General features: G+C 38.3%; 1 protein-coding gene across 1 annotated transcript; it reads right to left on the bottom strand.

Annotated features, from left to right (window-relative positions):
* Window positions 1-25,029: 25,029 nt before the first annotated feature.
* On the bottom strand, window positions 25,030-71,514 carry C1QL1 (complement C1q like 1). The gene is made up of 2 exons (XM_072414684.1): window positions 70,253-71,514; window positions 25,030-31,098 (listed from the first exon to the last, which is right to left on the bottom strand). Exons 1-2 carry the CDS (start codon window positions 70,859-70,861, stop codon window positions 30,919-30,921), a joined length of 789 nt encoding a protein of 262 aa, XP_072270785.1. The 5' UTR covers window positions 70,862-71,514; the 3' UTR covers window positions 25,030-30,918.
* Between the last annotated feature and the right edge of the window lie 575 nt (window positions 71,515-72,089).

Below are 72,089 nucleotides of genomic sequence, written 5' to 3'. Positions count from 1 at the left end.
ATTTATTTAAAAAAAAAAAAACTAGGACACAGCGCGCCTTTGGATCGTTTTAGGTGATTGGATAATTACTTTCTGTGCATCTGGACCATCAGCTTTATATTTTACCTGTGCTATAATGAACCTTAATTAATAGCCTGGCACCAACAGGACAGATGTTCCCTATCCCACTTCAAACAGATCTAACATTTCATCAGCACCATGGAAGGAAGGCTAATAAAAAGTACGTCTGGCCAATTGCATTATATTCATACCGCAAAAACAAGGAAACTTTGTGGGAGAAAAAAAAAAATCTGTAAACCTGAAATTACATCCACTTAATAAATTCACAATGTATAACGTAAAAAGTCTGCTGGATTTATTTCTTTTTAATCCAGACATTTGTGTCCCCAATGGGGCGCTTCCCCTGCACTTCCTGTGCTTGAGATTACAGTGGGGACACAAGAATAACAACAAAAATCTTGCCAGTGTCCTAGCCTTTTTAAAAGCCAAAAAAATGTTGGACCCACAGTTTATATTGCCTATAGTTATGATGAATACATTCCAGGTGTATGAAAAGGGTGTGAAAAGCTGATCCCCTATCAGCATGCTGCATATTAGGACCTCTTCTCTGTGTAGAAGCCGAAATGTCTCTGCAGAGATCCAACACGCCCCCTTTTCAGTCTTCCAATCAGCAACAAGCATAAGCTGTTCTCATTGCAGAGCTGTTTGGCTCCGTAGGGGTGGGGTCAGACCTCTGCAGAGAGGTTACTGCTTTCACATAGAGCAAAGGTCCTGTTTAGAGCTGCAAGCAAGGACCGGCTTTTTCTTCTCTGTGGTTTCTTTAGAAAGAAAATAAACTGAAGGACATTGAACACTTTTGGTTTTGATGCACATGGAATGTATTTAGCAGATTTAAATTGAAGATTCAATCAGGCTTTTTGTATGTATTAAAAACAGGACCAGAGACCACCGATCACTACTCATATACCAATCATATACCATCTGCCTTTTTACAAGCTCCCTGGTATCTGATCTGTGCCCACTTCTACCTGACATGCCATGTATATCTCTATGTTAAGTTATGCAGCTTCTGATTCAGATGAATGACATCCAAGACACAGATGACTTGCCGTCCAGGATTCTCATTGAATATTTATGCATCTGTTGTCTAAAATGGCTATAGTTTTTTTCTTTATTTATTTCTTTTTTGAAGAAGAAAAAGAAAATCTAAACATTTTTATTACAGTCTAACAAGTGCAAATTCTAGATGCTTTTATACACAAGCATAACAGGAACTAAACAATATATTACCTTTACCTCCCCTATTGAGCTAAATCTGTCTTGATTTGTGTCTCACATACTCTCCTTCACAGACACTGCAGATCACCGGGGGAAGGTAAGCAGCACACCCAGAAGTCAGTGGGAGGAGCTGGGTGGGGCTAGATGCTGATTGACAAGCTACAGGCTTGTGATGCAACAATGACACTGCTATTAGCCACACCCACTGTAACATTTGTCCATCCCACTGTAGTGCAATCAGGCACAGGCTACATGAGGGTGGCAACTCTGCTCTGAATTCAGGAACAGAGCAGCATTGTTTCCACCCCATCACAGGAATCTGTATTAGGTTGACAAGAATCAACAGGTATTTGTGTAAGGGGGCAAAAAACTGTTTGGTTCCACTTTTTTTCCTATTGAAGTTCTATGTTAAGGTTTTTATATGTTAATAATTATGCACTTTTCTTTTTATTTACATGCTGACAAATGCTGAGTGACATAAACTTATGCTGGAGGACATACCTTGACATATACACACACTGACAGTCATACATTGAAATGACAAACATTAAAACTAGTCACAGATTTTCACTTATTAAACTGGTGACATGTACAGGAATGTGTCATTAAAGCTGGACTCTGGGCAGATAAAGAACACATTAATATTATTATTATTATTATTATTATTAATAATAATAATAATAATATTATTACAGCTGCTCATTAATACATTTAATGTTTTATATGCTGTGTCAGCACCTGCATTTGACTTGGTATCAGCCCGCTGTACGAAGAGAGGGAGGGAGAAGTAACACAAAGTGCCAAATGGGTTCACTGAAGTGCAAGGAACAAGAAGTAGAATGCCAAAGGGATAAGCTCATCAGTGTGCTGCTTTTTCTATCACTGTCCAGTCATTGGGTGTGACATTAAATTGAATCAGAAAGATCGGTTCCCTTTCTTTTCTAGTGCTGTTCCATGAGGCAGAAACGTATAAATCTCTAGACTGGGTATGTAAATATACAAAACCTATTGCCCTGTTTATTGGCTACACTGGTCCAAGTGCTTGTTAACACAAATCTCTAACCAACCAATCACATAACAGCATCTCAATACACTAAGTCATGTAGACATTGTCAAGATGAACTGCTGAAGTTCAAACCAAGCTTCAAAATGGGGAAGAAATGTGATAGTGAACATGGCATAGTTGTTGGTTCCTAGTGGGCTGGAACAAACACACAACCTACTGTACAGAATACCCCCCTCCCCCCCTCCAATGGAAAATGGGATTTTAAATGTGCTTAGGCTTTTTTTTTACTTTGCATTATCACATGATAACATGCATTCCAATATGACATCCAATTCATTTTTAATGGGCTGGTAATAAATCTGCACTCTTTTTTATGTTGCAGTGCAGTGTGGGGTGTTAAAACGCAGGTCTGTTGCCTATTACAAAGAAAGGAGAGGTGGAGGAGCACTGAAAAGGTATAATAGTATTTGAGGGGTTGGCTTTACACTGTCATTGGGTCCAGAATAGGAAGGAAACACTGTTTCTTTAACACTTTTATAACTTGCATGACAAAGAGAAGGGAGCAGACAAACAAAACTTAAAGATCTTTAAGACATCGGATTTTTATTGAGTATTGGCTCTTGTAGAATGTCAGATAGAGGGTGTTTAGTGAGGTGTCAAGAATTTCTGGAGACCTGACTCATACCCGGAGCTAGCTCTCATTTACATAATATTTAATGCATGGGGAGTTGGTGGGTGTTACATACATTATACATATTGGATACATTTGCAGTATGAAGATGCTGAGTGTTACTGCTCTTATTTTAATATGTGAAAAACAAAAAATGCTTCAGAACTGCCATTGTGTCAGGAGGTATAAATTGTCCTTTGTGGCTGAAATATTATACTCACAGTCATATAAACAAATACATGGTAGTTGTCAGGCCAATTCACACCCTTGTATGCATAAGCACACTCACTGACATGGGCATGCCCTGTGTATAAGTACATGCTCATGTGTCTACTTGTGTGGGTGCATGCATAGGGGAATGAGCACAGCCCCATATGCAGAAATGCCTATTCTCAAAGGATGGGGGTTGTGGGTGCATTTGGGTCTCTGGCTCCCGACTTTAGGCTAGCTTATGACTGGTCCCTGGCTCCTGACTTTCAGCTTGGCTTATAACTAGGCTCTGGCTCCTCACCTTTGGCTTGCTTATGACTGGTCTCTGGCTCCTGACTCTCCAATTAGCTTATGACCTGTGTCTGGCACCTAACTCACCACTTAGTTTATTATTGGTCTTTGTCTCCTGACTCTCCACTTAAGACCAGTCTCTGGCTTCTGACTTTCCGCTTGGTTTATGACCGGCCTCTGGCTCTTGACTTTCGGCTTGGCTTATGACTGGTCCCTGGCTCCTCACCTTTGGCTTGCTTATGAGAGGTATCTGGTTCCTGACTTTCGGCTTGGCTTATGACCGGTTTCTGGCTCCTGACTCTGGGCTTAGCTTATGACTTTCGGCTTGGCTTATGACCGGTTTCTGGCTCCTGACTCTGGGCTTAGCTTATGACTTTTGGCTTGACTTATGACCGGTTTCTGGCTCCTGACTCTGGGCTTAGTTTATGACCCATCTCTGGCTCCTAACTTTCGGCTTGGCTTATGACTGGTCTTTGGCTCCTGACTTTCAGCTTGGCTTATGACCCATCTCTGGCTGCTGACTCTGGGCTTGGCTTATGACTGGTCTCTGGCTTCTGACTTTCATCTTGGCTTGTGACCGGTCTCTGGCTCCTGACTTTCGGCTTGGCTTATGACCGGTTTCTGGCTCCTGATTCTGGGCTTAGCTCCTGACTTTTGGCTTGGCTTATGACTGGTTTCTGACTCCTGACTCTGGGCTTAGCTTATGACCCATCTTGGCTCCTGATTTTCGGTTTGGCTTATGACTGGTCTTTGGTTCCTTACCTTTGGCTTGCTTATGACCAGTCTCTGGCTCCTGACTCTGGGCTTGGTTTATGACCGGTCTTTGACTCTCACCTTATCTTATGACTGGTTTCTGGTTCCTTACCTTTGGCTTGCTTATGACCAGTCTCTGGCTCCTGACTCTGGGCTTGGCTTATGACCGGTCTTTGACTCTCACCTTAGCTTATGACCGGTCTCTGACTCTTAGCTCAGCTTATGACCGGTCTCTGGTTTCCCAACTTTGGCATGTACATGACTGATGCCTGACCCCTGACCAAGCTTGCTTATTACGAGTCTCTCCTTTTGGATCCTGACTTTCATCTTGGCCCACGGTTGGCCTTTGGCTCTGACTAGTTTTTAGCTCTTGAACTTCAGCTTGGCCTGCAACTTGAAAACAAAAAATGTTAACCTAAAGCAAATAATTTCTGGAAGTGAGAAAAGGACAGTGGAGATGATTTTTACCAGCAGCCAAAAACATTCTCTCCAGCCAAATAGACTCTCGTATTGTGACAGCTAGCTAGTTTCTTCTTTCTTCTATTGTCACCCTGGCCTACACATTCTTTTTGCACCCCAATATCTCTGTACCTTATATCGACAATATATGGAACATCTTTCATCTCAAGAGCTGCAGTATGTTGTTCCTTCACAAAAACAGATTTACTGCGGATTGTAGCTCAGTTTAAATAAGAACACAAACAAATCCAGGAGGTTTACTGAGACGGGTACATTCTCACACTGCCTGCCAACAATTCAATTACTTAGACAGAAAATGTGAATATGTCAAATGGGAAACACGGGCACAGAAAGACCAAACAGAGACAAAGGGTTGGATAGATAGATGGACTTAGGAAAGGATGTTTCATCAAAACAAGCAACTCCTTTATATGTGCCAACACAATTCCAAAAATACGAGTCTTCTAATCAGACAACCAATCAAAACTTTGTATAACATGCATGGAACATAGGTATGCATGAGAAATAAACTAATCCAATAGTTGAAAAGGAGGCATCTCCTGATACAATAGCTTACCTTAACTTTTCCTGGCTGATCCCCAATCTGCAATAGTAAGTTCTGTTTTAAATATTGACTTTTTGAAAGTCAGTATTAGCATGGGGCTAGGGGCTATGTAAGTTTATTCCTCTTGCATGTGACCAAAGCATTCACTGAAATGCCAGAACCATATCTAACTTATATCTCACCCAAAGGGTATGTCCATTATTGAAACCTTCAGGCACACAAATTTTTGCCATCCACAGCAACACTCAGCTGGGATATATATATATATATATATAACTACAATATAACCTGGTTTAGAGTACAAAAAAAATGTGTAGGTGGGTTTTTCCATGCTATGGTAATGGGGTAGAAAATGTGTAACCTCTAACTACTTTTTTGCCTCTGCTCCTATAGACGTTTTTATAGGGAAACAGATGGAACCAACACCTGACTTCACAAAATAAAAATGGCTGTGGCTGTTAAAACACCTAAAATTTTAGAGTTCATTTTTAATAATTGAATATTTCTATAAGAAGATGGCTTTATTAATTATACTTTAGTACTATACTTGACATGCATTGTCTGCCTCCTTACTCCTGAATTCTTATACACACACCAGCACTCTATAGCACTCTGGTACGGATGGGTACACAATGATCCTATATATTGTTAGAGCATGGATACTCTGGAGATCTACCTTACTGTTATCTCAGAAAATGTGGTAAGTGACTGCAGAACTTGAAGGTTAATTGGATTAAAGTAAACCTTCCTGGCTGTAACAATAGGATGTCCATTTTGCTCTCTCAACCATAATTTGAACAAGAAAAAAATCCAAAAGTTACCTAAATTTATCAAAATGTTAAAGTGCCCCAAACTAGTAACACCCAACAGAATCCCTAAAATTAACCCTGAAAGTTTAATGATCTTAAAAAAATATTCTCTTTTATTCTCCATCCACTGTTAGGAGATCTATCATTTTTATTTACAGTTGATAAGCAAATATTGTACAACATGTTTATCACTTCTTTCTTTTATTTGATATGTTTTCTTAATTCTATTGCAATTCTGTACTATAAATCACAGTAAAACTTTGCTTTTGTTCTGGAGCTGGCTATATATTTGGAAAATATTTGAAGTGAAACTAAAGGTTCCTGTATGATCATCACTTAAAGACAGCGTAAAAAGCTTTGTACACACATACTTGATTTTTGTCAATCATTAAAATCATTTGTGATCATATTGGGTGAATAACTAACATCTGGTAAACTGTCCCCCAACATAGTTTAGTGATCTGTCATGTAGGATTACAAACAACCGAGAGCTAATGACAGATATTGATTTGTCATGGGGAGGGTACAGGGAAAGAAAAGAATAGAAGAATGCTGTCTGTACAGCACTCATTTGTTCTACTGCCACTAGAAACTGTCACAAAGGATAATTTCCAGAGTCAATTAGTGAGTTTGTGTAAGTACCTTTACTGGAGATATGACCAGGTGAAAAAAAGGAAAACTAAAACAGCCACCATATCTAGGAAATGGTAATCTGCAAAATATTAGATTTTTGTTCTTGGGTTTTATTAAATTAAAAAATATAGATTTGCATATTATACACAGTACTTACCTAAATGTCATCCAGTTAAACCTTAACAATAAAGAAATGTGACCAGGCAGGTAAGCCAGGACTCCCAGCCTGTCCTGGCATTAATGAATAGATATGTAAAATTACCCTATCATCATGTATTTTGTTCCCTAGCATCCTCAATACTTACTGACTTGGAACAAACATGCAGCCAGTAAAGTCAGAACAAGGTAGAGTGGTAGAGCTCCCATCAATGATCTCTTTTTGAGATCTAAAGGTGCATACACACGTGCAATAAAAGTTGTTGGAAAGGATCTGTCACAATCCTTTCCAACGACTAGCACTGAATGATGCATGAACAGGTGTTGTACATACATTACATTAGGATCGTTAGTCGTTCATTGTCCGTGGATCCGCCAGGATGGTCATTCGGACGATGGACGACTGGCGCTGTACACACGCCAGATTCTCACCCGATATCGGCCAAGAACCGTTGGACATGTGTACATAGCTTGAGAGATTGCCAGATTGTTTGACCCTCTAGCATCTAGTTTTTGATGGACTATTCCATTAAATGAAATCAATTGGTATATTTTAGGGGGATCTTATTTAGCTGTGCATTCTTCAATCATCTTAGTCATGTGTCATTTGGTAATGCAAATACATGTATATGATGTATAGGCACAGACAGGCGAACATGTTTGTGTGAGTAATTATCCCTATATCTATAACATGTCACTTGTCAAAGCAGCAGCCCCCTCTTTTCTCCTGGCAGCGCTTACGTCTCTTTGCCGAGATCCATCTTCGCTGTGTAACGAGGCTGAGAGATTTGCCCTAATCTCGGGAGCTCACACTCTTCAGGCTTGGCTCAGCTCAGGGTTGTATACACACTGCGCTCCAATAAATGGGTCACTCTCAGCCCGGGGTGAGCTGCCTTAACTCTTCTCCTACCAAACACACGTGATATATGTCCCTTTTTACTGGGGGAAGTAAAGGTTCTTTTGGATACTTTGGAAATTATTTTATAATGGAGTCTGTGTCCCATGTGGAAGACTTTTCTTTATGTCTTATACCAGAGACACAACAGGAAGTAAATTTGGAAGAAATAGCCTTCTAAACAGTTGTAGTGATGGACAAAATCTAAAACTAAAACTGTAAAACAAAAATACCATACAGGGGTGAGAAAATCTTCAAAGGCAAAATGGAAAAATATTCAAATCCTTTAAGCAACATACTCTTAGGATTTTAGCTACATACAAGAACAGCAGCCCAATATGAATAATTTTAGTGTAAAAAAGGCAACATAAACATTGTCACCAAATGTGAATAGGCTTGTTTTGACCAACAGATAGAAACAGGTCAGTGCAGCAAGAACTCTCCTGTTGATGCTAATGTCAAATTTGGCCAATTTTCATCACTATTTATTAAGAATTAGCATACTGAAAATGATACAGTAGTGTAAAACTGACTAGCTGCAGGGCATTTTCATTAACAAATGATTTTATTGGGGAATAGTAGCAAAGAATCACATAAGTACAAAAAAGGACACGGAAAATTAAAATATAACAAGACAATACAGAATATCAAATACACAGTACATAAGGAAATAGGGAAAGGAGCTGACGGGAAAGTCTGTGCCTGAAGCCTGCAGATCCTCCAGAATACCACTGAAAACAGAATACAAAATAAGTACTAAAGCCAGCAAGCTCTAAGAGGGCCTGGAGAGTAGGATGACTGTAAACAATCCAGGGGTTCCACACCTCCAAAAACCAGTCGTGGGTGTCAGTCAAAATGCTGGTCAGGTCCTCATTAACCATAAATACATCCAGTCTAGACGTAACTTCACTGAAGGCCACTCTCTCTCTGTCCTCCAAGCCTTGCTATTGCTTGTTAAGCTGCCTAAAAAACAAAGGTTGCCAGGTTTCTAGAGGGCCGAGGGAATGCCAAATATGGAAGGTGTAGGAGAACACACCATGAATCCCGGATCATAGGTCTATTCAGCAAGGAACCGAGTAGGTTGTTTACTGGTTGCCAAAAACCGGATAGTTTAGGACATGTTTACCAAATATGAAGCATATCAGCCTCTAAAACATCAACCCGTTGATTCAGGATCAAAGCGTGCCAACCTTGCAGGGGTTGAATACAAGCATAATAATTCCTTGTACGCAGATTCCTGTGAGGTCACATTAATAGAACAGGAGGACATAGACCTCCATACATCTTACCACACCTCCTCAGGTTGGTTGCAAGCTGCAGGGCATTTTTAATGCAGTTCAATGCAGGAGAATTGACTACAATGCCCCAACCATCGCATGTCTCAACAGTCCAATATCAACCTGGTAAGGTAAACAGTTCGCATACGCGTGACCATTATACCCGATGCATTTCACCCAGTGTAGGCTTCCTGATTGCCCACTCACTCATTAACATACACTAGTTGTGAACTGTTTAGTGCCAGTTTTATGGCCGGAAACGTACTAACCTCTGTAATGTTGTAAAATGTATTGTTTAAATTGTATTGTGTTTTGAGAAGACATCAATGCCTTCAAAAACCCTCTGCTTGCTTTACACTTTATTATATATTTCACTGTTTGGGGTTGACAAACACTCATTACGGGTAAAAAAAACATACTCTATTTAGTGATCTTTATACACCACTACTATAATAGTTAGTTCTGCTGATCTTTTACAACTGGTACGTACTTTTTTAAATTAATTATCACTATGGCCCATGTTAGTATAAATACTAGCATTTTATGACATTTATTTGGTTTCCATAAATTGTGTACACACATAAGAGCAATGACTATGGTACTTTCTCAAGAACTATGACATATCCATACAACATATTACTCGTCTGACTTTTATTTGCCTATTTGTAATTATTATCTCTATATGTTGTCTGCTTTTGTCAGTATTGCCATGATTTCCCATTAATCCCCTGAGGAAGCCAAAACAGGCAAAACGTGTCGGATATTGGGATGGTCTTAGTAGTTCTGCCAATATACCTAAATACCTTACCAAACGTAGGCAGTTGTATTCTGTCTCGTTCAGTACTTGCTACCTTTCAAAGTGTCAAGGGTTACTTGAATGAAAATGGGTTATCAACATTCATGGATGTTTTACTGCTGGTGATCTATGTACAACTATTGGACATATCCTTGCTTTTCATATATAAAATCTCTGAGCCATACTAAAACCCCTCCTGTCCTCTCTGATTTATGGAAATAAGGGTGTTGCCTTTATAGATATCCCTTAAGTGGTATGGGAACACTCACCCTTTGTACCATTACCATGCCAAAATGTACTGCAGACAAAGGCTCTGATTTATTAAAGTTCTCGAAGGCTGGAGAGAATACACTTTTTTATCAGTGAAGCAAAACTGGAATGGATCTGGTCCAGGATTGGAAACATTTGCTAACAAATAGCTAATGACATTTCTGGATTACCCAGCTTCCCTGAATACAGTGTATCCTCTCCAGCCTAAAGAGCTTTAATAAATCAGTACAAGAAAGAGTACATGAAGGTATTTTATAACAGGAATTAAGAGACCATAGTTGACACAGCAATTGTGAACTGGTCAACAGCAGGACAATTTTAATGCGCAACACAAGGCCTAAATTTACTAAAGAGCACCGGCTGAGGATTTACTACAGGAATGAGGATACTGCAGTGAGGATACTAGCAGAACTAGTTCTAATTACAGATAATAGACTCATCTGGTCTATACATTACTGTACTTTTAACTATGGGGATGGGGGGAGATCTCATCAATGTAAGTGAGAACAGCGTTAGGTGATTAAGATTCACACGCTTTTTTTTTCCCTTTCATACGACCCAGTGGCATAATGCGAACAAACACGGGCTCAGAGAATGGATGTCACTGACAAATAAATTTGTGACTTTTGTGAATTTGTGAGAACACCCGAAACATAAAATGAGACCCTATCAATATACAATAGTTAAAAGAAAAAGAACAAAATAACCCCCCCCCGTAAACAAAAGTTTGTTTCTTAAAGATAAGCTTACAGGGACAGCAAATAAAAATGATTCATTTTAAACTAAATGAGCCTAAACTGCAGAATTTTTACACTTCCAATTACCTTCCATAGACAGCATAGATTAAAACATTTAAATCTATTTCCAAGTTGTAAAAGTCTTCCTAACAGCCTTGCTTTTTGGGATCTCAAATATTATTGGGGCTAAATGGTAGTCTGATCCATTCTTTCATATTTGCCAAATCCATGATGCTTTTTATGTTTAACATTGTGCTAAAGAAAGCAGCAACTATACCCCCTCCCCAATTTTCTTCCTGATATATTTTCACCTATTTAATTTTTTTTCCTTAATGTCTACAGAAGCTTGCTGTTTCATTGAGATAGTAATTAGCAGCTAATTTATATTGAGATTCATTAATTCAAATAACATTACTTGATGAATAAGATTTGCCCTTTTAACAGTTGCACAAATAAAGAAAAGTACCAATAATTAATGAAATATTTACTGCGTGTAGCCTCATTAGGATTGTAGGAGTCTTAAAGAGCAGTTCCAGACAACAAGGAAAAGAAGTAAGAGAGTGACTAATGCTACCCAGTTTGCAATATTATTCGTGTCACAGTTGTCACACAGGATAGAAGGCTCACATAGTAGAAAAAAACTGAACTCTGTTGATTAATATAAATATTGGTAGGAATGTGGCATGTATTTATTATAAATCATCAAAGTATCATTTAAAGCAGACCTATGAAAACCTGCAGCCTCCTGGGACTCCTTTTGCACATGCCCAATCTCGCACCTGCATAGTGTGAGATCTGGTGGCCAATGAAGAAAAACCCGGAAGAAGATGGTGGCTCACATTGTCCAGTCCACTCCGGAAAGGAGAAGGAATACAGGATGTCACGGGACCTACTTGACTAAGATTATAGAGAGATTGACTGAAAAGTCACCTTAACCTCCCTGGTGGTCTGAACAATAAGTATTTTTAAATGTCAAAGCGGTACATTTAAAAATACCTAATAATTTAAATTTCCCACCTGGTCCCCCCCCAGCCACACGCTCGCACGTCCCCCATGCCTGGCTGGCATCTGCATCCCCAACATTTACATGCCGGGGATGCAGATGCCAGGCAGCATTGACAGGCTACACACTTGCCTGGCGATCATTGCCAGGGGAAGCAGATGCCGGCATCGCTGGAGGACACTGCGGACACATGAGTGAGATTGAGACTAGGTAAGCCATAAAACTCTCTTGCAATTCCACCCCGAGTGTGGCTCGGGGTTACCCCTTTTGGTACTGAAAATTAACCCTGAGCCACACTCAGGAATATCACCAGGGAGGTTAAAGTCACATGTTTGTTGTTTTGTCCTAATGATACATTCTTTCGTCCTTGTATACTTTGAAGAAAACTGCATATATCTAATGTTTGTGGCTACAATTCATGCTCCTTTTGGAATGTCTTCATTTGTTGCCACCCCATTGTGCTGTAAAGAGCTGGGACTACAAATGTATACAACCACAACCATGATACACATTGCAAGAAATCATGATAAAGTTAGTTTTTTTTTAGGCAGGAAGTTTCCATTGCAGGTGCTCTGCCCTCTTCTTCTTCTCTTTGTGGACAGCTTTTGATGATGCAAAAAGGGGTCTCTCTGTACATCAATATAATGAATGTAAAGCAAAGCCCTCGTGCCTTCTAAGGACTTCAACCAAGAAGATTTTGGCACAGAAAAGCTAGTGCGGGTGTTGGGCTAGGGAAGTGGTGGGTGGGCGGTTTGAACTTTCAAAACTTCTTGAGTTGGGATTTAAAGCTCATATAGCCTTTAGTTTATTTTGATTTGTTTTAAGCTTTAAGTTTATCGAATGCTCGATTCCATAAGACAACATTAGTGCTTTTGTTGTAGTCGCACTTTAAGCATCTACTAATGTTTTTTTTGCATTGCACCTTCTTCTTATTGTTAAAGATATCCTGAGGTCTGACACCTCTCGATGCCGTGTCCCACCCTCTCTCTCCCGGATCCTGAAAATGTGATAGATAACAGGCTACACAACAGCTGTGCACCTCCTCACCTCCATCAGACTCTGCATCAAACATCACCAAAAATACATGTTTAACGGTTCCAATTAACGCCCTATTTGGGGATACATTTGCTCCCTAGGGAGCATGTCACTTCGCTCTTCCCCAACCCCAGAGCAACAGATTTCAAAGTCTCCTTAAAATAACTTTAACTTTTGTGTCATGAGTGAGTCTTTGTCAGATAGATCTGCCACTGAGTAATAGTTTATCCAGGCCGCTGGTGTTGAGAGGGTTACCTGTCAAATTGGTGCTATTGTTTTCTGTACTGATAATTCCTCATTTAGAAACCTCTGGCTGACAGGGAGAAGAATGTATATTTTTTTTCTGAACTTTTATTTTCTAACAGTGACGGTATTACAACCCCACAGCTGTAATTTTCCAAATGGCATATGGAACAATTTAATCATGGCAAAAATTATGAAAAAAAGGACCTAGAAAAAAAGTAATGAAAAATCAACATAAAAAGTAACATAAAGCTATCCTAACAAATGGAAAGATAAAGCTGTAAAAATCCGTTTTTGGGTGCCACATTTTGGGCATTAAGTCACGTCGTATTTGCTAAAAAAAAAAAAAGTTTACAATCCAGATTGGCTGATTTTCCCTTTTGGCAAAGATCATGTGACCAAATGCCTTGACCTTTAAATATACAGTTCACAATAAAGGGTTGACGTCACTTGCTGATACCTTAGTTTTAATAAATACTTGTTTATTAGGATTTATTACACTCTTGGGGCTGGGCATGGACAGTTCAGTTTAAAACAACCAATCCCAAATAAGCTTGGGATATTTCTCCTACAGAATGGAAGGTTGTCGGAGGGCATTCCATTTCTTCTATCAGCTACAGTTTAGCATAAAAAATAGGAAACTGGCATACCTAGTTACCCCTATTCCTAACTTGGCTGAGATCTCCTCTTCTGGGGTTTTTAGCTAATTTTAACAAGTACAAGACTGTACATAATATATATTACATACTGTATATATAATATATTGCTATATATTTTTTATATACTATACTTGTCTACCTATACTATATTATAATATTACAATATGCTACTTAAATAAGCCTATTAATTAAAGCAACAGCAAGACCCTGTTTACAAAGGGCAATAATGCATAGCAACCACAATGTGGGGGGGAGTTGATTGATATTGCTATGGGTTGCTATGGGGGTTGCTATGGGTTAATGCTGTTTTGCACACCCGTGATCTTTGCAGCACACACATTACAGATTATATTACTATAGAACGATTCATTTATAAACAATTCTTGTTCTTTATGTACATGTTCTAGCACTGGATGTATATGTGCGGGTAACAGAATTCATCTACCTGACTGCTTTGTAATTGCACTAAATTTTTCTTCCCGTCTGCTCTGCATACATTCGTGTAAGTGACAAGTGTCCCCCAGTTTCTATCACTGTGACAGGTTTTATTTGCAGGTAGGAATACACAGAACTAGTATGTGACAGGGTACTCAATGTTATTGTATTAATTTCTAACTATAGAAATAACAACAACTGAGGAGAGCGACAACATCTATCCTGTGTGGGCACATTTGGAAAATAATCATTTCTTTAATGTGATAGTGATTGGAGTATGACAGGCCTCCGCTGTCACCAAAACATGCACCTACAAAAAAAGATTAGGGGCCTCGGAGTAGCAGTGTGCGTTGCTATGGTGTCTGCACCATCTCTAGGTGAGGAAGGCCAACTGGAGAAGATAGACCATCATGGGAGAACCCCGGTGATCCAGCAAACCCGTAATGAAACTGGCCCAGGATTGAAAACATTTGCCTACTAATAGCATTTCAGGTTTGCCGGATAACCCAGGTTCTCCCATGATCCTCTATCTTCTCTAGTCTTAGAGATCGTTAATAAATCAGGCCCAATGCCCAAAGCAGTTCAGTGAAGCCATGAGCTGCTTTTGACTTTTTTGACACATGGAGAACACCTATTATATATATATATACCCATAATTCATGTCATTTATTGCTATCTGTGTCTTCTGTAGGGTGATTTACTTGATCCAGTTACGTACATTCACCCATCACAGTTCACAGAACTATGAAACAAACTCTTTCCCTAAGTGAATCGCAATGAGATTGTTGGTTGGGATGGGGCTTTAAAGAAAACATGGAGGTCAGGGGCATAACTAGAAATCATTGGGCTTCCCGAGCAAACTTTGGCTGCCCCCCAAGAATAAATAGAGTCCAAGCAGGCAGTGATTGAAGTGCAGCAGGCTGTAGTGCCGTGAAGGTGCACCAATGATTGCCAAAGTAAACTGCCAGTTTCACCTGTACTGCCTATAGCCCTTAAGGCAGGGGTATTAAACTCTGGTCCAGGGGCCAGATCTGGCCCCCAATGTGCTTTGTTTTGGCCCCATAATAAATCCTAAATATGAACTGCAGCTGGCCCGCCGCTGCATTGAAATAGCGCCACTACTACAATGCCCGGCATCACTCTGCCTATGCGTGGGCTATTTTATAGACACAAATAATGTCAGGAATTTTCATAGCAGCGCTATTTCAATGAAGAGGGAGTTTCAGAGGTGGGCCACTCATAAGATTTAGCTCCTCATTGGCCACGTCTGGCATTTCCAGCACTCACCCCCAGCTGTACTTTTCCTTGGTACTCCAAGGCATGGACTTGAATGATTGGGTTTTTGTAGAAGAATATTGTTATTATTGTTAGCCTCCGCAAAAAGGTTACCATTGAAATTTAATTTAGAAGGCTACAAATAAAGGAAGAGGAAAATTTTTTCTTAAATTAAATTTAAAAAAATGTTATGCCTCTTTCTCTATTATAGGCTTGTTCCAGATTGAATGTCAAGCAAACCCTCTTTGTTTCCATATGAAAAATGTTTATATCTAATGAGAAGGAAAAATGTCTTCAATTTTTTCAATAAATTTTAAGGTTGGCCTGCGACTTTGTCCAAGTTTTTAATTTTGTCCCTCTGTGTATTTGAGTTTGACACCCCTACCTTAGGGGTTCGCCTGTGACTGCAGAGGGTCTGCTTATTGCACTTTCTCACCAACTGAGTAATCTTGTTTTCCTGCTACATCTACATGTAAATAAATAAGCATGCCAATACTGTTTGGGCAAACCCATGTTGACTTTGGCCTTGATAAACTCTTTGATCCAAGCAGGCAGAAGGAAGCAATGTTTGTCAGTACATATATCAGATTGTCATGGACAATAGGTCCTACTGCCACAGAGTGGGATGCTAAGATCAAAGACCCAGGGCATACCAGATTGGGGGCAGTATACCTAGAGACAAGACTAAAAGAGTAGGGCAGATTTTTGCCATAAACGGTCAACACATTGGGTCAAGGTGTACAAACCCAAAGCAGGTGAACTGTAAATACACAGGACATTATTCCAGCAACAAAAACAATGTGGGGACAGCTACAATGAGGACCTGTCTGGCTTATAAATTGGAATGTTATACTCACAGTCAGCAATATGATATCTGGGGAGCTGTGGGTCGCCTCTGGCGGTCCTGGCGCCCTAGGCTAGGTCTATGTTGGCTATGCAGGAATAAAACCTTGGCTGGTGGTACTGGTTTACAATAGAAGCAGCCTGAGTCTTAGCCCACAGCTAAGGAAGATCAGAGGTATGATTATTGTTTTACAAGGAAAACATATTGATGACGTGAGTAGCTTGGAGCATATGAATTTGAAAAGATGCTCTTGTTTGTTGTGTTAATGTAACATAACGTCTTGTACCATTACTAACATTGATTATAACAAATTTGGAGTTTACTTGATACATTTTATTGGTAACTAATGCAAAAAAGGTGCAAATTTTTGGAATCAGTCATTTTACATTTGCTAACAGGACTCCCAATCTTTCACCATTACGTTAACCCTCACAAGGGCTATCTTATACCGTATCTAATAACTTTAGTCTGTTACAAATACTTTTGAAAGTAGTATATCTGTTGATAAGTGCAAAAAATATTTGACCTGCAAGAAATGTTGTCATTTTCCAGTTACATTGTACTACAGTACAAGTGTATTGTTGTCTGCCCCTTCCTGTCCTCGTAACCATATATTAAACTGGGAAATGTTTGAACTATTTCTCATTGAAAACACATTGAAGACACAGACAACAATAAAAAAAGAGTTGGACGATGCCCACATTGGAGCTGTTGGCATTATACCAATGTGGTGTAGAGAGAACGGCCAGTAATAGATCTATACCCTCTAGCCTAAAAACGAAAGGCTGGTCATGCCCACTGTCTAGGAACAAAGCTTTAAAGTGGGTTTCCAAATGAAATTGCACTTTCAGTCTCCAAAATGGTCCCCAATTCCTTTGGGTCCTCTTCTACCCTTCAAGGCTTCTCAGCAATATTTTATCATTGTTTTTGTACTTTTGCTGATGCCTTCTGGCAGGTCAAATGATGCATTGGGTCCCCTTCAGTCTTCTTCTGACAGCTTAGGAGGTGGGGCCATGACATCCTGCAAGTCTTTCAAATTGAGGGATGATTCTATATAGAAGACACAGGACATCTTGTGATGAAGATAAGGTAAAGCAAGAAACAGCTTGCATGATCAAAGAAGAATATTGTATCTTTTAGGGGGTCCAGGAAACATTTAAATAATTTTAGAGTTGAGCTAATATTTAGATAAACATTACACTTCAGGTACAGGTGAGCCTCTACACACATACATAAAAACACTGGTGCAGCCCACCCAATCTCTGCTTAGAACCCCTCCTGCACTGCAGAACACACATACTGAGTCGGCACACTTCAGGCAGGTTCTGGGTGTATAGAGGATGCTTGATTTGAGTCAGTAATTGCTGTCTTCCCATCGGATTTTCCGGCTGACATCTCATCTCACTGGTGCTTGTATCCCCCCCCCCCAACCCTCTACTCCCCATCTGATTTCTACCTATCCTCTTAATTGGGACTCCAGATCTGTAGATTCAGTGATTTTATCTGAGTAACTGACCCAAGCCGGGGGGATGGGAGCTACTTTTGCTGCATTAAAACCTTTTTATAATTGAGTTGTTTAGTGTTAACTCCTTCAGAGAATTCCAGCAGAAATTTCTTCCCAAAAATTCTAACCTCACCAGCTACCACTGCACAAATTTTCCATATACAATGAAATCTTTCTGTTAGAATTCTAGCTCTTTGATCTTGTCAGAGCTACCATCCTTGCCAGATATCTTGTCCATCCTTGTTATAGTAAGATGTCTAAATGGATAGGAGATTCCTAAAAACAAACAGGTAAAGTAGATGATTTTACTTACATTTCTAGGTAGTGTTTAAAGTGAATCTGTGATTTGTCAGCAAACTACAAGGCAACAGGGTTATTTTAAAGCTGGCCCCTGTAGTAATACATCAGAATATTGGCCCCTGTAGTAATACATCAGAATATTGGCCCCTGTAGTAATGAATCATAATACTGGCCCCTGTAGTAATACACCAAATACTGGCCCCTGTAGTGGATTATATTAACCTTCCCTTTGCCCCCTGCTGCTTTTTCCATTGTTGGGTGCATAGAAAACTGCCCAGAACTTCCAGATATGAGGATACATGATAATCAAATAGCAAATATCCCAATTTCTATTGCTTTCTAAGCCCCTGCTGGGGAGCTTTTACTTGACTTACAATAATGCCCAGAGCCAAGGCAAATCTGGCCAAAGGGGTTGGCTGAGTAAGGGAAGAAAATGGAACCAGGCTACTAAAAGTACCAAAATCTTCAATTTCTCAAACCTGATCATGGACACTAACTCCGAATAATTCCATAGATTGTTCACACCAAAAGGACCAGGGATCAAATTGTAATTGCTAACACTCTAACTCTAATATAAAACTAACAAGGCTAACATTAATTGGTCAGGTTAATAAGTGCTGGGAGAGAAGCGGCTGTCACACTTACCTCTTCCTCACTAAAGCACAGACGCCTCTCCCCCGTGCATGCGGGCAATTTTTACCCTGGACGTGCCTGCTCTTCCGAGTTTGATCAGTTTCGCCTATCCTGCCAGCCAATTGTGAAATAGCTCCCTAATTATGCCTGGCTATTTAGCTGGCTCAGACACAGCACTCAGGCTACTAGTGCTCAGCCCCCTAGCTCTTCTGAGCATTAACTGTACACCTGTTGGTTCATTCAGTGTTTCCCCTGTCTAGTTCCTGTGGTAACCCCTTGTTGCCCAGTCTGTTGTTTCCCAGTTTATTCCCTTGTGCTGTTTCGGTGTTTCTCTCTCTCTCTGTGGCTATTCCCGAGTCACCTGTGCCTCCTGTTGCTTCCAGTCTCTCCTGTGTTCCCTGTGTCTGCAGTGGCCTCTGTGTCACTGGTGTCTGTTTCCTGGATCCCTGGTATTTGACCCCTGGCTTGTGACCTGGTCCCTCTTGCTTGCTGCCTGCCTTGACCCCGGCCTTCCTTGACGATTCTTCTATTCAGTGATTTGGTACTGTGTATCATCCTGCCCACCCTGGTGTGCCCAAGGACTGCAACCTAGGGGGTCTGGAGAAGACCTGGTTAGTGCTTAGACTCTGCGCCTTGGCCCTTCTCAGAGCTCACACCATTTCTGTGCAAGCTGTAGTGCCCCCTAGTGGCCCTGTCTCCCGAAGCGTGACAGCGGCGCCCACATGTTGACAGGTCAGATTAAGTAGGGGGCTGTGAAGACAACCCAGTACATGCAAAAGACAAGCATTGTGCAGCCTAAAATTTATCTTACACATTAAATGCTGTCTCACAAACCAAATGTTGCATCCACTTTAAAGAGACACTTTTATGTTGAAGGTTATGCAATACAGGGCTTTCATATATGGAGACGCATAAGAACTCCCCCATAGTACAATAATCAACCAGTCTCCAGACTTAAGTACTAGTACATAGTATCATCCACCTGATTCAGCTTTGACATTGGAGCTTCCCCAGGGCAAACATCTACGGCAAGGAGGAAGCAAGGTAAATGAATTGCTTAGTATACTATTCTGGAGGGGATGGGCTTTCTGTAGAGAATTTGCCCATTCAGGGCTTACAGTTTCCTTTTATTTTTTATCCAGTCCATTTTGAACATCAGGAGGATATCTGAATGTGTATGATAAGTCCTTTCACATTTAAGCAAATTAGATTTTCTCTGAAGCCACAATGCCGCCAAAGACTTTGCACCAAACAGTAATTGATGGTCTATTTGTGAAATGGGGAGCTTAGTCTGAATGCTTTGAACAGAAAGGGTGTATTGAGCTATAAACCTCAATGCACATAGGTGCTTACTATAGCATTTGCATTGCTGCATATTCACAGAATAATGCAGTGTGGAATAGACTTTGACTACCGTATGTGGTATCCAGTTCTATCAATACCATCCATGGAAGGCCTTCATTGACTGCAATATGGACTACATGGCCCACGTACTAGATTGATAGCACAGGTTCTGTGCACCCACTTATTACAGTTGGGACATATAGGATTATGAGTAGATTTTCAATTGCCTCACTTATTATTCCTACAGACAACAGCTGGTGGGTTCATGGGCTTTCCATATACATAGATTCAAAGCCAAAACCAGGAAAAACAGTCAACAATTGTGTGATTTTGCCAACAAGGCTTTTAGCTGCTTAAGCAAAAAGTTCTACCCCTTGTTGGAGGTCTGGGTGTATTTTTTCTATTTTTGTCTATTTCATAGTTCAATACTGTTCACTACATTTAATTAAATTTCAAAGTTCAATGAATGTATTTAAAATAGAAAGATTTCCCCTACACCTCTTAATTTCCATTTAAATTGCAGCAGACATGGAATCTTTTATTTTTGACTATTTCTTGTCTATGTATCTTTAAGATGAAGATGAAAGCTAACTTCAAGGGAGATGAATAGAAGAAAAAGAAAAGAAGAAAAGATGAAAGGTGACAACACCAACTCTACTGCATTATGGAAAATGAGGGTGGTCATTCCTTAAAAAAATACTCTAATAAACTCTGATATTGGGGTGTTATGGGGGCCACAGAAAAAAAGTGATAACATTTAATGCAGCATAGTCCTCTCCGGACAGGAAAATAGATGATCATTAGATTTCTTATCTACAATTATTTAATGTTTTATTAACATACAATACTTCAAATTTTGTACAGTCTATTTAACAGACCAAATGGGAGTAAATAAGAAAAGTTGATTGCATGGGTTTACATACACTTTAGGATACCCCCATATAATGTGGTCATGGAGTTACTGGGACTTGTTCTGCAGCATCTGGTTTACCACCCGTCCAGAGAGCTGTGGCAGTGAAGACATGGTGTGTGATGGGTGCGCTGAGGAGGGGGGGTGTATTGCTTTGGGGGGGCACATTTCTATTTCACAAGCTGTGCCAAGGTGTGAGAATATTCTAATACAGAGATGGGAGGGAGAAACATCTGTTTTTTGGACCTGCTCGCTACACCTTGGCAGTTTGGCAGGCAGAAGCAGAGAAACGGCAGAGCATGCCTAGGAAGCTGATCTTGACACATATATCAAAATCTGGAGAGTAAATTGAAACAAGCAATAGGCAGATTTATATACAGAGCCAAGGAATATAAAAATGTACTTAGTGCTGTACCCTACGCTACCAATCGTAAATCATTTTCATCAGTTTTATTAAACTTTTAAAATGTGGTTGCTGTGGGTAAGTAAATACAAATGCTTTTTGAACAAGTAGATTCGAGTAATGGTGATTGGTTGCTGAAAGATAATGTGCTTTGGTAGATAAGCATGGATATATCATTAAAAAGAATTGGCCAAGTTCTTACTAAAATACACTAGAACAAGTCTGAGTCATCTTCTTAGTTCTCAATTCTACATGTGCACACTCCATCGGTGACTGTTCATCATTGCCCTAGCTCTCTTATACAAAACCTATGGCCTGCATGTGGTACTATGGTGTTTGTTATGTGGTCTTGGACCACAGCAGTCACATCATATTAATGCAAATAATGATTTGTAAAGCTGTAATAGTAGTGATTTTTACTAGTTTGGGCAGCATGTCTCCAGTCATTATTTGTAACTGTAGTACTCCCATAGTCTTTCACTTTCCTTTGCTCTAGAAAGTCTGCAATCTACGCTTGTCCTCTCTAGCATTACATATACTGAACATTATGTGATGTCCTTTGGAGATCACAGTTGGGTTCCCCTATATCTCGTAAGTTGACAAACATTGGACCATGCCATGGGTACTTCCTAATAATTTACAAATTTAAAATGAAAATATAACTTAATAAAGCGCATATAAAATTTTAGTGATTGGGTTTACATTTACTTAAAAAAACTTTTAGTACAAATAAAAATAATAATAAAATGTTTCATGTAAAAAGTGGTCTGTGAATATATTTTTGACCAGAATGTCTCTTTGTAGCACAGGCTTAGCAGCCATTTAGGAGTTAAGTCAACAGACTCTGTCCAGAATGAATATGGCTATATCACACTTGTCTTGTCCTTTCTTTATAGCCCTGGAGTGTCCTCTGTGATTGTTGCAGCATCCTAGAAACAGCTGAGCCTCAGACCTCCGTCTTCGGTTCTGAAACCATTGCCCCTCGCGTTTCCATGAAACATCCACTTCACCCTCCCGTCCCGGCTAGACATAGAGTCTGCTTGTGATATACCAGCATGCGCAAGTGCATGACCGACAGAAGGACAGAAGAGCATCTGTCCAGCATAGTCCAGGCATTTTACATTCAAAGTCAAGGACTTTTCTTATGAAAAAAAAAATTATGATTTTATATAAATTTTTAAAAACAATCTCTAAAATCTGTAATTTGTTAAAATGGCATTTCAAAAAGTTTGCATGCCTGAATTCCAGGTTGTGTTGGTGCAATGTTCCTTTCAACTGGGTGAGGTCTAAGTTGGGGTTCGGGGCAGCTTAGGAAAGTTTAGGGTAAATAAAAGGGGTGCTGGGTGTATAAATTAAATGGTGAGCTTGTCCTTTAAGCATTGTCTGGAAAACAGACAATATTTTCTATCTGACTAATAAAAAATACCTTTATAGTATATCATTTAGCCCTGGCCACATAAGAAACCAAATTTAAAACAATTACTTGTAAATGAAAGCTTGGATGTCACAATGTTCCCTTGTTTACTGATCTTGGCATGCTATCTAGTTGCTCTATAAAAGTTGAGAAGTCATTTACTCAACCATTAGCCCAAATTTAAATAAATAAAAAGTAACTCCGGGGGCACGGGAGGATCAGAAATGGGAACTCTGCCATATCCAAGCTGAAAAAGTGCTGATACACATCACGCTGGTCTGGCCAGAGTTCAGAGTGTGAGAATGGTCTTGTATTTTTATTGATCTCCATTTGTTTACAAGCTCCTTGACGTTTTCTTGCTTACTGCCTTCCACTACAGTTTCTGAAGGCTGCCGGATTGCAAAGCTCCCACTGCCATCTTTAAACAGCTTGAGTGCTAGTAAACTTATTAGAGTTAATGCAATCCATATACATTCAAGGCACAGTAAGGGTTTGATCTCACGGATGCTTCGGCTTGCGTTTTGTTCCATTGTTTTCAATGCACACCAGTGTAAAAAAAGGATCTGCGTGCTGCTTATTTGGTGCTTAGGCCTGTGGTTTTTCTAGTCAATGGGGTCTATCAAATACTCAACTTTGTAATGGAAAAAAGAAAATTACCTCCATGCAAAATATTTGTAACACCTTTCCCGTCATTCATGCCTTGGATTTTCACTCTCTGGAAGAGTTAGACAGGTTGAAGAATAATAAGTATAAAGACTCTTTAACTTTTTACACTTAACTTTTTTTATGGTAAGGCTATGGTCAAGAAAAATCTAAACTTACTTATTTCCTTTCACTCCACTGAGGAACCATTGCTTCCAGACCTTCTCTTCCCTTCTTGCCTGTGTGATTGGTGTTTTGCTGGGTCATGTCCTCCTAGAGGGTGAATTTTTCCTTGTTATAGTCTGAAAAGACTTTAGACAGAAGATCTATATAGAGCCCAAAGCTAGAGAGGAGGAAGACCGAAGATCTCACGCAACATGTTGCCTACATAAAAGCAACTATCTGCCCTGGGCTGTCTTATCAATTCAGCATTACCTCAAAGCAGCGGAATTCTAAGATAGATAGAGGCAACTTCTTTCCAAAAAATATATTTTGCTTACCTTGCCAAGCTGGATTTGTGGATTTGGTTTTGTGTGAAACGTATCTTGTTCCATTCCCAGAGGCCATGTCCCCATTTATGTGTCCCCATCATTAAATATGCTTGGCATACATTATGCCGATTTTCTCATTCAATAAATATTATGATTGACATATAAATGAATCCTTTGTGATTGACTACATCATAACTGACCTGTATTATAAAAAAACACATTTCAACACAAAATAAAAAAAGAAAAATTTTGCCTAAGGAATTTTCAATTGACATTTTATGCAAATAATAAATCTAAAATGATTGGCACGAAAGCACTTTTTCCATCGATTTGATGTTTTCCTCAAACTGATTGTCTACTTAATCAAAAATATCACATTGAGGCCTTTTTAGGACGTAGTGAATCTGACATTCATCTAAAATTCTCTGATGGGGAAACTTCTAGGTCAATGTATTTTTAATACCAGTGATTGTTTGGTGAATTTCAGATTCACTGCTTTATAAATAACCCCATAGTGTATGTCTAGCATTACTAGAAAAGTTGCCAGCTTACTAATTTGCAGACACGTTAGGCATCATATTAATTGCATGTATAAAGTTTTCACTTCTACAAACTTCCACCCATCAATGGCTAGGGATGCAGTGGAGTCTTACTCACTAGTAAGCAGGCATTAATGGAATGACATTTCACTAGCATGCCCAGGAAGGAAAGGAGAAAACCTTGTAGAAGGTCTCTACGATAGATATACCTTAGTCTCTTAGTAGGTCAGTGCACACAAAAAATGTAGCTCTGTATCCATAATAACATTGGAAAATGTATTTTTGGGATACAGAGTTAGGTTTTGGTCTGCTTCTTGTAGTATTTGCACAGCAAAGCTCAGATTGCAAGAGAGAAAAGCAGTACCTGCATCCAATCAGCTGTGCTACAGTAAAGGTAGCATGTAACTGTATCCATGTAACCAATCAAGATTCATCTTTTGTTCATCTGGCTTGAAAATATAAAATCTGATTGTCAGCTTCAGGTTACTGCCTATTTTTTCTTATATAAGCTTGCAAGTCAGCCTAATACCAAAGAAAACAAACACACAAATTACAACTCTGGAAGGATTTTATATTTACATTTTTTGTTAGAATTATTTGTTAGATATCCCACAGAAACATTACAAGACAGAAAAGAACAAAGCTTCCGACATAGGAGACTCCTATTAATATCGAGCAGGGATAAACTGCGGGATTTCAATAGACAGGGCACAAGTCTCTTATCTTAATGTAAGATCAGGTATAACTGCACTCCGCATGTAGATATAAACTGTACTTGAACATGCAAACTGGCTTTTATTTCCTGTACATCACCAATATACTTCCTGAAGGAATACAAAATGATGGTATCCATAAGCCATAAGCCATGAGCCACACAGGCATAGGCTCGAGCTGCTGAAAAGGAGTAATATCCTGCAGACCCCTGGTTGGAAGTCATCAACACTTTCCTGCCCCCCTGGTATATGCATAAAGTTGATTTCCTTGTTCAACAAAATAGAGTTTTTTGCATGTCACAGAAATGCTGTCAAGTAGGCCAGGAATGACCTGTAATTTGCTGTTTTTAAAGTAGATAATTCAGAACTTTGCATGGAAATATTTATATGAGCGAGAATTACACTTTTCAGAAAAAATCCACCTATTACCGTTAAAAAGCCACCCTTAGGTTTTCAGTGCAGGTTGAGGTTGCCTAAGCTCATCAGTATGCTGCAGGCAGAGGAAACATTTTTTCAGTCTCCTCTTTTCCAATGGTCACTCTGTATACTCTAACTTTGTAGGGGGCACAGGGACCATTTTGGACAAAATGTCACCCCAAATGTCACCTACATTTTTCCAGGTCTCTGGATCCCTGCCATTCAGTTATGGGGCTCTGCAGAACCGGGAGCCCTGGGCAATTGCTTAGTTAGCCCTACTATAAAGACTCTACAGAAGGTGGCATTTGTAAATACAGCCAAAAAAACTAAACTGTCCCTAAACCAACATCTAAGTCCAGGAAGTAGCTGCCAACCCTGGGCAATGCCTATACAAAGATGGCACTGCCATTTTAATGACCAAAGGAGTCCTGTGATCATTGGAAGGGGTAATAAATACCCAGGGGTGGTTATGCTTATACATGGACAAACTTCATGTGCAAAGATTTACCAGATGATATGCCCACTTAAAATAAAAAAAATGCAGGTTCTCTGTCCTTCTTTCATCAAAAATGAATGCTCTTTTGGATTTGGCATCCAAATTTGCATAAATAGGATGACTACATATTGAGTTTTTTTTCCTCTGAACTATATGTCAATTATTGTAAATGATTTATATACATTGAAACGTAATAGGTGACAGTATATAGTTATGAGAGCCAACACAAAAAGGGTTAAAAGCTTGTAGATGCATTGTATCCAAATATTGTATTAAATAGGAATGTTGTTTGTGGCAAATGGTCGAATTTTTATTTTCATTTACTTCCACAAACATAACAGATTTGTCTTGCTATGGGCTGCACATTTCCTTGTTTATCTTAACGATTATTAAAGTGATAAAGTGATAAAGATCACTTTTTTGATGATGCTGAACATAAACAAGAAAATCCAACTCCAACTTTTTGCTTTGGATTTTTGTCAACGCAGCTAAAAAATAAAACGGCATCTGCAGGCTGTTTTGATGGTTGATAGGATGAAACAATCACAATCAAACCTTTGGGAAAATATTGATCACTTTTTATCTGGATTTAACTTCAGTTTGATGGCAACTGGCAACTGATCTATAAACGGTAGATTGGGACCTGTATGGTATCTCTATGCATCACAGTGCCTTCCATTCACCTGTTAGTGTATTCCACATATAGCAGAAGATTTGCTTGTTCACAAGCAAATCATTTAAATTTACCCCAATTTGCCTAACTTCTGCCTTTTGCTTTAGATGGGGTTGACGTTGACATCAGGGGGGTGTTTTTGCCCTATACACTTTGGTGCTTTAGGGTGTTCCTCTTTTTATTTTCAAAGATGAGTTATGCACAAAGGCAATGAAGGGATCGCTGTTTTAAGTCGTATACTGGAAATTAAATGGTTCACAGTAATGTAGCTTCTTATGTATTCAGGTCATGGTATCCATTCAAAAAGAAAAAGCTTGGGGTATCTTCTTGACATTAGAACTGGCTTGGCCAAGCTATGAAGCATCCTCGTCTTTATAAGAACAAGAATAAGGGCTATAAGTAAAAAAAAAATGATCAGCAATGCTGGTTTAGCTGCGTGGTTATATAGCCCTGGATCACTGCTTAAAATACCAGGCGATCATGGGACAAAATATGGTAGACCTTACTTATAGTAGGTTGTGATATTTCAGATGTAGGGCCTGATTTATTAAAGCTCCCCAAGGCTGGAGAGGATACAAGTTCATCAGTGAATTTGGGTGATCCAGCAAACCTGGAATGGATTTCCTAAAAGTCCTTTGCTATTTGTTAGTAAATATTTTCAATCCTGGACCAGATCCATTCCATGTTTGCTGGATCACCCAACGTCACTGATGAAAATGTATTCTCTCCAGCATTGGAGAACTTTAATAAATCAGGCCCGTAGCCTCACGCTTTGATATGAAAACCTGTACGTATGACTTTCAAATGACTGATCTAAGTAGAAGTAGCAGCATATAAGAAAAGCCACCAACAGCCTGAACTCCAAACAGATACAAAAATGATTAGAATAGATATTATTAAAAACATAATAAACGCGTCTTTCTCCACAGGTTTCTAAGGGTTCCTTAATATATAACTGAGTGACGCCCCATTTCATGATGCCTGACGAGTTCTGGGGCTAAAACAACTTAGAGCAGAGCCAAATGCATGACTTTAATAATGTTTTTAGGTGTCTGTAAATGCCTTATCCTAGTGAAGGGGCATTGTTCCACTAACCACAAATTTAGGAGACTTTTTTCCATTGACCCCAAAAATATAAGTTTTAATACGGGTTCCGTAAAAACTGAAAACATTTTTCAAGGGTTCCTCAGGGGTAAGAAGGTTGAGAAAGGCTAGTTCATACCATTCAACTCAACTTAAGTGATAATATTCTGCAACTCTTCATTTATCTGAAATCAATAATACAAATAATCAATATAATCAATACTAATAATAATCCCCACCTCTTGGAGACAAAAATGGTTTATGTCCAGAAATGTGACACTGGAGAGCAGTAACATACAGTGAAGGGAAGGTCATTGGTAATTTGTAAGGGATCATACGGAAATAAGAATAGAAGGAAATATTATTCAGTTGACTTCTAACATACTTTGTATAGGAAATTATGAAGAAACAGCTCTTCTGCACACTCCACATTTAGGTATATCAACCCCAGGATAGTAACAGTTTTGGATGTATTTGTGTCCTCAATAGTACAAAGCAGTATTTTTTCTGGATTTCACTTATGCCAAAAATGATTTGGTAAGCCATATAAGATACTAGCTTACCATAATATTCTTCACTTTGTTCATGGGCTATTCAAACACTGTTTGAGAGGTATAGTGGTGATGGAGAAGGATTTTACTTCATGTTATTCTCTTTCTAGTTAAAGGGTCAGTCCACCTAAAAAATTCTTTATAATAACTTTTGGCAAATGCTGGCCCAAACTGATCACTTGATGATTTATATCTCGTGGGACACCATTGAACATATCTGCCAGTATGTGATTTCCATTGCAGGAGAAACTGGAACACACAGAGGTGTGTGGAATGTTTTTAAGATGTGTAAAATGGCAGAGGCTATCTTGGCATATTATGTTCCATTTATAGCTAAAAAATACTTTTGAGTGGACTGATTCTTTAACTTGTTACTGATTTATCTCACAAGCTTACATATTTAAGATATACAATAAGGCAACAAAAAAGACATCCTAAATCTAAAGGAAATAGGTTCAAAGTTGTTGCCCCAAGCACTCTTCTATTCAGTCTTCTATTTTTCTGATGCAGGGTCAAGGAACACCTCCTATTTTCCTTTGTTGATCACCCCCATGTAAATGTCTTGCCTTTTTAAGCATGGCGTAGGCTTTAATGTCCTTCTCATTTATTCTTCACAAGAACATAAGCCATTCACAACAGTTTACAGTCATCAACCTTCTTGAAGATTACTTGTGTCTACTTTCTAGCTTTGTCCAGGTTATCACAAAATGTGGTGGGAGTGCAGTACAGAAAAATAAACAGCTCTAAAACTTCACAGATGGACATAAATGGAAAAGTACAGGAAAACATATTATTTTAGCATTAAAGTGTTACTTTTGTAATTAACAAGTCTTTAGGTACGCCTTTAGAAAGCTGCTGCTAAATCTGATTGATTTTCCCATCAAATGATAGAAAAGTCATAATTTGATACACCATGTGTTGATAACAGAGCTTTTGAGTTGCTGGAACATTTGTCCAATTGGTGACGTACATGTTCTAGTCTGATGGGTTACTCATGACTCTCTTTCTATCTCTCTTAGAATATATATAATAATTACAAGATTTATTTGGGAGCTCTAGAAATACAGATAATGAGGTAGAAGCGGGGCATCAAGTAGGAGATTTGGGGTATATTTAGGGACACTGAACAATTACATTAAATGTATAGGAAACTTAGGAAGTCGTTTAAACAAGAAGGTTTATACTGTCTGGGATATGCAGATTGCAATTTGGGTATTCTTATTTTTAGGTCCAATTAGTAAAAATCATCATAGGAGAAAAAAATTTTCCTAACAAGATAAACAAAGCTAAGAAATAAGACAAAAATGGAATGATAGAGTTTTGTAAATATAGACTGATTAATCTTCCAATTACAAAATACTGATATGTAGAGGAAACCTGCAGAAATGTTTTTTTCAAGCGATACATGATAGGCTTGGAAGATTACAGAAATTTGGATTTTGGAGAAGGTATTTAAGGAACAGGGTTACGAGTTAAGCATTGGTGTGGCTTATCAAGTGCAAGGATTAAGAAGGGTAAATTTGAGGGTTTATGGGAAAAAATAACTTTTCTATGATGTAGACACTAAGTGGTGTGGAGGAATGGCAAATCCCCCAAATGTAAGGGCAGTATACAGACATCGATGATGAGCAGATAAGTTCCATGAGGCTTGACAAGTAGATATCTATATACCAATGGGATGGACGAATGAAAGCTTGATGCAAAAAGAATACATGACATGCTGATGTATTCATGAAGTAGTCATGGTAGATATGGATGAAGTGTAGTTCGGAAATGTGCAGAAGACTTGACAGCAAGATTTATATGGGGTTTGGTGGAGATGTACTAGGATGAGGTTTCATGCATGAGCCTTGGTGATAAAATGATTAGCTATGGCCAAGTGTTGACAAAAAACAATTAGGCCTTGCCAAGTATGCATGGAGAAAGCCACATTAGGATGCTTATTAGGATTTGGTAAAACATACCCACAGAAGGGATGGAAAGAGACTAAAACATGATGCTGGCAAAAACATAAAGATGCATTAGGCTTAGAGATTCAGATTAAAGGGTCGTGTCGCTTGGACTGGGCCAATTTTTACATTTGATGAGACTAAATTCTTAGCAATGTCAGGACATCATGTCCAAAAAAATTGAGGGACCTATCATGGAAAAGCAGATCACTGGGAAATTTTGTAGAGGTATGGGTACAAACTCTGGAAAGTGACATGAGCTTTAGCAATGGGATATAGTAGACCTGATAGGGCGAGAGAAGCTAGGACAAGATTGGAGTAGCATGTTCTTATTCAGCAGTGACACAGTGAAGCATAGGAGAAGGTGCAGGAGTGAGCCAAGGACACGAGAGAGATGAAGACTTATAGAGAAGAGGAGGCAGCTACACAACCCTGGGCACACAAGGTGCAGTGTAGGGGACATAAATGTTCCAGGCAGCCAGCCCATGCTTCTCTTTTGGGCTCCTTGCTTCCTGGCAGTGTAGGTAAGCCTGGGTGCTGTCCACATGGGGGGCTTCTCAGTCTGAGTAAATGATGAACCCGGAGAAGGTACTGTACTTGTTGTTATTGCCTCCATGAGCTTTACCACCATCCAGCTTAATGTAGACTTCATCTCCTGCATCCAGGTGGAGGATTACACTGTTACTGGCGTAGTCGTAATTCTGGTCCGCATCCTGAGCAATGGCACTGGCACGAACCTGGGAAGAGAAGCAAAGAGGGTGAGCCTATAATGGAAGAATATTAAAGAGGTACACATTTTAGCTAGTATGAAACAAACTGAAAGTCAATACCTTTTTAAAGGTATACTCAAGCCTTTTTTAAGTGGGAATCCACGTCAATGACACGCGAGGACACATACTACAGTTCCCCCATTCATTAACGGTAAGGGATCCCTAAATTGCTCAGTTGGAAAACTGTAAAACAACCCACTACTTTCTGAAAAAAAAAAAACCTTTAGATTATTGAAGGGTAGTAGACCCTCTTCCTAAGACCTAGTTTATTCTGGGTTTCCCATAAGAATTTGGAAATATCAGTACATTGGGTGATACCATTGGTCACAAGGAAACATTACAAGGCTCTTGTCTGGGAGAAGCTAGAAATGGGGAAGTAGAGGATAACTTTTTTTTAAGAAGCCAAACATTTTAGAGTGTACTCAATCTCCAAAGAGCAAGGCCGTCTATATATAATAATCAGATTTTAGTATAGACATCAGACTTGAACTATCTTTATAATTTTTAGATTAGATGGCAGATTTGATAAAAACATTGAATCCAGTTATGTTATGTCAGCTGTCAGTGTAAAGATCAGGGAGTAATACCTTGTTAGGGAGATGGACCAGCTTATGGCCAGCTTTAGATAGACAACAGGGGGCCAAACCTGGTGGTGAAATCATTATACAATATTAAATAAAGACATGGAGAATGCATCCAATGAAGTCCAAAGTAAAAACTATAGAAATCTTGCCATTGGGTGATATAAAAAAACATTTGCGCGGACCAACAATTCTAAAGATCCTATTCAAAATGTAAATAAAGTCTTCACCTTTAATGCAAACCCCACAGTCATCTGCTATTGCATCATGTATCTCATCTACCTGCAATGCAGCCAGACAACGTGTGGGTATCATAAATGGCCTACCTAAAGTAGCAAGAGAAAAAGTAATTAGGCTGACTTGTTTATATGTCATCGAGGGCCGGAGTCGCACAGACATTTTAAGAAAACGAAAATAAGAAAATAATGCACTAATTAGACAACATCACAAGGTGTAATTACCACCGTGCTTTAATCTTGCAAGATCCATCAGAACAGACATAAAATTGTACAGAGATAGGGAAATCTGAATCTGCTTTTTACATCAGAAAGCCGATATATATTTATATATATTTTCTGCCGCATTATAAAGCACGTCGTCTCAAATGCGGGCGGACCCTTGACTCTCCAGCCTCCGATTCCCAACGTTCCGTATCGGAAATCAATGTTCAATTGCGGTGTGCGCCGCTCTCAAGGGGTTAATCAGTAATCCCTCCATTTCCAGGGGAAAAGCGGACAACGTTCTGACAGGACGAAGGCACACGTGAAACGAGACAGCAACTCGTACACAGAACCAACAGCACAGGTGTGTTAATAAGGAGGATAAACAACACACTGTGCTAGTAATTAATGTCTCAAGTCACAAGCTCAGCTGCCAAGAACTAAGAAGACATTGCAGAGAGAGAGATAGAGCGGGGAGGAGGATGACTATGTGACTCATTAAAAGTCCCAGTCCTCCCTGCAGGAAAAAAAATAGATATTTTTTTTTTAATAGGCAACTAACAAATGAGGTAATTCGTGGGAGATTATAGGGTTAAGTTAGCGGGCTACTCCTTGTTACTTAGTTCCACCAGCAGCTATCCAACTTCATTAATTTAATGCTGCAGACTCTCTTCTTATGGAATTGCAGCACCATCCTCTTTTATGTTGACATACAAATGTTAAGGTGTATTTATTAGGGAGTAATTTAGTCTAGACTGTGGTCCCTCATGACCAAATTAAAGCAGGATGGTGCCTTTGGAGTGCCTACCGCTGACACGTCAGAAATGGAAGGGAAGACAGGTACAGATGTCCATGATGGTTCGGCAAGTCAAGCCAATTTTGGCCAGCAGATATTGATTGACTGCTGCAGATATCCAAGCAATGTCAATTTTTTAATAGGCTGTATTTTACAATACAGACTGCATAATAATATTATTAATAACAATAATATATATATATATATATATATATAAATCCATAATAATATCCTATGTATATGGTAACAACAATGGACCATGCCTGTCTAGTGTGCCACCTTGTTCTGCATTGTAAGAGGACACTATGGGGTGACAACACAGGAAAGCAATTGGGAGACAAGAACAGTGTACAGTTACTCTGTAACAGCAAGCATTTAAAAAAAGAACCTGGTTATATTTATATTAATTTTTTGCAAAAATTTTGCAATGGTAAAATGGTAATTAGATTTTAGCAAAGAGGTTTACATATATATTTAAAAGTCCAATAGACATTAGATTTGGAAATAATGCATTTAACGTTTAGGTTTTTACTGACATTAGCCAATCAAACGTCATCAATTGTGGATAAAATGGAGGGTAAAACCTGATTGGTTGCTTCTGGCAGATTCGCACCCTGGCACTCAGGACGTATTATAGATAGGTCAGCAAAAGAGCAACAATACCCAACTAGGCTATGATATGAAGACCCAAAACTGCGGAGATATTCCAGCATTATAGGAAGACGAATATCAGTCGGTTCTAGCCTTATCCAGGGAACTCGTATAGTGTTACAAATATCTAATCTGTCCTCCACCCAAGTTGACAGCTTTCCAAATAACTAGATTTGATGCAGTTCAGTTTTCACTTTGTCAAGACACAAGATGGGTAAAATATATTATTTTTCTTATTTCCTGCGCTCAACGGCACTGGTTGCTTTGATTTGTGTGCATTTGCTTTATTTTGGGGTTAAAATAAAAGTATACTGCAGTGTTTGTTGGAATTGATGTTGACAGTTACTTTGTCAGTCTGTTTCTAACATTGGAAAAAAAATTAGAAGACAAAGTTATTTAATAAAGAAAGTGGAAGCTGCAGTGTCATGTTAAGGACCCTTTGTAATGTGTGGTCCTCCATAGGCCATAATAATTGAATAAGGCCATATTAATGCCTGGCCATTTTGTTGCATTATTCTACACATATAAGGTATATTTATTAATGATGGGCTGCCAACAAATAGCAATGCAACAAAACACTCACCTTTGCACCACAATGCATAGTATGTCCCTTGTGATGCCCTGCACTGAGATTCCATTGGCATCTACTGTACTTACTTGTGCAATGGGGTACCATTCTGCATAAAGGGCATCTCATTTTTACCCACTTGATGTTTCTATACCCATGTATTACTGTAATATAAAGGTGTTAAGCCAGTCTATGTTTTTACTTTTTTATTTTAATATCTATAAATCCTTTGCAGCATTATAGGTAATGGCAGGCAGCTAGTTGGCACTCTATTACTTTACACATGTCAGGTAGAATAAGCAGAGTGATGCTCCCATCGCTGCATTATATCTTCATTCCCCAATCACAGGGCAGGCTGGTGACCAAGCTTTAATGTTTAACTGCAGACACAAAAATCTAAGGTCACTCACTTAGCTGGGACTGTCTGAGCACAATTACAAATCATTTGGCAGATAAAACAGTTCACAGACATATTCTAACTGCTCATTTTACTGCCAGAAATTCAACTTTAGAAAAGAGAATCTGTAATCTGCCATTGCTGACCTTCTTTTGACAAAGCAAATCGCCTGGCTGTCATGCTCATCCAGTGGTTTCATATGTTCTATTTTACTGACCTGGAAAAATGATGCAGTTCAGTTCTGACTTCACTTTCTGTAGGCTTGTTCCAGGTCAGCGACTCAACATTTGAAGCCGGAGATAGGTAGGTCAGAAATGGCCATTCTATTAGTACAGATTTTCTTGAAAATCTCAGCACGATATGACAGATTCATACAGAACTGTTTAATACTTTAACAAGGTGAGAACCAAACCCCAAAAAATAGAAAATGGCAGCTGCTCTATTACAGGAACGCATTACATTATTTGTTTATTTACCTGTAAAGTGAAAACTCTAGCATTTGTATTCTTTTACATATAAATGTTTAAATTATTTGGCTGCAATACTTAGCTCCCCTGTACATACAGCACTGTCCAGTACTTCTGGATCACCCCCATGTGTGTGTTGGGGTTATAAAAAAGCATTCACTGGGGTTAAGGTATGCTGCATGTTTTTCATTTTACAATATAGGTACAATATAGACGGTAGGTAAAGATGTCACATTTCTTGCTTCTAAAACAGCAAAGGTTTACCGGCATGTGCAATTGGAAACATAATTCATCTGGTTCTGATCTGACTTCTGATGGGTTTAGGGTTACTGCATTTATAAATAAGATCTATTTACTGAATGAATCTGTAGAATTTCAGTTTGGGCATAATCCAGGTTCAGTGGCACAGCTTCATACCTACCACACTTATGAGATGGAAAAGAAAGAACAGTTGGTGGTATATTAAAGTGAACCTATCATCAGATATACCTCTCCATATAAAGTACATGAATAAGTGTAACACTTCTAGGTAAATATTACTTCCATCAGAGATCTCTGTATTACCCTGACAATGCCTTTGCCATTAGAAGGATGGAGCCATTTTTGTTCCAGTATTTTGCAAGGTCAGCATTTACTTCCTAAACAAAGATGCTGACAAAGAGATTATAAAAATATGTAAATCCTGGTGCAGTCCTTGGTTATGTTTACCAATGTGAAATGATATATTGCTGCTGTATACTATGACATATCAGGAATTAAGTCATGCGGAGTTGTAAAGTTACCGAAATGTCCACTTTAACATCAGGCTAATCTTTGATATGACTAAATTTACTTTGACATCATTCCATATACCCTAAGGAACTAAATTCCACCCCGTTTGTGGAGTAGGTTAGATAATAAGTAAGGCTAAGGGTGACATTCCTGCTTTTTCTTTCTTTAAGTGTCCATTATTATAAAATATGAAATATTTTCACAACAAAAGTTAATTATAGTTTTTAAAGAGAAAGGAAAATACACAACAACAAAATAATGTACCTGATGGACAAAGAGATTTATCATCAGTTTTTTCTAACATCTATATGCTGAAAGTTGTGCAAGAAAGAAGCAGATCTGGCAGATGGTCCGATGAAGGACGATTCTTCTAAATGAGGAACAATTGGGAGCCAATTGACTTCAATCTAATTCCCTAGGCCACCCGTTCTCAGGGGCAGTTGATGATCACAGTAAGGCATATATTGATGGGTTTGATAGGTCTGAGGCTTTCTGACCTGGGTGCCAGCATTTACCAAAGATCACATTGCTGGGTATTGTCAGTTACACTAATTGCTGTCTGCCCTGACCTTGCATCTGTATAACGACCTTGTCTCGTCTGCCTGTTAGGATTTGTTTGCTACTGGGTTTGACCCAGATTGTTGACTCAGTTCTGTCAGTTAACTGAATCACATTAATAACAACAAAAGAGACTCCTGGCAGTATGGTGAATGTAAACGTGATAGCAGGACATAAAACTTAAAGCTGAACTCTAGGATGAAGGTCTTTTAATAACTCATTGTTTTCCTTCTGAAAGCACAGCTCCTAAATCATTGTATTTGGTTAAATCATATCATTATCATTTGGATAAATCAAGTATTTAATACCTGTCACTTTAGATCCTAAAAAGATTTATTTGGAAAGAAGGGAGGGGACCCGTAAGAGGCAGGTCTGTGGATGGTGACAGGGGAGTTCTCATCTCCCCTATCAATGGCCCTGATTTAATAAATCTGGAGAGGATACACTTTCATCAGCGAAGCTGACTGATCCAGCAAACCTGGAATGGATTTCTTAAAAGACATTAGCTATTTGTTATTCTGGACCAGATCCATTCCAGATTTGCTGGATCACCCAGCTTCACTGATGAAAGTGAAATCTCTCCAGCCTTGGAGAGCTCTCATAAATCAGGGCCAGAATGGCTGGAATGACATGCCCTGGCATCACCCCCACATCTGCAAACTTTCCTTAACTAACATGAGACAGGATTTAAGTTTGAGGGTGTATTCACTAAAGTAAAATGCTGTCATTGTTTTCCTGTTAAATATATATATGTTTATGCCTATTTTCTTCGTTTTTGCACTTTGCAAGTGGTATCACTGAAAATATATTAGTTTCCTCATTCCTTTATGTAACAGTTGGCTGCTAAATGTAAAATTTGCAGAAAGGATCATAATTTGGTATCATTTGATAGCATTTCACAAAATCTTTTTGTTAAGTGTACATGTTGGGCCCTCTCATCTTTACTGTTCTTTCTGCATATACTGGCCCCGAGCATAGCATGTGCAGAACAAGAGAACAACTACTAAAAACAAAAAGTTATTAAATAATAAAAGAGAAATGCAGCCAAATATGAATAACTTATATTACGCCAGAGGAGATCACCAACACCAGAGGAGATCACTATATAAAACACTGTTCAGGCTGGAGCATTCCCATACTAGGTAACACCTTCATATCACGCTGGGACAAAATTACTTGAAAAAGAGGAAAGGAAGGCTGGAAGGGAAGAGCCAGGGGCAACACTCATGAGGAGGAGAGGGTTAGATGATACTTGGAATGTATCAGACCAGAAATGAGGTGGGCTCAGAAATATTAACTGAAGCTTCTAATGCTTCTTCTGTGTAAGGTGAAATGTCCAGGAAAATTAAACATTTGCCTATTGCGTTTCATGAGAGAAGATTGTGGGGTAAAAATGAGAAGCAGAGTTTTATCCATTGTCTGGTATACTCCGCTCCACTGCAGCAAAGAGATCACTGCACGAATAATCATTTCAATACATGCTGTACCTGCAATATGTTTTTAAGGATTTCCAACTAGTCAGCAACCCAAGATTTCCTAGAGATCCCAATTACTACATGCTATATGTGCAAATTATTTTTTATAGGTTTTCACCCAGATTACATGCTAGCCTCCCATAACTGCATCTGTTTTACATTTGAAAATTCCTCTAGGGAAAAGTCTAAGATAATAGCTTTTGTTACAATGCAATAGAGTGTATATGTAAAGTTTATAGTTCTGACTTTTCTTTCTGGAACTTGGAACAACTATACAGATAAAGACGTGTCTCTGACATTATTTTGCTGCATACCAATGTCAGCAATCAAAGCCTTCATTCTTCTCCCATAGTAGGGGCACTTTCAGGCCATGCAAGGCAACTTGGGTTGATAAATCCCTCCTTTGATTATCATGATTTTTTTATACATAACAAGAGGAAAGTGGGCATATGCACTGGTTGGGTGGACATTTGGGTAAAAATTGGTTTTGCTCTGCACTTTAAAATTAAACTCAAGTAATGCAAAGCCTGGTATTACCCAGAAGTCCCTTTCCTCTCTCTAACCAAAAGTGACTTTTTCTGTTCCTGTTCTGTTCTAATTAAGTCTAACTTTGTCTAAAAAAGGACAGAAGTAATCTAATTGATTGCTACAGATCCTTAGCTGTGAACATTGAACCAGAAGGTGCAATAAATTGTTATCAACTGACTACCGTGTGCCTATGTCACACATTAGAACGCACAAGATAAATTTAATACTGATTTATTAGGACATATGTCAGCTCCTATTTGACAGATAACACCTTATTTGATTCTTCACAGTCTACAGCAGAATCAGGCCCGCCTTCAGACACCTGCAATGTTTTGCTTATTTTCATCAAAGCTGCTTGTGTTACTTTCTGTAGATATAGCACGTCCTACGTGTGCCATTCCAAACATACGTGCTGCAATTTTTTAAAATGTGGTGATAGGTGGTCTGCAGGAAGATGTTTGTATAGGGCAGGTGTTAAATGTTTCTTCCTTTAAACCTTTATGTGTGTAAAATTGCAACATTAAAGTGTGTGTACATACCATACACACCTTGCTTTAGCAATGACAAGTTAGGTATGTCCTCTACAGCTCCATTCACCGCTGCTCATTGTTCATCTCCTGCTTCCGTGAAGCTTGTTCAGATGTAACTTGGAAGTAAGTTTTAGAAAACTGCAGAACTCTTACTTATATCTTGGCTTGTTTTGCGTATTTCTTCTGGATTTGTTCAGTAATCTAGTGTATCTTCCTGTAATAAAACCCCGTTCTCTGAGTGACTGGTCTTGTGTTCTCCTTCTGTAGATTTTTGGAAGCAGAGTGAAATGAATGGGCCCGCTCTATCCCCCCCATGGTGTCACCATTTAAAAAGTAATATCCAGATTTACAAATAAAAAAGTGGATATGTATTCATTGTGATATTTGAAGAATATATGTAAATACAAGTTTTTATGACAGCTGTTTTAGAACCATAGATCATCAGCTCAGTAAAGATTGGTGGCCTGGATGGCGGGACAGGTAAGTACTAATAATTGTCTTTACAGGTCACACCTTTTCATATTGTTTCATCAGGTGACAAAGGGTCTTTAAGGCTGCAGAGTTTAAATACAGTAGGACTAAATATTCAAGTATTGGCATAAGTCCAGATGAACCTGCTTTTATTAATAACCATGCAAAACAATCATCTGTACCACTGAAAATGGACCAAAAATCCAGCTGAACAGAGACAAAAATGGAATGCATGGAGAGAGGAAGGCAGGTACAAAAGAGGAATAAACATGTAAAGCATTGGAAGAAGTAAAGGTGTTTTTTGGAGACAGAAAACATCAGACAGCTGAAAGTAGGGATGGGGAAGAAGAAAGAGAAGGAGGGGGGCCTGTAGACAAGGAGAAATATTCTGTCACACAAGAGAATGACGAAGCTTTGCCAAGACAAGCTAATCAGAAGCGACATTTGAAGAGGTGGTTTTGTCCCAGCAGCTGCCAGCGTGTTTATGTGGAGCAGATGTATTCATTTTATGCAATAGAGAAAAGAGCCAAGGACCCCCCCAGCACCATCCTTCATCACGTGCAAGTGGGGGGTCAACCAGCAAGCAGCTTGTTGGAAGGTAGAATTAATTCTAGAATAATCGCTGAAAAGGGATGAGAAGTGGTTGCTGGGATGAGGGTGTGAAGAGAGGTGTGGGGAGCCCGGGAACAGCTGCAAGGAGAGAATCCACAGAATGTAAAAAGAGGGAGAACTGCAATCTGGATGAATTGGAACTTATTTACAAGTCTACACAACAAAAGTCTATTCTGCGTAGGGCTTATATGGATTTGCCACTTTGTTTCCTCTTAATCTCAATGATCTCTGTTAAAGATGCCAATGTTGAAAAAAACAAATATTTTACAGCTTTTTAAAGTGTTCGTATTTTAATATTTCTTCTATTCGGAGACAAGTGCCCCCTGGAACTGAGGGCCCTAAGAGCCATCTCCAGTAAATGTGAGTCAGTAGAAGGCTTGGACCTTTTAATGCGGAGCTGGACAACATCTGATGATCTAACTATGTAAACCTCTGCCTTTACAATGAACAAGAGTTTATGATGTAAAAAATTGCCCATCTGTTTGCTTTACGATTTGCTGTAGTAAGGCCTCACTTTCATCTTTAGAAGTCAACCAAACAATGAAAAACATATCTATAAGGTTTTACCCAACCAAATGGTACAAGATACAATGTTAAAGCCTGGAAAGCTCTAACAATAATGACAAGATGTATTTTGTCCATCTTTTTGTATGTATTGGCATGCTATTGCTCCATTTGGGCAAATATCACTTTTTCTATACAACTTAACTTGCCCCCATCCCTCCAGCCTCCCATGGTTTCCATTTGGTCAAGCAGTCTGCCCATTAGTGGACCAACAGGAAAGTTCAAAAGGTGAAATGGTCTAAATTAAACTCAACTTTACAGCAAAATCACTGACTTTTCTACACAGCCAAAAAAGAACCCTCTACCTAAGAATGGACATGTATACAATGTATACCTACCTTATGTTTCTTAAATAGTCCCCTATTTCTTTCCCTGTTTTTATGTATTGCTACCTGTTGCAGATACGGTTAGAGCTACACAAGAATTTTATGCTCTAAAGCTACGTATACACATCCAATGGTTCTCGTCCGATAAGCGTCTCAGGGCCGATATCGGATGAGAATCTGGTGTGTGTATAGCACCTGCCGTCCATCCTCCAATCGGCCGCCCTGGCGGATCCACTGATGACGAGCGATCGTAACGGAAGTGAAGGGGGAGAGTGCGCAGCGGGGTGCGGCTCCATCGTTCTCCCCCTCCCCTCTCCATAGAGCAGAAAGGTGCTGTATGTACAGCACTCGTTCATGCACCGTGCTGTACTTTCATGCATTGTGAAAGATCCTTCCCAACGACAATTATTGCACGTGTGTACCCAGCCTAAGTCGCAAATAAAAGTAGCAAATAGATGGCCACCTATGGATTAAGTTACACATGTTTTGTAGCAATCAATCTAATTTTTGAAGCATTGTGTGACCACAGGAGATTTATCACAAGCACATGCTATTCTGTATCTTACTCCATAGGGAGCCAATTGTTCCATCTGTATAGTGATCAACTGCTACTCCTAGTGACTTGATAACTAGGAGTTCCTAGTACCATCTTCTGATCTATCCTACATCTTCTGATCTATCTTTTGATACTCTATAAATAAACAGGTGCCACCATAGCCTGCTGGTATGAAAAGACAAACTCTATGGAGGGGTCACCTTCATTAAAAGACTTCACTCTTTTGGCATAATGACCTGCTAGCGGTGCGTCCGCCATCCAAGTCTGTCACTTGCAGTCTGTCCCTCGCTCCGCCACCTCCCTTTTATAAATGCGCTAACCTCCCATCCTGTTTCTTCCAAGACATCTGTTCTTTGGAAACGTTCCTGCATTTTTTTAGATATATAACCGGAGAATTTCTCCAGGGATAGCATGTTTTGAATCCCACGCCCCCAGAGCTGGAAGCAGGCGCTTGTCTTTGGCTTAATTAGCTAATTACTTGTTCTTAACTACTGGGAGGTGTTTTCAATATTTGGATGGTTTCAGATCTTCATGGTGTAAGTCTTCCTCCTACAAATGTCTTTATTAGAACTTTCACTGCTCTACATCCTGTTTTCTTTGTCTCTGTTTTTCTTATTTCTTCCTAGAATGGACCATTTAAGGAGATCTCTGGACAAATGTTTAAACCACAATATAGCCATTTCCAAAAAAAATGCTAAATTTTTTTTCCTAAATTTTTAAAGGATGAATTTTCCCAATGGTTTTGACCTCCGCCCACCAGGTCAACATGTGGTGAAAAAATCTTGCCCTCTGATGGCATTTTTTTAGTTAATGGCAGTAAGGGTGCCTTTAAGGTCTTCGTACATTGGAGCCAGGAGACACAAGGCGCCTTTTGGATCCCACATTCTCCGATGGCTTGAATGAAGTAAAGACCTCAGCAGCCCTGTGATTACATTACAAGGCAAAGAAGAGAATTCTCCCACCAATAAAGTCAAGTAATTATATATATATATATATATATAATGGCCTTTTATTTTAAAAAATATGGAAGGTGAGTGGTGTAATCCCAAGTAGCACATTTAGTCCCACCTGCTTTCTGGGGCACTCAATGGCAAGCATTAAGGGGCACTCTTCTCCCTGTCTCTAATGTCTGTTCCCTTCAAGTACTTGGTGCTTGAAATGTCAGGCAATGCTATGAGTTGAAGAGAGGGCTGAATAGGGCTACTGCCACATATAATGTGAGGATCTTGGTTGTCTCTTTCCACAAGTCCACATTTGTAAGTGTGTGGGTATATCATTGCCACTATAGGCAGATATTTCTCCAAGTAAAAGGTCTATTTTTTATATTTAGGAACCTGAACTAGAGTTCAACTTTAATTAAAAGTGTATCTCCACCTACCAGTTTCCCTTCGACCATTATATGTTCTCACTTTGGCTTGATCCCAAAGGATATCCCCAATTACCAGTAATGGTAGCCATTGTTGGCCATATTACCCCAACATAATTTGATTGGACAGACATCACATTAGAAGAAACGGCTTGATACTTAGTACAACATCCTAATATTTTTCATACCTGACCAATCAATGTTCTATTTTGCACTTGATATTGGTCACTTGTTGATTTATGGTTGGTGAAATGAATGGACTGAATGGGGGGGTGTAGTATGCAGCTGTATGTAGGTTGCTGACATGAAAGTTGCAGAACCCTCAGTAAAAGTTCATGGGGTGGACAATGGAGGTTTTTGGCTAAAAAAAAATGTAAACTCAGACAACGTTGGCGTCAGGAACATTTTATTGGTGTTTGCTTTAAATTCTTCCATTCTGAAACACCAGCTGTAGTTTCACATAGGTTGATGAATACAAAATTCTTTTCTATCGGCAGTTTAAACAGCCACAACTAATCATCTATCATTCAGTCTCCCATCACTAATACTCCCTCCTGCCAAGGCAAACCCTCTTTTATCACCTTCTGCCTCAACTATGCAGAACTAAGCTGGGCTGTGAGGTTTTCTTCAGCATTAATAAAAGGGAAAGCCTTTAATTAAAGCATTGTCCTTGCACAGAAGTGAGGTAAGTGACTGGGTTTCCTGCAGTTTTTTTTACATGTACAATGATGATTACATTTAGATATAGTCTACTTTATAATGAAATACCCTAAAATTATATAATACATATGCCTAAAAAAATCTTTAGAACATTGCACTTCCACTAGGTCCCCTGTTACGGTGGGTTTCTTTTTATACTAGGGACAGGATAATTCCTCAAATGTAAGAAAATAATAATAAAATAAAATAAAATATTGATACCTTAGTTTTTGTTAAGATACTTTGTTGTCTAAAGAACACTGAACATCAGAAATCTCCCACCCTACTGATTGTCTGTACAAATGATATTTTGCGTCCTGATATGCTATGACAGTTCCCACCAAATAACCGGACTTAAAATCTTTTATAACCATTTCACAAACACAGAAGTTCATCTTTGGTGACCTGTTCAATCTTCTATCATTTTCTGTCTGCTTCAATAAACAAGACAACGTTCCCAAACTCAGATATAACGTGGAAGTAAAGTTGACATTTTAAAATAAATTATGTTATAACTGAGTTCCCCACAATGACAATCAGGCAAACATCTATATATTACCAAGTTGGTAGAAAGGTGTTTTAATTGGCAGCATTTTAAAAGAAGACCAACTAATGATCCCGTGGTTTAAAGCTGGAAAACAATTACTTTTGCTGACCTCAAACAAGGCAATTTTCTGGCAATTTCAACCACCTTTCGATCCAAAAAAAAAACGATCAAGCAGATAAAAGCAATCAGCCTTTGTAAATGGAAATCTGTGTGGAAGTGGTTAAAATTGCCATAAAGTTGCCATGTGGTTGGTCAGGATTAACACTCATGAACATTTCCTTGGACAACACTTCCACAGTTTATTCTATATGTCAGCCAGCCTTCATCTTGATGTGATTGGAGATTTTAATGCCATTACAGGACAATTTAGCAAGGAAACACAAAGAAGTATAAGTATATGCACTTGGACTCTTCGTGGTCCAAGCTTTATCTAGCCAACTGGTCTTTATCTTCAGCAATGTAACACTAGCTCTTCATTCATTGCAAGCAAATTGGAGACTCCAAAGGTGCATTCTGGCAATTTTGTATATATATCGTTACAGCAGACCATTGACTGCTTTAAAGGCTTGGGGTAGGGATGAGGAGGGGCAGTGGAGCACCTTGGGTCTGTGACCACTACCAACACAATTTTTTGGCTCATTTGGCTCACCAGTAAAGATTTTAAAGTGTATGTAAAGCTAAACATTTCCCCACGGGAGAGATTTACCTTCTCTATTGTCTTTATTGGGACACCTGTTCTAGTAAGGGAAGAAATCTCCTTATTTAGGAGAATTTTATTACCCCTATTGGGTCTCTGGGGCAGGAAATAAAGGGAAAAAACTGACTGGTTTTAGCCATTCCTTATCCCCTGCAAAGCTGTTTTAGCTACACATTGAAGGTCATCAGGTAAGAAACAAATGTACAAATGGTAATGTTTAGCATATTCTTTAATATATTCTTCAAAGCTGAGCTCCAGGCTGATATTACAAAGACAAATTTATTTAGTATGAGTTCATTTTATAAATGAAATATATTTTTATACAACTACAGGGTTGTCCCCAGGCCCTTTTAGCTGGGCGCACCACCCGGCACTTTTCAGCACCCACCCGGCTGTTTTTGGGTGGTTACTAAAGAGTTTGGTCACAATACAGGGGCTGCCACCTGCCTACAATTTCTTCCCACCAGGCTTAAAAAAATTTCTGGATTGAGCACTGAACTAGAATATGTACCTAAATTTGTCTTTCTGCAAACCTGCAGCTCTCAGACTAAGAGAAGGAGGAGTAGCCCTGCAAGCCAATCAGACGCTATTCCATGCACATGTGTGGACAGCAGACATGCAGATAGGCGAAATCAACAGAAGGTGATGATGACCTTCATTGTCCAATCAGTAAACTGTTGACTTAAAGGGTAACAGCGCTGTATTTCTTAACTATGTTTTGATCATAAAAGTCATAGGCAGACTTACAAATCCTTGGTAAGACAGTTGGGTATTTAGTTGACTCCCTAGGAGTCCAGCTTTAAAAAAGACATCTCTTGTGAGCTAGGAAACAATTCATTATATATAAATTTATATATTTATTTATATATATATATATATATATATATATATATATATATATATATATAAAATTATATAATTACTGGCCAGATTGAGCAGTTCCATGGTGTCACATGACCCTGACATTATCGGAGATTTAGTAAAAATATAGTAAAACCCAAACTACATCATAAATAGAGATATAAACTATTATCTGGATGTCTGTTACTGTTCTCTGTCTCCTGATTCCTCCTTCACCTCACTAGAACAAGGCAAAATTCCCCTCCTAAAATTCAGCAGAGATCAGCATGTATCTGCTCTGGCTGTCACTTCTCCCTAACACAAGAGGGGTTCTATGTCTTTATCAAACAGACACAAGCTCCTGCAGGCCATTCTTTTCTGGCCTCCTAATTTTCCAAAACGCTGGCGTTGCATACAGTAAACTAAAAATGATAATAATTTTTTCTCATACAGAAGCTGCCGGGCTCCTTATGTGCTGTATGTTCCTGACCAGCGCAGTTGAAAGAAAAAAGAAAAAAAAAAGGGTAATTTAACCCTATTTTATAAATGTCTACATATTTCCAAGGCACTGATTGTTTTTTGAAAAGTTGCAACACATCAGGTGCCCATGTTACATTATCCTGCCAGTTGTACAATGCACTCCGTAAGGGCGACTACATTTAAAAAAAATGTGCTACAATTTTTTCTTAGTCCCATACAGTCCCACAAATACCTGTTGATTCCGCCAGTGAAGTCCACCTAATGCAGCCTTCTGTGACAGTGTGGCAACAATGCTGCACTGCTCCTGAATTCAGAGCAGAGTTGCCACTCTCATGTGGGCTGTGCCTGCTTGCAATCTAATAGGATAAGTAATAGTTGCAGGGGGCGTCGCTATCAGTGATGTCACTACTGATTTACATAACTGTAGCTTGTCAATCATCACCTGACCACACCCAGTCCTGCCCACTGCTTTCTTGATTGGCTGCAATGCCTCTGCTATTGAAACCCTTCCACTGTGATCTGCAGTGTCTGGTAGGGGGAGCAGGAAAGACGGTAATAAAGGAGAATTTGTCTCAGGGAAGAAAAAAAAATATTTTTGCTTACTTTATAAAGCTATAGCACCACATAGTAACTGGACTTGTAATTTGTACAAAAACTTTTAGTTGTATTTTAAATAACTGTCAAGTTTTCCTACGTTCACCAACAGTTACGACATTGTCCAATAAAAAGGAAATCATTATTTTGGTTAAATTAGATCAAATGGAACCTGATGAGGATCAGATTATGTCTGGTTCCCCGGCAGTATGTGTAGATTTTCTGACAACTGTTCACACCTGCAGTAGCTGCCCCCAAATATATAGAAACACCTAAAGATAGGAAAAGCATAGGTAATTCCTCCAACCCAAAAAGCAGTGATTAGACTCTATTAACAAAATATTATCCAATGGGGTATTATGCAAATATTGACTCTTAAAAAGTCGACACTTGTATATCGTATTTCAAAAGCTGCAGAGATGTATAAAAATTGTGACAAGGGGCACTAAACACAAATTTATACACAAACTATTCTGAATCTTTACAAAGTGAATATTGTGACAAATTAAGGGTAATGTAATATTACCAAAGCAGAACATAATAAGTGGATATTGTTAGGGAGCATCAAAGGATCCCACTACTCTGTGACTGCATATGACTTCAGGACTTGGCAATTCACATCACATAAAATAAATGTATGTACATTTCCCACTCCAGCAGCCAATCGCTTTGAATGTAATTAGTATTCTACAGAATTGTAGTGTGTTACAATGACCCAGATCTCCGTTGTGGAATTGCACGGAGCTTTGTCTGAAATTTGGCTGCGGGACCCATATATGTATGTATATAAATATATTTATATATAGCTATACACAGGGCTATTAATAACCATAGCACTGGCTTATAGCAACATCTGTTCATTCACAGGTTCAAAGAAAGAGTGATAACAATAATTAGGCAGATTTTGAAAGCGATGATGTGCAGTAACCCAATGCAACAAATCAAAATGTTGTTTTTGCAATTTACAGTAAATTAACGTAAACTCGTTTTCAGATTGGCTTTTATATATAGTGCAGGTTATTACCACCTTTAGTTTAAATAATAAAGAACATTAGATATATATGTAAGCTATTTTATTATGCAACTTTCTATATTGAATTTTTGTGAAAAAAGGAAATAAAGAAAATTTAGAAAAAAAAATGAGCAACAGCTTGGCTCTGTGTGATGGGGCACCTATAACATAGACACGCTTAGCTCCACACTGGGCACCAAGTTCTCCTCCTGGAGACTCCCCAGATGTTTTTTATGCATCACTGTTATTTCTAATTTTTCTGAACTCTACAGGCTGGTCATGTGACACTCTAGGTCTTTTTTGGAATTTCTTTGGGTGGTGAGCGGACTTTGATCATGCTGAGAACAGCTTGAGGTGCTGATGTCAGTGCAGCTCTCAGCATCTTTACAGTGAGCATAAAGGGTGCCATGGTGATGCCCCATTATCACCATGGCACTCTTTTATTTTGCCAAGGCATGGGCTAATTTCTGAAAACTTTTTTAATGAAACAAAAGTTGGGCTTCCAGCAGACCCTGTCATTGCATCCCAAAGACATTCCCTAGTGGTAAAGTATTTTTGCTTTCACAGCTATTTTATAGAAACTTTATGTTAATTCATGCATCAATGAATTTAGGCAGATGGTGCTATGCCTATTGTTTTTGGGGCCCAAAGCAATCATGCGATTTTCTGAAACTAAAGATCTGTTTTTGACAATGAATGAAAATTACTAAACTAGATTACTAAAAGCAAACAAGTGACCCTTCCTTGCATTTTTAAAACAGCCAAGCCCCATATTTCCTCATGCAAATAATTGTTTCTAAAAAATAGACATAACCTGTCTGTTAAGTTTACATTGGGACTAAAATAAAGGTTTCTAATACATTACTACAAACTGATTATAATGATGATGATTTACATTATTTTGACTATACTGAGATATAATAAAAAAGTATTAAAACAGATCTAAATTTATTTAAAAAATGATTATGTAAGTTTAATAAAGTGTAAACTTGAGATCCAAAGATGCTATTAGAAAAATCATTTTGGTTTATACTGAGATCACACCACTGGATCACATGTAAAGTGTATAACAAATTCCTGTGATCTGAAACAATATTAGTTTGTTACACACTTTACATGAGTACACAGCGCCATTTAGTGGTGACCAACAATAATGCATGATCGGTCATTTAGGTAAACAGACTGAGCCCATGGTATTTATCTTTTTTCCCTTTAAAATACCAAATCATTTTTAAAAACACACCATGGATATATTTATGCTCATTTTTTATTTAATAATTTAATTATTTTAAATTTGAGCAGTGACAGCCACATTTTGCTGTAGGTTTATACCCAAATCAAAGTAATTTTCTTGTTTCTTGTTGTAGGTAAAAGTAGGAACCTATATTTATATTTGAACCAGTTTACATTTAAGTTTACACTGTATGTTTCATCCTAAATATAACAAGTGTAAGTACATAATTTAATCTTGATATCAGCCTCCTGAAATCCCCTGTATAGTGGCAATAACACAACACTTCAACAACAATCAGAAAACTGGGAAAAGGGGGGAGTAGCACTAGAAGCTAATCAGGATTCGCTGCCTACACATGTGCAGGCACTAAACATGTTTACTGGATGAGAGTGAGTAGAAGGATAACTTTATTGGTGATCTACTACTCCTTCACTGCCCAATCAACCTCCTGAATGTGTACTTTTAACTTAATTGTGCTGTTAATGAAGGGGGGGGGGGACACTGCTGTGCTGCCTGGATCATAGAACAGAATTGCACGTCCTTCGGCAGGTAAATCACATATGTATTCCGCTGCTTGTTTAGATCTTCAACCACAGCAGAATGCAGAATACAATAATAATTTTTATCTGTTCCCTTCAGCAAAAACCCTGTAATAATTTGACTGCTCTAAACTGATGAAAGGTGGAACTGAGTTGCTATGGGTTACCTGCTTATCATTCCTTGTTCCCTTTCCTGTCTTATCTATAGGGTCAAATGGGTTAAATATGGAAAGAGGAAATGACAAGAAAGATAAGAAGCAGTAGAGATCAGGACAGCACACTGGATGGAAATGAAGGCTGGGAAGGCAGAGTGTGGGAGCAACTGAAGAGGCTGCGGGGAGATGGGAGAAGTGACAGATGTGAGCAGGCAGACGGAAACGGACAGATAGAGAAAGAGAAACGGAGAGAGAGCGAAACGCAGAAAGATAGCAACTGACAGAGGGAAAGGGATGAGATAAGCAGAATTATAGAAGAAGACAGCCGACTGTAAGGCGGAGAAGAAACATTAACTCCTCTATCATTACATTGCTCCACTCAGCTCAGCTACAGTTTGACCACACACATTACAATCGGATTGGATCAGATGAGATTGGCCAGTGAAATATTTGAGTACAGTTGAAAATGTCTACATGTGTGGTGAAATATTTCAAACAAGGATGAGTAAAAATAGGGAGTGGAAAAATTGCCAAATTTTTGGGCGCTTTTAGCTAAATTTTTCCAAGTAAAAAAATAGCTTTTGTTCACTGAAACATTCCCGGATGGAGAAATAATTACTGCCATGGAAACACATGGGAGTGGAAGATTCTCCACCAGGGATTGTTTGATTGAATGCCAGGTTCACTGCTTTATAAATAACTCGGAAAAGGACTCGGCAAAGACAGTCATTCAAGGGTGATCAATCGAGAACGCCAAATACCTTGAACCTAGACAAGGCAAAGGCATTCATCCCAGAATGTCCAATCAAGACAGCCAAAAATCCCAAACCTTTAAAAAGAAAGGACAAAGACATTCAGCCCAGTGTTCCCACTTAAGACATAAAAATTGCCATAAATCATTGACATATTTAGGCATTGAAATTACGACATCTTTGACAGGGCTATTTCTGGAAAATCATATCCCTTTGTTAAATACCAGTGGACGAACTCTTCAAAAATAGAAACAGTTACGTCTCTACTGGATAGGAAAAGTTAATGTAGTAAAAATGAATATTTTCCCTAAGGTGTTATTTATTTTTCAAATGTTACCCATACAGCTCCCATCTTCTTTCTGTTAATGTCTTATTAAATTGGTAACAACATTTATATGGAACCCTTCGAGAGCTAGGGTCTCTCGGAGATCACTCTTTCGTCCTAAAACAGAGGGAGGTCTGGGATTACCAGACTTTAAACAATACCACCAGGCTACTAATTTAAATCGAATATTTAATTGGAAATATGATGGTGTTGCTAAGAGCTGGGTTAACCTAGAATTAGATGTTTGTTCTGCTAATTTGAGTACAATTATTTGGCTGCCAAAGCAATTTAGAGCTTTAGGTCCAGATACTTCACCTCTTACTATTAATACTCTTATTTTTTTCCCAGGATTTCAGTCACCTTCTTTCTTGGGTCAACAAACTAATTCTAGACTACTCTTATATCAAGTGATGATGAAAGATTCGGTTCGCCCTCTTGCTCAGCTTGTGCAGGAGGAGAGGCGTAAGCCAATCCAAAATTGGCATTACATACAATTATGCCAATTATGCAGTCTTTGCCTTGCCCTATACGTACAGGCACAGAACTTACTCCCCTAGAAGATATGTTGAAAGGCAATGATAGGCCTTCTCATATGGTGTCTTTGTTGTACAAATATTTAAATACTCGTAACGCCCAGGATATTCCTGAGTATTTGGTAAAGTGGGAAATTGAATTAAATAGCACTCTTTTGGAGTCTCAGAAAACGTCATATTAAATCTGGCACTTAAGACATCTGTAGGTGATAAGATACAGCAGAATAATTTTAAACTCCTTTCTAGATGGTATTATGTCCCCATACAACAACATTGATTTTCCCCCCATGAATCTCAACTTTGTTAGAGAGGTTGTAGACAGCAGGGTACTTTGTCACATATATGGTGGCACTGCCCTATGATTGCAAAGTATTGGAAAGGGATTTTACAAAAGATTGAAATTATTAGGTTCTGTTGGAGCTCACCTTTTGGTGTATCCTTTTCCAACCTTCATTAAAAGGTTGGTTGCAATTGGTAGAGGAGGTTTGTAAGATGGAGGAGGGGTACCATGATTTCCGGGATATGACTTGAAAATTCAATGTTATCTGGGCTCCTTGGATTTTATTTAGATAGGGCCTGTTATTTCAACATCATGGGTCGAGAATGATGCTGATATATTGACGATATATATGGTAAACCTTGAGTTTCATGATTTTATTTTGTCAGACCATCAGACCATCATGGGTATTAGGTAGATAATCGTTGTATAAATTTATTTTAGATACATTCTTATCGGATAATATTGTCTGAATAGTATAAGATAAATTTGAAGGACATTCACTTGAATTGCTCTTTTGGTTTTGAGTGTTTTGTCATTCGTATGTTAGTATGTGTTTATACATATATTTATACAAAAGGGTGTATAAGTATGCAGAATATTATTTATTTATTTTTTTCCCCTCATGTATTGTTAGTAGGTTGATATTCATGCACAGATATATAAGGCCATTAGAGGCCCTTCCTTCACCCTCCCCCCCGCTTTTTTTTTTCTTTTTTCTTTTTTTCTCACGTTTGTTAGTAGGTTGATTTACAAGCGCAGATATATAGGACTATTAGAGGCCCTTTCTTTATAAAAAGGAAATGTCATATTTTTTCTCTTAGAATACTTTGTAATATAAGTGTATTGTGTTTTATTTTTCCAAATAATTTGTATTTTATATATATAATGTGTTTTTGTATAGTATGGTTTTGTAATTTAGTTGTATATACATAAGCAAAATTTATTAAAAATTCAATATTCAAAAAAAAAAGATGGCCAAATATCCTAAAACTCCAACAAGTCTATTCAAATATATTGGCACCTGGAAGTAGAAAAAAAAATACATTGCTGGAGAAGTATTCCTCTTTAAAGTTACAACAGTAAAATGGGGTAAGAATATCTTCAGAGCAATGTTTCACTAGAAGGGTTATGTAGAACCCTAGGGTTCCTGCAGAGGTTTTCAATGTAAGAGGCATTCTTCCCACTGACCACCACACTAATGTACTGCGAGCTGTGAATATAGTATTTATAGCAGAGGGTTCTCTAAAGGTCTATAAGTCATTTCAAGAGTTCCCCTATGTTAACAAGGTTGAGAAACACTCAACGCTTGAATTTTGTAAGCTCTTTTCAATCATTTTATACCTGTTTTTGCACCAAATAAACATTACCTTTTTATTTTGTATTTTAGTTTTTCACATAAAGAAAACAAAGGCAGTAAAACATTAAATACAAAATGTAAATAGCATAATATCTGTACATAAAATAGAAAAAACAAAACAATAAACACCACATAAAAACTACACCTATTGCACTGCTCTATTTCAAAAATAATAATGAAACACAAACATATTCTAAAAAAAAATTAAAAACACCAAATTTACCAAAATTTACCTATTTGTTCAGTGAGTAAAACTGAGTTTCTTTTTCAGAGAAGCATTAGAGAAGCAAAACACATGATTTTGAACTTATTTTGAAAACCCCATAGTGTTAGATAGAAACATTAATCATCTAAGAAAAAACGTAATTTTTGTGGCTGGTTTCGGTGACCTAGGGTCCAGTTGCAAAACTTTAATCCAAGCCTTCTCTCTGTACCGATCAGTGCTGTGTGACATATCCATCTGATGGCTTGTAGGTTTATGTATGTGTGATGGAAAGGAACATCACCCCTCGAGGGACTGCAGAATTGAAAATGTCAATCTTTATTATAATTGCACCTAACAGTAGTGGCCCTCATGTATGAAAGTGTCATGTCTTATGACCCAAACTTTCAGTACCTAAAGCTTACACTGACACAGAGACATGTAAAAAGTGTCACACCACACCTCATATACATCAGCATTCCTAGGCTGATACGTTACGGCAGCAAAAGATCGCCATAGTCCAGCTTCAATGCTTTTCACAATAATAAATATTAGGTAATATTTGCAAAAGGCCGGCTGTAAATTGCTATTGAAAGAGTAAATCCACTCAAAGTTGATATTTTATTTTTTAGTAAATGCTGGAGAACAGGACTGGTTTTAGGGCAGGGCAAGCTGATCAATTGCTTGGGGCCCTCATTTTTTCAGGGCTTCAATTGACAGAATGGCAAGAGTGCAGGGAACTGGAATGCTGAACATTCGGGCCCCCACTTTCCAGATGCCCAGGGCCACACTTTGTCTACAACTGTCCATGCTGGAGAATCAAACCAATTGACAGTTCTTGGAAACCCTATTGTGGTAGGGCCACCATGGGGGATTCCATTCTCCCAGCTTGATTTATATTTAGGATATATTTTGGAGAATGCAAAAGGGGGAGCTGGAATGGACAAAGGTGGACAGGAACACACAAAACTCCAATGTGGAAAGGAATAAGGATTTTGGAATCTTGTTATTGAAGTATACAAGACTTATAAGGACCCAGGGTATGACTCAGTCCATCAGGCACCACTTGGAACTTAAATATCCCTTCTGAGTGGACTGACATTTTAACAAACCATCTGAGTCCCTCCTGCATCCGAATGCACTCAAGCTCTCTCTGACAAATGTTGACTTATTGAACCCAAGAGGTAGTAATCTTGTTAAATTGAAGGATAAAAGACAAATATAATGCAGCCACTCATGTCCAAAAACTTTCAACCCCAAAATAATATTTTTTTTTGTAAAGGGGTTTAGAAAACCTTTATTGTTGACTTGTCATAAGGAGATCTGTGAGACTGCAAATAAAGTCAATAACTTAGTTAGAATTGGTGGTTAGGCACAACAGTCAGGTGAGTAACTTTTGGAAAAGGCAGTCATCAACTGCAGTCTTTGTATTTTTCTTATGGCAGCCATCTGCTGTGGATCTAAATGTGGCAAATTCATAGACTCATGAAGCTTGGTGGTTTTGGTGGATTTATGAGGTTGGCCTGCCTTGGTATGGTAAGCAAATGTAGAATGTGTGGGAACATATCATTAGCAGTTTATCCAAGCTGCTTTATTAGCTAACGCATTTAGCATTAGTGATCCTGGTAATCATTAGTGATAAGTTAACTTTAAAGCTTCACTCATCACTTTTATTTAATATGGATATGATGGAAGTTACCATAGCAGCAATATCCATAGAATCTATATGAACAGCCCACCTTTATAAGTAGTCGAGGATCGCTACGTGATCACAAATAAAAAATTAGATGCAGAATGGTCCAAACTACAGATAAAAACAGTTCTGCCATTTTAGGCTCACACAGCCCTATTGGAATATCAAGGGGAGCAATACTGATCACCCATGGAAGCAACTAACTAGTAATATAGCTAGGTTGAAAAAAAGGCACATCAAATTTAACCAAAAAATATTTTCTAATTGACTAATGAGCCACATTTGATGTTATGATGTCCCAGGGACAGTAAAGACAAAAGCCCTGATTTATTAAAGCTCTCCAAAACTGGAGAGCATACACTTTCATCAGTGGAGCTGGGTAATCCAGCAAACCTGGAATGGATCCGGTCCAGGCGTCAAAACATTTGCTAGCAAACAGCAAATGACTTTGAAGAAATTCATTCCAGGTTTGCTGGATCACCCAGCTTCACAGATGAAAGAGTATCCTCTCCAGCCGTGGAGAGCTTTAATAAATCAGGCCCAATATCTTTACCGGGGCCACAAACAGAAAAGGATAAAAACATAACAACCCCCATAAACATCCCAAAGGATTTTATTAATCTTCAATGTTTTATATTGTGGTTTTAAGTATAATATTCACATTTTTAGATCGTTGCAGATGTTTGTAACATCCACATTATCTGACTGTGTGTTTAAATTTTTTTTTTCTCTAAACTGCTGATTTAGCAGATTCCGACATAAATAGTTTGTTGATCGTTGCAGAATTTTGGCTTTAGAATTTTTTTTAGAATAAAATAGCTCGCTGTCACGACACTCCGTGATAATACATTTTTTGCTTGTAGGAAGAATAGGCGTCCTAGCTGCATTAAATCAGCAACAATGTGAAACCAGACTGAATGCAGCAATGAGTCAGTTTGCCAATCACTTGGTATCTTCAGCTCTCTGTCATACAGATTTTTTTACATACGCACCTGTGGTCTTCTAGATGGGTAAATATGTGCTCAGGGCTCCTTCCTGCTATCCATGAAGTGGCACTGGGTGGTCTTTCTTATTGTGGAATACAGCTCAAACTTTCTGCATAGAGCCAAAACTCCAGGGGGTGTGTCTATGACAGCCTGGGCTTACAGGAAGTGAAATGAATGATGGTCGTCATTCATAGAAGACCAGCAGTCAGTGGAGTTTATAAAGGGTACAGTACTGTACACAAAGAAAGAATTAAGCTACTTGAATTGTTTAAAAGAAATCTGTGCAATTTTCTTTATTAAAAAATAAAACTAGAGATCACTTGAACCCTTTAAAAAGCCAGAGACATTGAAAATTAATAATGCACTTCATATATTACTTGGAAATCAATGTAGCATGTATAGAACTGTCATTTATGTAAAATATAAATTGGTAAAGGAAGATAGCCCCTAAAGTAAAAAGTTCATATAGATTTAAAAAAAACAACTTTTTAAAAGATATAGTCATTTTTTTTAGATTGGATTGTAAATGAGGGGCAGAAATTGTCCTGTCCTGGGAAATGTTAGGCAATCATCTAGAAGGTGCTTGTAGAAATGATCAAAAGCACTAAAGCTGTGTACAGATGATAGGTTATTATACTTAAGTGATTCACCATGCCTGATCATTATACAATTGATAGAAATAACCCCAGTTGTTTTCTAATGTGGAGGACACAGTAGATTGCCTCCTGCTTGTTTTCCTCCCTCACCTCTACACAGAACAGGTACATTGCTTGTTTGTACTGTCATTGGAAATGATCACTAACAATCATTTCTGGCAATGATTATTGCACATTTACATAGGCCTTAAACTATAACAAAATATAACAAATAAAAAAGAGAGGTAGACTGATAAACAAAACAAATAACTGAGATAGGTAGACTGATTTAAATATTAACTTTACATGTGAAAGGTAATATGTGGATATGGGCGAACAGGTACCGAAATATTAGTTTAGAGGGTATCATTCCTAATTTGTCCACTTGGAAGTGCTGTGTTAATTTGTATTCCCAACAAACTGCACTTGTTTTCATACCTAATAAAGATTACCATATCACCACCTAGAGAGAGAATTGAGAATTACACCCACTTTTAATCAACTCAATTGCCCTTGCTACTTCTTCTCCAGCATTCGTCATCTTAACCTGGTCCTTTTTCAGGTTCCGGATTTTCGGCCATCTTGATTGGCCAAGCCAGAATAGAATATTTGAGTTTATTTATTGCTGATGCCCATTTATGCTGGAATCATACACTGTGAGGCACATGCGCAACTCAGTGTACATCCTACAAAAGATTACCAAAAGGCAGGTAAGTTTGTTTACATGCAGAAGGGGCACCGCTCCTTCCTTCAATATAGGGCCTGTCTAATGCATATTAGACAGGCCCTATTATTATTATAATATTATTTTCAGGTCCTATAATATTATTTTCAGGTTTAGTTAAACTTTAAACTAAAGTAACTGTACATTCACCCATTTACACTTAATACCTTTCAAGTACATTTGCCAATTCCTAAATGTCATAAGTAGGGGGTTCACTTCTGCTTTAAGAATGTAGGCAGAGAGGGATAATAGTGACTAATATTCCTGCAACTAATAACTATTCTTCTCTTCTCTGGGTGTAAAGAAACCAAAGCGAGTATGTAAAACATGGAAGTCATATGAAAACTTATATTAGGCACTGCAAATAGAAACCAGAAATGAAATGAACTGTGACTGACAACTGACAAAACAGAGATGTCGGCAGGTAAAAAAGGGCAGAAACCTTTGGGGGAGAGGGAAATCTTATTCCCCTCTGCTATGGACTCTTGAAACTTTGCTTATGTCCAAAAGCGAGACATTGGGGTATTTGACCCTGCTGCCATCTTTCTTCCTTTCAGACATCACGACCCTGTCTGGCAGGGCAGGAGACCTGATTTTACCCTTATGTTAGGTTATACTTACAGGTTTGACTTCCTGAGAGGAGAAACGGCGGTATATCACTCTAGACTAATGGCCAACCTTTTCGGACCTAGGGACCACTAAATGCACAGACTGCAGATAGCACATGTGTGGGGAAGCTGTTTGTCACTCAAAGGGGAACAAACTTCCCCTAGAGTGATGTCATGATGCCAGAACCCACCCACTCTCCCATCGTAGGTCTGAGCCTGCCATGGGAGAGTGGGTGGGTTGTGTCCAGAGACATAACCCACCCACTGCCCTGAGTCTGCGATCGGTACGGGGACATGGTCTGCAGCTGTGGCTGGTGCGCATTGGCCAGAGCCGCCAACCACCAAGATTTTCTCGCGGATCACCAGCTGGCAACCACTGCTCTAGACAACTAACTGAACCAGGGGATGGTTGGACTAGGGGGTAGGAGGGCATTTTTCCCTAAGGATAGTATAAACAAGACATAGTAAACCGGTGACCCTGGCTGTTGATACTCCACCATTCATTCGTCAAAGTGAGACCCTCAGTCAGGGACACTGAACATTATTAGGCTACTAGCTCATTGTTCAGACGTGTGTTCACATTGGACCTGATTTATTTAAAACTTTCCAAGACTGGAGAATTTAGGCCATCACGGGAGAACCTGGGTGATCCAGCATCTTCTGAGATGACTGGTTGGCCATAGTGAAAAAGAAAGTTGACACTTGAATATGTGAAGGTATGTCGCAATAAGCCATGTCCATTAGGTGCATCTAACTTTTATTAATCCCGTATTCTTTAGCCTACAGAAATCTGTCCCAACAAGCTGGTTGAGTTTGGTCCCTGGGCTTAAGTTTTCCCCTCTACCCAAAAACCCTCCTCAAATGCTCTTTGGTAAAGAGACTGCAAGAGTTTTTGGGGTTTTTTTGCCTTTAAAAATTACATTTAGTAATGTATTAATAAATACAGGGGTGTGCTAATGTGTCTTTATTACATGCTGGTATTGATGTTTAGACACTCTTCATGGGAAATATTTAGCAGTTTCACTCATTACCATCTCTGAGCAATTTCTCAACTCATTTTCACCGAATTCCAGATAAGACAAAAATAGCCCAATAAAATCAAAGAATGGTGATTCATAAAAGCTTTCTAGGCAAATGTGTTCTATACAACCTTTACCTAATGTAAAGTATTTGTTTTATCAGCTGAGGAAAGCAGGAAAAGAATATTTCTTTAATATCTTGTTTTATTTATGATTTCACCTCTCAGTTATAGATTTTGTGTTGATGAAATCAAGCCTAACTATTTCTTTCTTATACTGTTTGTTTAGGCAAAATTTGTTTAAACTTTTTTATTTGCTTTAGAGTATTTAGTGTGGTTTAGTTTGATATATTTATTTTTTTGTATGTGTACCTAATTATTATACTATGTATGGTCATTTTAAATTTTTACTGTTTGTTTCTTTTATTTTCTGCTGGAAAATTATAAAATAATGATTTTGAATTAGGGGCCATTTCCATTTTTTATATTGCAGTGACATAATCTCTGTAAAGCCAACTGCATCCATAAAAAACACCTAAATGTTGCCTTGCATTGGCTCTCCGTTGGATCAAAATTACAGAATTGCTCCATTTTGGCATTTTACTTTCTCCCTTACCTTTTTTACCATTCATTTATTTTCATCAATTTAATGTTGCTTCGGTCTATTGTAAACGGCAGTGAAAAGAAATACAAAGAATAGCAAATATTCTGGTGTTTTTATAAATATGTTTCAAATTGTTCCAACAAGGTCATCTAATAATGTCTGGTTGGTCATCCCAAGGCAGAAAAGTAAAGGACATTGAGGAATATTTTATTTCTAGTCGACTTCCGATTTGCATTTGAAGGTAATTAAAAATAAAACCTGCTCCTGATCAGTCATAACCTACCCTCAATTGTGGATAGAATGGATATGTTGGTAATTATTGATCCAACTGACATTCTAATCACAAACTGGACTTTTGGCCAATTAATAAGTGAACACAAATTTAATCGGCTCGGTGCAAAATTGGCAGAAGATTTGCTTGTGTGTAATAAATTTAAGGATGTCTGCAAATCTTGGATAATAGGCATTCAATTTAGCCACCGGCCCATCATTCTAGTGCTGAGAGATGAAAAAACTGAGGACTTGGGTCTTTTCTACTGATATCTATTGCTCTATTTACTAAAGCACCTTGCCCCAGGCTTTCTAAGCTATACACAACAGTAGCACCTAATTAGTGATTATACAGGTAGCTTCAGCTTTGCAGCACGGTGAAAAGTGACATGAGGCTGAGAAAAAAAATAAAAAAAAAAACACCAACAACAGCTGTGGCTTTGAAACGCCATTCTAACTGTACAACTACTATAGAAATATACTATTCACAACAGGAGGGAGCATATTGCAGCTAGACTGCAGAGCAGGAACCATAGGTGCCAGCATGGCCTTCCATTAATCACAGGGTTTGAAGTTTCTTGATAGCTGCAAGGGCGTATTAAAAGCTAAAATGTAGTGCATACAGTTTTTTTAACCTTCAAAGTGAAATTAAAATTGTGTATTTTTTTTTAATAAAGGTCATATGCTAACAATAAAAAATGTTTAATATATAGGTGAAAGTCCTTTTTTACCACTTTTTTACCACCTGTTATAATAGGATATATAGGGACATTGAATACATTAATAATTGAGCCAATACCATTGTCCTCATATATATAAATTTTAAACTTAGATAGAAATAGGATTTTCAAAACATTTTTATACATTGAATCCCAATTTCAGGCTCTGGCCCTGCTGCCCAATCAAGACACCCTTCCTTCTCAAGGCCCTTCCAGCAGTTTTTTTTTGTTTTTTGCTTCTATACCTACATTTTCTAAATGTTTCTGGCCACTCAGGTGGCAAACTTCTCCCTTTTTCCTCTATAGATCTTCTTCTAGCGGTGGGTGGTACTCCTCGGGGACACGGAGACACACAGAGACACACAGAGAGCTGAATAAGCTGTGGTGTGGCCTCCTCGGGGGCAGGTCCATGACACCCTTAACTCACAGTATGCCTTCAGTCTTGCAAGTAGAAGACTGATGACATCTAGTGGTGAAAAATAATAAACAGGTAAGTGCCAGAAATAATGTAAGTTTTAAATCCTGAGCTGCAGTCTACAATTCATTGAGCATCCTTAAAAACCAAATTTGTTCAGAGTAAGAATATGTTAATCAAACTGATCTCTTTTACAATAATACCTAAAAGTTGCTATTAAATATTCACATGCAATGACTTTTCCTTCCCCTATCAATGATGTAAAAACAATTCCCTATCATTTATTTATCTTTTGAGAAGTGAATTGAATTCTTCTAATAACAGAATTGGGTACTTTCTGTACTGAGTGCAGCACATAAAAACATATATAAGATTTACATGTTATAAGTGGATTAGACCAAAATAAGCTTCATTGTGCTTTGTAATCACATAACAATAACAACAATTATAATAGGCTTTCTTGTCCATGTTATGCTTCAAGAAATATTGTATAATGCAAATGGAACGGAAAATGAAGTTTTGTCTTCAGGAAGACTCTGGAATATTGCTGATCCTCTGCTCATATTCACGCCCAATGCCCATTCAATATGGCATTTCCAGCCTAGATCCTATTCTGTGTAATAATATTTTTAATAAAATGACTGGATCATTGCTTTTTGACAGAAATCGGGTTGATTAATTAAATAGTGGGGCCACGAGGCCTAGTCGTCTAAGATATTGTGTGTAATGGAACAGGAAGCGGACAAGAGGACATTCTGTCAGAGATTGAAATCTTACCCATCCTACAGAATTGGTGACATTTATTAGCAATTTGTAAATGTGGTATTCAGCCAAAGCAGAGGTCATACTTTTTTAAATTGTGTTAAAATTGTAGTTACTTTTTGAAAAAATGTTTCAGCTATTTGACATTATTTATTGGTGACAGCCATTAAGGTCCAACCATTCTAGCCAATCTTCCATTCTTCCATTAAAAAATGGTTCATTGAATAAGTATCTTCAAGTCAAATGTATAGGCCTGTAAGTAAGTTCGGGCCGAAGCAAAGGCAGGATCGGCTACTGTCCTAGTTGTACCCCTTTTTTCCCCACCACAGTACCTGAGGTAGGAGCCGTTGCCTCTGGCTTGGTCCTGCTCCAGGCTTTAGGTCTATGAGAGTACATATGGTACAAATGGGTTGTGCATAAAAAGAATCCTAAGCAGAATCTGGTTTTCCTCTTGAAAAAAAAGATTGTTGTACAGTATATCCTGTTTTCTATGTGTGCCAAGGCCTCATGTACATCTGCAGTGTGGGATCCTAAGCACTACTGCCTCTGACTTCTAGGCCCTGATTTATTAAAGTTCTCCAAGGCTGGAAAGAATACACTTTCAACAGTGAAGCTGGGTGATCCAGCAAATCTGAAATGGATCCGGTCCAGGATTGAAAACATTTGATAACAAAAGCTTGACTTTTCCATTCCAGGTTTGCTGGATTACCCAGCTTCACTGACGAAAGTGTATTCTCTCCAGCCTTGGAGAACTTTAATAAATCAGGGCCCTAGTCTTAGGGCATTAAAAGTTCTATCACCACTGTTGTTCTGTGTTTTCCTTGCTGGAGGTTTGGACATAGGGAAGAAAAGCCCTGTCTCTACCAAGTTGGCAGTGCAAAACAAGAGATGGTAAGTGAGTATTGGGAAAAATATATTCGGCAATGGGACCATCACAATACTGCTGACTGGTTCTTTTTCCAATACCAAGTCCTTTTTCCCCACTAAGAGCTAATTTCCTTTTTAAATTTCAAACTCCATAAATGTTTTATAAAGACGGACACATGATAACTAGTTCACATTCAGCTTATGATTTCAATAGGAACTTATGAGATCATACTGTGAACTGGCTGTATTCCCATTTCTCATGTGTATCGGGTCATCCGTAAAATGGCTCCTTCACTTGTGTAAATAGCAGCTCCCATACTTCTATTGGCAATGAAAAGAGCAATGAATGTACATTTAATGCATTTCCCTTTCATCTTATCTGCTTATCCATACTAATCACCAAGGTCTTAGCTGATCTTATCCATGAAAATTAAAATGAAAAGAAAAGAAAAACAATTTTATTGTGAATAATTACAAGGGAAATCTTTTTAACGCTTGTCATAAAACTGGCAAAAGGTCCAGATAAATACGTCAGCAAAAAATGACCATTGTGTGTATTTAGTGTCTGGTGAAATAGATGTGGTTAGATTTGGGTTAGTTGGAGCAAGTCTTAAGGTGGACACAGCCTATTTAATTTATTTCTACAATCTTCTCAGAATTTATCAATACTTGTTTATAATGTGAAAGCTTGTCTGGCTTTATTTAAATTATATAGATTGTCTAGGTAGGCCTTTGGGCTACATAGTACATCAAGACAGCCATGCATATTAGGTCTGGATTGTATCATCTATTTTAGATGTAGCTTGAAGGCCTACCTGGTTGAAAACTGATTGAATGGGATGCTTAGGTAGGTCCTAAGATCTGATAATTCTATAGGAAATTGTATTAAGGCTGTCTAATTGGATGCTAAACATTGTGTTCAGCTTTAAAAGATCAATCTATTCCAAATTGCCATTTCACCATTGGGTAGCTGTATTTGAGTTAAATATTCATACTGCTTCTCATATTTTTAGGATTTACAGAATAAATTTGATTGTTTCTACAATTAGTTGGAGGAGAAACCACCAGAGGAACCCTACAAATCTGAAGCTCCACACCCTTGGCCTTTATGAAGAAAATGATCAGCTTTGTCAAAAAGCCTTAATCACAAGCTTCTATAGCTACCTAAAATAAAAATTTCTCTTAAAAAGCATGGCAACAATAATAGGTTAGTATTCCCTATTCTTATATTAGGTTCATCACTGAGTTTAGGTTCCCACTACAGACAGGCTGTTGCAAGGAATCTGGTACCCATGTTAAGGTCCTTAGGATTTCTCGTTGTTTCATCCTGACAAATGATAGGAGATTATGGCCTGTGTTTAATATGGATCACTAGAACCTCTCACTTAGCATGGGTGATTTCCAAGTCATACAAAGCCCACATGTTTTAACCAAACATTAGGAACATTCAATAGGTCTCTCCGGCTACCTGTCCTGTTCACGAAGATTCACTCTCTCTTTAATTTACTCTTAGAAAGAGAAAAAAAATCTGAATATATATATATATATATATATATATATATATATATATATATATATATAAAACATACACACAAATATGTATTATTATTATTATTATGTAATATTTATATATACCTATGTATAATACACACACAAGTATCATATCTAGAGTTTTTTTAATCATTTAACATATAAGAGTCTGTGTGAGTAATATTGATTTAATTTCTTTCCTATCCTATTATTTTCGATGGATTACATCCTCCGCAATTTTGTTCTGTCTCCTGCAAACGGTTACAAACACTTGAGCTCTGTGAGAGTCTTATGGTCGGCTTCTGAGCTGCCAACGATATTGTTGACCAAAGTGAAGGAAAAGCTCAATTTTTTGTTGTAGGTTTTCCTCCCTTTGGTGGAGTGAATTTTTACCCTGTGCACAGATTTCATTGACTCCTTGTTTTTCATTAGTTCCTGGCCTTCTTGTCTGCTTTCTATCTTTATTGGATTGTTGACAATACCATTTATAGGATTGGAAGTATTTCTCAAGGGAGCAAGCAGGATAAATTAAAGAGTTATTAGCAAGAAGCCTAGAGACCGGAGGGTATTACCAGCACTAGTTGGATGCCAGTAAAGAGGTGCTGCTGGGGTGCAGAACGAGCAATTCATTTCTTGTCCTATTCAATTACAATGATATCACTTACATTTAAACAGTACACATGTCAGCCAATAGAACTAGAATTGGCAGAACTCTGTAAAAAAGCATACTTGGGACAAAACCTGTACAATATTTACATGCTCATTTGTGTATACAGCTATGATATTATTAACTAATAATTTAACCCAAAGAATATACATATATATATATATATATATATATACACACACATATATATATATATATACATACACACCGCACAGCCAAGAAGGTGACACCACTTACACCGTCAGAGTTAAGGAATAAAGTGGTGTCACCTCCCACATTCAGCCCTCTGATTGGGCAATGTAGGCGTGGTCAGAACGTCTCTTGTCCTTTATGCAGGATATGATGGGGGCCAATATCAAGATAGAATCAGGTTATTATACTACCTGTATGTAAAAGTACAGTAAATTATTTCATTTTCAGTTTTATTTCAGTTTTATTTCAGTCATTTCTGTAATTTCTTTCCTCTTACTCTTTTTAGCATGCTTATTAATATATTTCACTATTGTAAATACTCTTTAACATCTATACTTTTAAATACTGGTATCACCAAACGCTTTAGGAATTCACATCTTATTTCTCAGATCATATAATTTTTTATAAAAATTCAAGTGATTCTTTAGAAAATGCAAGTCCTCATGTGTTATAATTAATATATTAATTATAATATACAAAGCCATCAAAAAATGTTGGCAGCTTGAGGACAATGACCTAAAGGGTAATTATACACCATAAAATAAATCATTTTGTACATAGTTAATTCTTTAGCCAATGAAAAAGTTTAAAAAAAAAAAAAAGTTTATTAACCTAATATTTATATACCTATTTTTCTATATTCTACAGTTTCTGTCTATATATTCTATTGTATCCATGAATGTATTTTTTAAGAGGGAGACACAATTTTATAGTGGAGTCCCAAAAGATAGAGAAATATCATTTATAAAGCGGAGCATGTTTTGTGCTAAATAGCTTTAGGTATGGTCTATTACCTTTTATATTGCTCTTTCATTGTTGTAATATGTTACGCATTGCAACTGCATGATTTTTATAGATTACCCATATTACACAATCAGCGCTGTTTTACTCAATGTGCTTGTCACTACTGCTTCAGTTCTGAGAAGACCGCAGTGAATTGTGAGTGTGAAAGCAATACATTTGCTTGGCAGTCAGACAGATAAGAGATGTGGATAGGGAATTCATACCATTCAAGGGAGTTTATACATTCAAAAAGTACATTTCTTTCCACGAGAATAACAAGGCTTGGTGATTTGTTAGTTGTTGTTTGAATTTGACCTCTTCCCTTGTGGTTCCCCCTGTCTTTGGATTCTGTGTGTCTGGGCTAGTAGTTTTCTAATGTTTGGTATTTGTTGCCACGTTTTGATGGAGGGTGCTATTCCCCTATGGGCTAGCCCTGAAGTCTTGGAGAGTGCCTCGGCCTAACAATCAGGCGCTCTCCCTTAGTGGGAGTCTCTCTTCGGGAGAGCTCCCAGCTGAGTATCTGGTGGGACCTGCTTATGCGGTCCCAGAGAGAAAAGGCTTCGGCCAGGGGGGCATGTAAGTCCATTCCAGCTTCGGCTGGATGGGCTCAGTACTCAGCCCTCGTCTGGAGCTTTGCTTCGGAGGGTTTGAGGAAAAGGGTGGCCCTTCCTCTTTAGAGGAGGGATTACCAAATAGAACCCCAGTGCACGTTTTTTGCGTGGTGTTTTTGCACATACACTTTTTTACCGTACACGGGGTGTGTTTTAGCACGGATCGCGAGATTCGATAAAATAAAAAAAAGGAGTTTCTAATGTTGCCAAAGTTCAGCTAAAGCTCTCGACTTTTGGGTTGGATAAGTTTCAGTTCCTCCAAGGTGGCTAATTTTGAACTAGCCTATTAAAGCCCTCTGGACTTTTTTACTCTCATTTATTTTGCTATGAAATAATTTCTGATGAACTTCGGAACACTCTACTCTTGGGTCAGGACCACACAGCCTCATGTCTTCATACAAGCCTGAAGTCTCCTTGTTATACACTGGACAAAATTTTCAACAGAGCTGTTCTTGTCCTTTTCTAGTATAAGTCACACATTCTAAACCAGTATTTTATCTTACTAGCTCAGTTTGGACTGTGACCCATTGTCCTAAAGCTGACTCTTTACCTATGGACAATCTCAGACCAGCCTATGATACACTGTCCCACTCCCATGTTATTTTACACTGCTATATCTACTCTTTTACTCAAGAATATGTTTCTGTGCTGTCTCCAAAATATATTGTGGAATACAGTATGTCCCAGCGACCTAACTCTTCTTACCTACACTGGACTATTTTACACTTTCTGCTTTGGGCTCCGTTATGCTTCTTTGAACAATCTTCTTCTGTTATGCTTTTTCATTCTTCATATCATTAGCTTTTGCCATATAATCATGTGTCACCCTGTCCTTTTACTGTCTCTTGTTGCCCTGCTTAGAACTATCGGATGGTATCTTACCATAGACTTTCTTACATTGGGCCTGATTTATAAAAGCTCCCCAAGGCTGGAAAGGATACACCTTTATCAGTGATCCTGGATGATCCAGTAAACCTGGAATGGATCTGGTCCAGCATTGAAAACATTTGCTAACAAATAGAAAATTACTTTATTTAATGAAATCTATTCCAGTTTTGCTCAACTGATGAAGGTGTATTTTTTCCAACCTTGGAGAGCTTTAATAAATCAGGCCCATTTTTTTTATAGGGGATTTAATGACCACCATCATACTCAAATCTCAGCTTCATCACAATATACTAACAATGGGCCTTCCGTTGTCAAAGCATTGAAATATAAATTTTATGTGCAACCACTGAAAATAAAAGTGTATGCATAGCCCAAACTATTTTTTTTTGTTTTGGATAAAGTAAAGAGGGGTTAAAAACCAAGTTTACTTTTGCTGTACCGATAAATGCATTCTGTCCTGAAGATACAAAGGGAAGTAGAAAGAATATATTTATAGTGAAGAGAAATCCTATCTTAGATTTCGCAAGTACAGGTCTGGAAGTATAGAACTGGAAGATTTACTCTTACATCCTGTTTTGGTGATGGCTCTGAAATGTTCCCATCACAGCAGTCACTCGGACAAATAGGAAATTCTAACAAGAAGTGATGCAGACCGCACTATAAACCTAACAGGGTTTCTAATCTTTATTCTCTACATTTAAAGTAAAAGTTTTAAAAGATTTGAGGTATCTAATGGGAGATTCTAAAATATAAAACCTTCCGAATATATCTTTCTCAAATTGTAGTTTCTTAGACTGTTTTACACTAAGTTTGTCTTTATCTGTCCTAGTTCATTGTGTAAATCCCTCGATGATTCTGTAGACATTTTAATACAACACAGTTTTTGTTGGGGCTTGCTTTTGTAACATTTAAATTTATATTTCATTTTTTTACTTTAATCTTTTTCCACTTAAGTTCCCATTTTTTAACAATTGTTTTGCCTTAATTATACCCTAAATCTGCATTGCATCCTCACCTGAAGCCTTGGCTTGTACTGTGACATAGTTTTCTCATAACTGACGCGGTATGGTTAATATTGTCTTTAGACTTCTGCTAAGCTATCTCTTCCTTCAATCAACATAAGTATTGGGAACTTTTTTCCTTTTTTCCCATCCCATTTTATCTCTCCAGGTGTCTCTGTTTTTGGTTTTTTTGTCATTCCTTATAGTCGCACTCTTAGCTAATGCTTGTAAACCAAGTAGACACTTTATTTCTGAAGATGTCTTGCATCTGCTTTTAGGTGTTTGATGTGTTTGTGAGCTGGCCCATTGTCACTGTCTTCCCTAGGAGTTTCTATTGGTTGTCTCCTTGACTTGCTTTATTTTTGTTGGTTACACTTCATCAAGTCAAAGACAAATTAAATTAATTCTGTTATGAACCAGTCAACCAATTATGCCATTTTCTTGGCCCAGTGTTGTTCAACAAATAAGGGGAAATTCTTTTTAAGGTTTTACCTCTTTCCTGGGTACAGCTTTTGTAAACATGCTACCTAATCAGTCACAATGAACATTGTTTTGCCTACCTTGGTCTTACTTATATCCAAGGTTCAAATCTTGCTATTTTTCATACAATACACACTGTGTTCCTGCATTCTTGGCTGGCGCTTTCTGCTTTCTCAGGTCTTCCCCCTCTGTCTCTAGGCAAACTCTCTTTCCTACCATGTGCTAACTGTCTACCTTGCTCCAGGCTGCTAGTTTTTCTTTTCCTGTGGGTAAACTCATTTTCTCTGCTCCACTGAAGCTATCTTACTTTTATCTCTGGGTGATTTAAAACGTAAACGCTGGAGTGGAGAAAACCACTGTCCCTTGGGCGCTTAATTTAATAAGCCACCCATTGTGACCACAGTTCGCGTGCCTCAAAGATCTGCATGATTCAATGCTAAGGTGGCACTAACAGGCTAACAGGCACTGCAGCACATAATGTACTATTGGGACGCAAGACCCTTTAATGCATTGTGACGGCTGCAATGCAACTGCCCTGTGTAAGTTCAAAGCCCCCTTAGTTCATCTTCATTACTCATTCTCCCTCCAGGCTGCCTGGCTCTTTCATGGTAATTAATTCTGATAGTGCCAATCAGGGCACCGCTCCAGAAGAGATTGTACACAAGTTCAGTTCTAGGATCAATGCTAATTCCGAAAGAGAAAAAAAAAACAATATAAGCACTTTCCCTCTATCCCCCCTCTGTTTTGTATACTGCTGCCACTTTAGCATTCAATCAGTCCTCTTTATTCTAAATACCAATTAATTACGCTATATTTCAATCACGTAGATGGATGTTGTTTCAACAGTTAAATCATTTTAGCAGTTTGCAAGAGAACGAGAAACACCAAATTTCCAATTATAAAGTTGCCAGCTGTCTCTGACTTGTAGGGACCTTAGTTTGAAGGCTTGTCCCTGGAAATGTTTGATCCTGGTTTTTGCCCCTGATAAAATATTGCTTCTTTTTCTGCACTGCCTAGTATTGATTACTTCTTTTTATATTATTTATTAAGTTTCAGTTAATATATGTTTTATTAACCAGCCTTTATAAATATTATGTGATCATAGGCTATTTAGTGATCAAAAAGTGTCCCTGGGAATTATCTATTGTTTAATAAAAATGAATGAAAAAAAATCTATCTATCTATACATCTATCTATCTATCTATACATCTATCTATCTATCTATCTATCTATCTATCTATCTATCTATCTATCTATCTATCTATCTATCTATACATCTATCTATCTATCTATCTATCTATCTATCTATCTATCTATCTATCTATCTATCTATCTTATGTATGTGTATAAAATCATACAGTCTTTTACTATTCGTAGCTGTACAATTCTATCAGAATTGAAAGATAATAACATAGAGGGTGACACTTTTACTTGCATTTATGTGAGCTTACAGTGCCAGCGTAAAAGACGCGTACTAAATTTTACATTTTGAATTTTGAATTATTAACATGTTTATGTTTTGTTGTTTAGGTAAGGCATCTTTCTTGCATTAATGTGATATAGATGCCAGTGCATATATACAAATATGTGTATAATAGATGGTGATGTATACTTGAGCATGTAGTTCCTAGAAAATGAAGGGTCAAAGGTTAGCCAGCCCTGGTATGATAGACAAAGCAAGTGAGTTTGTTAAGATGGCATTACCCAAACACTTTTCAAAAAAATCAGATGGTAAAATTAAAAGTGCCAATGTTGGCATGCTTACCTGTCCATTCTTGCAAAGGTCTGCCCACATGCTGGTGCCGTCACCACCTCTCATCAGGACATGGTAGGTGAAGAAGTAGGTGCCTGGTACTGTACAGCTGAACCGTCCACTTGTTGCATCATAATTGTTACCAAGGTTGGTGACCACATCGTCAAATTTGAGGATCTCATAGCCCTCATGCGGGTTCTTCAAGCCAGCATAGAAGGCCACACGTGGAACTGTAGTATATGTAGCCGTACTAATGGCACCAGTCACTCCACCTCCTGGCAGTCCTGGAGGTCCAGGTTTACCTGGTTCTCCTCGTTCTCCTGGTGGTCCTACCGGACCTGGTGGGCCAGGTAGTCCAGGCTCTCCAGGTGGTCCTGGCTTCCCGGGACGTCCAGCCTTTCCTTGCGGACCTTGGACTAAAGTTGATGGGGCCAGCTGTCCTCTCTCGCTCAAAGGTTCAGCTCCAGTGCCTGCTCGAATATTTGTACTGGTGGTTGTTGTCCCAGTTTTGCTAAGGTAGGGGTCACACACCATCCGGCAAGTGCCCAACATCTCATAGTGACCATCGGAGCCCACAGAGTTGACCAAAACTGGAATGAGTATTACCAAAATTAGTACCATAACTACTCCAATTGCCACTGCCACCAAGGTCTTCCTCCCGAGGCCAAATGGGGCCAAGGGACGGGGGGACCCACGGCCGGGGGGAGCTATGGTGCCGGAGGATGTGGAGGAGAGGCAAATGGCCCCTCCAGAGAACAGGGTATGTGGTCTTTGAGGAGACCGCAAGGTAATAGCAAAAAAACAAAAAAAACAAAATCAGGTAAAAAAATCCGATGTAAAAAAAAACAGAAGACACTAAAATAAATATAAAACACAAACGGTTGAATATCGCGAAAAATGAGAACTTGAAAGAACTTTAGGGAAATAAAAGAGTGTAAAAAGGAATTGAGAAAGAAATAGGAACAAAAATGTAAGAGACGGGAGAAAACTGACACAAAAAAGTGAATGGATGATATATAACGGAACAGTGAAGAAAGCAAAGATTAAGGAAAAAAAAGGAATTGGAGAAGAGAGATAAGAAGGTGGGTAGGATGCAGAGAAGTGGGGAGGGGAGCAGGTGAATGCGAATACTTAGAAATGAAAGGATTAAAGTAAAGAGAACAGACAGAGAAGAGGCAGCAGTGACGAAGAGGGACAGAAGAGAAAGCCAGATAGAAGGAGATTACGAGAAAGGGAAAAGCTGCTGAGGCAAAGCAGTAAAAGGCAGCAGGGAATGTAACTTGTGAGAGAATGCTGTGTGCAATAGGAGTCTTATATATATGAGACAGAACAGTGTCCCCTACAGGTTAAAAAACAGTATGCAGCTTTATAAAGCATATATTCTAAAGGAGTCCCTTGCATTGTAGTCTGGGTTAGCTTTAAATATCCACACTAAATTAAAATAAATATTAAAAAAAAAAAAAAATAAAAAAATAAACCTTTATCTTAAATCTGAATAAATGAAGTGAATACAGATTCTGAAGTGAAAACTACTGCTTTAGGAAGGCAGAAGCCTTGTGTATAGAATAAATATACCAATAAGAATCTAATTTACAGACCCCACACAATCAATTCCAGCATTAAATAAATTTGTATAATTACATGAATGATTGTATGATTGTAGCATTCTATAAATGATGGGAGTGATATGCTGCAATAAAGAATACACTATCTCTGGCTGCAAAAAAAACAAAAAAACTAAAAGTCCCAGTGTGTGTGTGTGTTATTTTAAGATTGAGATATCTTACTCTTGAGGAAGTAGTTGAAGTAGTTGCCACTGCGAAATGCATTGAGAATAAAATATAGGCTA

The sequence above is a fragment of the Pyxicephalus adspersus genome, chromosome 6 (assembly GCF_032062135.1).
Source record: "Pyxicephalus adspersus chromosome 6, UCB_Pads_2.0, whole genome shotgun sequence".
Lineage (NCBI taxonomy): Eukaryota > Metazoa > Chordata > Amphibia > Anura > Pyxicephalidae > Pyxicephalus > Pyxicephalus adspersus.
The sequence above is the reverse complement of the archived record's forward strand: the minus strand, read 5'-3'. Positions and strand labels throughout refer to the sequence as shown.

What these genes read in the sequence shown, in the direction of transcription:
- C1QL1 (XM_072414684.1), bottom strand. Translation starts at nt 70,861, where the DNA reads ATGGTACTAATTTTGGTAATACTCATTCCAGTTTTGGTCAACTCTGTG. An exon ending in ACCTTTGCAAGAATGGACAG is followed by an intron (nt 31,099 to 70,252) that starts GTAAGCATGCCA and finishes TTCTCTTCCCAG; the next exon opens with GTTCGTGCCAGTGCCATTGC.